Source organism: Helobdella robusta (genome assembly GCF_000326865.2).
Source record: "Helobdella robusta unplaced genomic scaffold HELROscaffold_54, whole genome shotgun sequence".
In the NCBI taxonomy this organism is placed as follows: domain Eukaryota; kingdom Metazoa; phylum Annelida; class Clitellata; order Rhynchobdellida; family Glossiphoniidae; genus Helobdella; species Helobdella robusta.
The window spans coordinates 1,033,280-1,105,368 of NW_008705287.1; the positions used below are offsets into that span (position 1 = coordinate 1,033,280).

At 33.8% G+C, this 72,089-nt stretch overlaps 5 protein-coding genes across 5 annotated transcripts; 4 read left to right on the forward strand and 1 right to left on the reverse strand.

Moving 5' to 3' along the window:
* Positions 1 to 8,553: 8,553 nt before the first annotated feature.
* On the forward strand, positions 8,554 to 11,681 carry HELRODRAFT_86803 (hypothetical protein; the record flags this gene model as incomplete). Its single annotated transcript, XM_009028218.1, has 5 exons — positions 8,554 to 8,656; positions 8,887 to 8,964; positions 10,412 to 10,568; positions 10,916 to 11,070; positions 11,494 to 11,681. Coding segments are annotated over 5 exons (681 nt in total), but the record flags the coding sequence as incomplete, so codon positions are not given.
* Positions 11,682 to 22,036: 10,355 nt separating this feature from the next.
* HELRODRAFT_86883 (hypothetical protein) lies at positions 22,037 to 25,170 on the reverse strand (the record flags this gene model as incomplete). The annotated part of the gene is made up of 3 exons (XM_009028236.1): positions 22,037 to 22,125; positions 24,482 to 24,569; positions 25,075 to 25,170. Coding segments are annotated over 3 exons (273 nt in total), but the record flags the coding sequence as incomplete, so codon positions are not given.
* A 12,086-nt stretch (positions 25,171 to 37,256) lies between these two features.
* On the forward strand, positions 37,257 to 37,409 carry HELRODRAFT_148460 (hypothetical protein; the record flags this gene model as incomplete). The annotated part of the gene is made up of 1 exon (XM_009028325.1): positions 37,257 to 37,409. A coding segment is annotated over one exon (153 nt), but the record flags the coding sequence as incomplete, so codon positions are not given.
* A 5,860-nt stretch (positions 37,410 to 43,269) lies between these two features.
* On the forward strand, positions 43,270 to 43,431 carry HELRODRAFT_86768 (hypothetical protein; the record flags this gene model as incomplete). The annotated part of the gene is made up of 1 exon (XM_009028217.1): positions 43,270 to 43,431. A coding segment is annotated over one exon (162 nt), but the record flags the coding sequence as incomplete, so codon positions are not given.
* A 4,837-nt stretch (positions 43,432 to 48,268) lies between these two features.
* On the forward strand, positions 48,269 to 49,931 carry HELRODRAFT_179500 (hypothetical protein; the record flags this gene model as incomplete). The annotated part of the gene is made up of 2 exons (XM_009028326.1): positions 48,269 to 48,271; positions 49,446 to 49,931. 2 exons carry the CDS (start codon positions 48,269 to 48,271, stop codon positions 49,929 to 49,931), a joined length of 489 nt encoding a protein of 162 aa, XP_009026574.1.
* Between the last annotated feature and the right edge of the window lie 22,158 nt (positions 49,932 to 72,089).

Genomic DNA, 72,089 nt, shown 5'->3' on the forward strand with positions numbered 1-72,089 from the left:
TCATATTTGAATGTAGAAGACAGTCAAGAGAAGTCGGAAAATGCGATGACAACAATCTATGTACGATGGATGACACAACTTCGTAGTGAATGCGATAAAATGAAATAGGAGTTTCTGAAGACGTTTTAGATTTGATGAGGCAGACGTTGAATGGTGAAGTGGTATATCACTATTGAGAACGACTCTTCATTATTTTCTGAAGACGGGTTTTTTGCTTAAGAAATAAAGAAATCTATAATTTTCAAAATCATCGTAATTTTCGTTTCCCTCATCAATTATCGCCATCGTCCGCATCATTACCACTATCGTTTTCATCGCTACCACCACCACCACCGAAATCGTCACCATCATTACCATGCTCGTTCAGTTGTTATCGTAATAGTATCGGCCTCACTAACTTCCCCAGCTGCTGATTCCTTATTTACTTGAACTGCGCCCTGCAAGCAAATATTCAATATTAGGTCTTTCTTTATGTTCAACATTCCATTCCCTCTCTTCAAGTTTTCACCTTATTTCTCTCTCTCTCTCTCTCTCTCTCTCTCTCTCTCTCTTTCTCTCTCTCTCTCTCTCTCCTTCTCTTTTAATTTTTTTAAATGGTGTTAAAATAATTTACAAATTGTTGTCAACATTTTTTTCTCTTTAATTAAAATGTGATGATGATTAGGATGATGATGATGATGATGAGGACAATGATTATGTGGATAGTGATGATAATTACGGTGAAGATGATGATTAAGAGCACGTGGGATGAAAATGATGATGATTATGGTGAGGACGACAATGATTAAATGCCAAAATAAATGGCCAAATTTAAATTTCTAACAAAATCAATTCCCGCTACAACGATTATTTTAAAATGTTGAGCACATCAACACAGCAAACATGGCGCAACATCATGGCAGCATCCACACAACAAATATGCTGCAACATGCCCCAACATCCACTTATTCTTCAACACCAAAGTGTCGAAGTCGATCCAGGGAATTTGTGAGAGGCCAGATTCGAAGTCGGATATTTTTCAGCCGACTCGGGAAAGTGTAAAAAATTTGAAAATTGCTATATATCTGTTTTCTAAAATTAGTTTTTTCTGCTCTTGTTTTTTTTACAAGGTGTCTAGGGACGTTCAATAAACTTTAGTAATGAAATTAGAAACAATAGATGCTCCTAAGTATACTTGTATTTTTTAAATGTGGGACATTTTTAATGCGCAATGTAGTGTTCAAACTTCCTTCTAACTTTAGTGAAAATCATTTATACTTAAACTCTTTCTAAATTGTTGCCCTAAATACGATGGGATGTTGTGTTTGCGTTTCGTACACTTGGTTATACCAGTGTTTCATTGTTTCATAGAACAATTTGAAATTTTCTCAATTTCATTAAATTTATTTAAGTCGGGATTTAGTTTGTTATCATTTGTTATCCTTCGACTGCTTGGTAAAAACAAAGGTAACAACAAATATTAATATTATTAACTTATGAAAATAAAGTAGTCCAAGTAGTATTACCGCTGTGTAAGATTTATTTTGAAAACCGAATTGAACTTCAAAAATAAAATATTAGCAATTAATTTTTTAGCAATACCTGTTACCTACTTATAATTTTGTCACAGTTGATTGGTTGACGAGTGACATCAGAATACTGGATTCAAAAACGAGGAAAATGCTGACAATAGGAAAAATTCATCATCCTAAGGCTGATGTCGATAGACTTTACATCAAGAGAAAAGAAGGCGGAAGAGGGCTGGTAGAACTTGAATCATCTTACGAAATGAAAATAGTTGGTTTATAGAAATAAATAAATAAATGAAAACGATGAAAAATTGTTAAAATTGATAAATGAATATGACAAGAGCAAATACTCTTTGAAAAAGAAAACCGGTAAAATCATCAGCAGATATTCTTTAGAAACAACTGTCAGGCAGAATTTGAAAGCAACACTCTAAATAAAACTCGAAGAGGAAAAAAGAATTCATTGATAAACAAACCTCTGCACGGTCAACAATTTTTTCGTGATCTGAAAGACCAGCGGAAGACAAAAGAGCACCGATGGCATCGCCAGGAAACTCCGGTCTACAGGGAGAGACGGAAAGCCTCATCATTGCTGCTCAGGACCAGGCACTCAACATTAGATGTCACCAAAAAAACATATTGAAGCAAGCAGTAGTTGGTAAATGCAGAATATACCACCAAGCGGATAAACATGTAAATCATATTATATCAGGGTGCACAATATTGACTTCAGGTGATTATACCAACAGACACAATAAAGTGGTTAGTTATGTACACTGGATGATTTGGGTGCAGAAGTATGCGAAAAATATTACATGCATATCTCGCATGAAGTACTAAACAAACGTAGGTCACATCAGCATCTTATGGGGTGCACCTATAATTACAGACCGAACAATTATGGCCAACCGCCCTGACATAATCTTTCAGGACAAAATAAAATAGGCTACCTAATAGATATTGCCATGCCAAATGATGCAAACGTTTCAACCAAAGAAACCGAAAAAAAAGTAAATACAGAGATTTGGAAATCGAGATAGGCAGAATGTGGAGCCCTAAAACAAAATAATCCCAATGATAGTTGGCGAACCGGGTACAGTCAGAAATGAAATTGACGAACATCTGCAAACACTCCCCGGACACCCATCAAGTTTTGAGATTCAAAAGATCGCATTGATGGAAAAGCACACATTCTCCGATAGGTCTTGGGCTGAATATCTGTGAACTCTTGTTGAGATCTGGATTCCCACAAAATGATGGAAGAGGAATAATATGAATATTAACAACAACAACAACAACAACAACAACAATAATAATAATCATACAATACATTTTTAATAGTAACTACTACTACTACTAATAATAGTAGTAATAATAACTATAACAGTAATAATAAATAACAACAATAATAACAATATTTATCATCAAACAGAACGGTAGGAACCAGGATATCTGAGCTGTTTGCGTATGTATTTTATAGTTAAAGAACCTTTTGTTTTGATTGTCGGCAAATCTATTTATAAATGACGAAGCAGTATCTGCCTGTCTTTGTGCATCAGTCTGTGTATGTGCGTGCTGGTGTGTGCTCTGGTATGTTTTGTTTCGCTTTGAATTTTAATCATATATGTACAATACAATTGGTCGTACATACAACATTGCACACATACAACATCGCACACATTTTGTACACACAACATTCTTTCACATATCACATTGTACTCATTCGTACAAATTTCTAACACTGTTAACTGGCTGAGCTAATGTAAGGCATACAAATAAAAATATCCAAATAAATCATTCATTACAAATACTTGGAAAAACACACTCACGCAAGCCGACACAGACGCACAATCATGCACGCACATCCACAGACATATATAATTGCACATACACTTGCACACACTTATTCTCCCAATATATATATATATATATATATATATATATATATATATATATATATATATATATATATATATATATATATATATACATTCTAACATAAATAAGTTTTTTCGACAATCATTTGTGATCATCAGTGTTGAATACGGATATGGTTCTATGTGTTTGTGAGTTTTGAAAGACTTTCTTACTGCGTCTTTATTAAGTGAATTTGTTCGAATTCTGAATTTGTTAGTCTCAATCAGATAGACTCCAGTAACCTCAAAACCAATATAAACAACAACAACAACACACGTTTAGACGACATTTTCCCCGAGATCGGGGGTTGCCGTTTGTCTACCTATGATGAAACCGAAATACCCCTCGACAACATTCTGCCGGATACTGAGGGCCATTGTCACTTCTGTCATCATAAGTAATTTATTTGGCTAATTTTTACGCAGGACGCCCTTCCTTACGCAACCACAGTTATAAGCGGTTAGCGGTTAGTTATAAGCGGCCTAGCCTTTGATGATCCAACATCACTCACAAGGCAGTGAGGGTCAGTTTAATGTCATAACCAGGACAGAAAAAAAAAAATAAAAAAAAACCAATATAAACAGAAACATAAAACAAAAACAAAATCTGAATTCAACACTGATGATGATGACAAATGTTTGTCAGGAAAAAGTTTTTTATGTTAGAATGTACATAATTATTGAAACGAAAATGCAAAAAACGAATAAAAATTTTGTTTATGAACCAAACAAACTTGATAATGAACTCAAATTCGTCGTTCGAAAAATTGAAAAACTCAATTGCAAATTGAACAACACAATCAATGTTTTGATTTTTTTAAACTGCACACACACACACACACACACACACACACACACACACACATATATATATATATATATATATATATAAAGTTCAAAACCAAAATTTGTATTTATTTTAAGCATGATAAAACAAAAAAACAAATAAGCATAATAATTAAAAAAAAATTACTTTTTGCTTTAAATAAATAATAATTTTAGTTTTGAACTCAAGAAACGTGAAAATGATAAAAGATCTACCGTTAGAAAAATCGAAAAATTAAAAATAATTAAATAATATAATAGTTAATACAAAAATTCTTCAGTTGACGTCATCAGTTTCAAATGTCCTGCTAATAATGATTATTATATATACATATATATATATATATATATATATATATATATATATATATATATATGCAATAATTTATGAAATCTACCGAATTTTCAGCGTTGGATAGTTTTTATTACATTTTTCAATATTTTTAACCAAATTCTTATCATCTTTATTTATTTTATTAAAATTTGAATACTGTACAGTTTCCAATTCATTCTCGAGTGTAGCTTTTGGCAATTTGTTTCAAGCATTTGGTGGTCTCTTCTTATATATATATATATATATATATATATATATATATATATATATATATATATATATATATATATATATGCATATGTATACAAATGATTATATAACAATAGAAACATTGTGTTAATTGTGTTGATGAATGTTGATGTTTGAACAGATTGCATTCAGTGTGCCGAGATGAACTCAACGTGCATCTTCATTTACGACGATGATAAACCAATTTGCAAGTAAGTCTTATCATCCCATCACCACATAACCACCATCACATCATGACCACCACCACCATCCCCATATTATCATTATCATAACCAGAACCACCATCATCACCACTGTTATTTTATAATCAGTATCCAGTTTTACTCATTATTATCCTCATCGCCAACATCATCATCACCATCGTCATCATCTTCATCATTGTCATCATCATTATCAATAACAACACAGCATGTTTATTCACCTTCGTCAATTAAAGATATACCAGCATCATGTGCCCTCCACATCCATCCATCCATCCATCCATCCATCCATCCATCCATCCATCCATCCATCCATCCATCCATTCATCCATCCATTCATCTATCCATCCATCCATCCATCCATCCATCCATACATCCATCTATCCATCCATTCATCCATCCATCCATACATCCATCCATCCATTCATTCATTCATCCATCCATTCATACATTCTTTTATCCATCCATCCACCTATCCATTCATTTATATCCTCCATTAATGTATTTATAAGTGGCCCCTCACACGATAAATTAAAGGCTGATCTGTATCTAATTGCATACATTGTGATACATTGTAATGCATTGTGATGCATTGTGATGCGTTTCCATTGAATTCATTTATGTTACATACAGTTTTTATGATTTCATATTTTATTATGACTGAAGTTTTTATTGTTATTATTATTATTATTATTATGTTGTTATTGTTGTTACTATGATTTAATTGCTGTCGATTTTGGTGATACAAGTTTGGTGTAAAACATGCCACCATTTCATCGTCATTTCAATAATCATCGATTTGGTATCATAGTCAAGAAATCGTCATCTTTATCATATCAGCCACATCTTCATCACTATCACATCCGTCATCATGGTCTATAGGGTCATTAGTGTTGACATTTTCTACATCATCATCACCACAACCATTTGCATCGTCACCATCATCATTCGACCACCATCATCACCACAATCATCACAATCATCATCCGACCATCATTGTCACAATCATCATCCGACCATCACCATCACCACCATCATCACAATCATCATCCGACCATCATCATCATAATCACCATCTGACCATTAATATCATCACCATCATACATCGTAATCATCGTCAGCGCCAAATAATTGCCTCCTTGCAGATCCTGCTAATTTCACGAAGCTCAACGGATACCAAATTTTTTTACCCACCGAAGTGGAAAATAATAATAATAATAATAATAATAATAATAGTTCCCGTTATAATAAAAATAATAATAATAGTTCCCGTTATAATAAAAATAATAATAATAAAATGAAATAATAATAGTAACATCAATAATAACAATCACAATGATGACAATAATAATAATAATGATAGACGCAATAATAAAAATCATAAACATAATAAGCTGTATTTTATTAAAAATTAACAAAAGCAGTCGTAACATATAATACCACCATCACCATAATCGCACTGATTAGGTTATCTCTTATTTAGATTGCTGTCAGCAGCTATTAAAAACTGTTAAATTAACTAAGCTAGAACTCATTCATTCATTCGTTCATTCACAAACTCATTCATTAATTCATTCATTCACTCGCACATTCATTCATACGCACGGACACACGCGTGCTCACACACACACGCACACGCACATTTTCTCACTCTCACTGTCTCAATATCTCACTCGAGAACAATTATAGCATTGTCGTGAATGTATTAACACGTACCGGTACTTAACATTACTGAATACTACCCGGTTTTAACTATTCAGGGAGTGTATTATTTTTTTAAAGGATGCATAGAACTTTATTATTTATTTTTCGTTCGTTTTGATGTAACAATAACAGGCCGCTTGGCTGATTGGCGGCGTGTTTTTTAATCTGTTAATTAAAGAGAATTTTATCTTTCACGATGTTATGTTCTCTGGAGCAATTCTGTTGTTGTGAATTGAGAATAAGAATAATAATAAAAAATGTATGCTTTATATCGTTTCCACTAATAATAATAATAATAATAATAATGTTGTTATTGTTGTTTTTGTGTAGGATTTTGTTTTATATTTTTAATATTAATTAAATTTCATGCCTTTGTTAGGATGTTATTATCGCCCGTAATCTCGTCGTCATTTCATCATCACATTATCGCCGCATTATCACTTCATCATCGGCTCCTCATCACCACACTACTTCTACTACCACCACCACTGCCACCACAGTGACTGCAAGAATGGAGTAAAGCTGGCCCCAATCTGCGCTCTGGATAACCCCTGCTACGATTACGATGAGAACTGCCCCTTCTGTTTCGTGTACAGGCAGAACAACTGTAAGATATCTACAATGTTATAGCGTTAATTTTTGATAATAAAATTAATAACTGAAAGTCGGTGAGGTATATTTAAATGTAAATGTGTTTATTAAATTATCATTGAAACATCAAAGAAAGATCAGAATTGTTATAAAAGCCAACGGGTGTTATTTCAAAACAATTTATAATAATTGTGGAATGCTTTTAGTTATAATTTAAACTTGTTTTTGAACTACTTAAATATTTACCATTTTCGTACCCTCTGGAAAATTTGAGATTGGTTTCATGGCAAACGGTTAATTCTAAAATCACTATTTTTGTTGTTTTGGAGAATAGCGATGTCAGGTCAAAGTGTGTTGAACAGGTGTGAACATCGTCTGATCTAGAGATTTGCGAATATGATACAGTCAGCAGGGGCCCAGATTTTAAACTTGTTGTGTCTCTCGATGTATCTTCCTAGAGCAGACTTGGATCCCCAGTCAGAGACCTCATCTTTGTTCGTCTGGCGAAGGCAATAACGTTGGAACAGAGGGCTTTGTGTTTTGTCCCAACTGAACAAATTTGCATATGTTGGAAACTGTTGGATCTTCTGGGAAAATTGTAATAAACTTCGCTAAGATCTTTTATTGATTTAGACCAGCTACCTTTAACAAAATTTTTCGTTTTAGAAATCAGCGAACTCTGGCTCCTGAATAAATGTGCATGATTCATACACGATTATATTATTTTTCTTTTTATTTGATTGAGCAATGCCTTTAAAGAACCCACCTTGAAAGAAGTCATCATTAACCTTGATAAAATCGATGGATAATTGTTCACACAAACATAAAATTTCTTTCTTGCCGCTGGTTTTTAAGTAATTACAGAGTTTCAGTCCAATTTTTGTGCGACATTTTTCAGTGAAATGATATTATGTCTCGCCATTTTGACTGATAATGAAGATAATAATAATAATGATAATAATAATAATAATGACAATAATAATAAGAAGAATAAAAATAATGCTACTACTACTAATAAAAAATAATAATGTTCTTTTTACATTATGACATATTATTTTATTTTGTTTTTATAATTTAAATGATATCACTTCAAATATCACTTGATTGACCACGACCTTTGAACTATTGACCCTTTGAAAGCGTCGGTGGCCTACAAGAACTGCACGTACACTTCGCCGTATTTGGCGCCAACGTCAGCTGACTTCTACAACGTGAAGTACAAGGAGGAGGTCTACCAGAACGTCTGCGAGTCTCACGTCTGCCACAACGGCGGCATCTGCATCAGCCAGTCCCACAAACCTACCTGCCGTTGTACTTCTGGCTGGAATGGTGGGTTGTGGTAATGATGATGGTTCTTGGAGGATGTTACTTACTGGTGAAGATGATGTGGTGGTGGAAGTTGCTAAATCTGGTGATGTTGTAGGTGATAATTGTGGTGGTGATGATGATGAAGAGGGTGATAATTATGATGATGACGTCGATGAAGACGACGATGATAGCGATAACTACGATGATGATGATGATTATGACAATGACGATGATTATAAAATTCTCACCAGGAACTCAATGTACAGAGAAAAAGGATAGATGCGATCCAAACCCATGTAAGAACAAGGGAACATGCATTGCATCGGATGGTATGTTGGATGGTGCTGTCCTTCTAATGACGATGATTTGTAATTATGTTTCGACAAGTAGTGATAATTGAAGATGGAGTAGATAATGTTGACTTTATTGTATAAATAAGTAAATATATAAATAATAATTATATATGTATGTATATATATATATATATATATATATATATATATAATGTAGATTAAATTATGGTTGAAAATAATTGACCTGCTCATGCAAATACGGTAGGCCACTACGAATGAATAATGTGCACCAGCTCTCTCCACGACCAAAGGTGCATTATTGTGAACACCTAACTCGTTCTAGGCCAGACGCGTTTGGCCCCTTTTGTGACTCATCATCAGTATCTCGAGTTAAAACGCCAACTTAATGCATTTATTCGGGAACATAAAAATTGAGTCCAGATATTATACCGGGAAAAAAAAAATCAAATGTCTATTGGTATCTGAAAATTCCCTATTATTTGAGAGTGATCGACTACCAATTTATATAAACATACACTACAAACACACATATATACATACCCTAACATACATTTGAAATAATACATATATGATGTATATAACATGTACCGTTTTTATTGGCAAGTTTTTACGTCGGGAAATGAAAGGGAAGATATTGTTGCGGTTGCGCTTATGTTTGAGGACACCGAACCAAGAAGAGCAGTAAGCGGGAGAAGAAAAGAATAGTATTCGTTTGGATAGACTGGACACGTGTTCCGTCCCTACCGGGGACTCATCGGCAGCCCAAATACCTATCAGAATAGTTATCGTAGTTTCTTAAAAAGCCCGCACAAATCACCTTGTTAGCTCGTGGTGTTTTTTTATTATTGAAGATTGTTAGTCTTTAGTTGATGGAATTTCAATCCGACAATATTGATATAATGATAAGCTATTGGAAAGTTATCGATGAATCGAAGAACAATAGGCTTGTGCATTTGTAGGAGCATTGTGAGTTTGTCTGAAAATAATTTGCTACCGGTGATCGGGGTGGGCATTGAATGAACGAGGCACGTAGTTCCGAACTTTCTGTTCATCGATTTTGGAATGTCCATTTCTAATATACATGCTTGTGGGGACACTGAATATCTGTGTTCACTAAGCGGTTAGTAGTTTATAGTAAGTAAGCTGCAGCTGTAAACAAAATGTTATGCTAATAACTATTTCTTTTTGTTTTTGAAACTCTGTTATTAAAGAAACAATTATAAATTTTGAGGCGTTGGAAGTACGCCCGGCCAGCTAGTTTCCAATATAATAAGTTATGAAGACAGGCATGAGCACATGCAAACATGAACACACATAGTTGCTCATTCAAATGTAAATAAACAAATAAATAAATACATACACTCAGACACACACTTTCACACCAACTCACTCACACACAAACGAAATTTATTTACACACACACACGCACACCTACCCACACACACACCCCCCCCCCCCCCAGATGACTACTTATGCCTGTGCATGCTTGGCTACACGGGCTCCTTATGCGAGACCGACCTCGATGATTGCGCATACGAACCATGCCTCAACAACGGCACGTGCATTGACAAGATTGCATCGTACGTCTGCAAGTGCCCGCCGACTCACAAAGGTCACTTGTTCATTTTGTTGGATGTGTTTGCCTGTCTGTCTGTCTGTTTGTTGTGTCTGTTGTGCGTGTTGGTTGGTTGGTTGGTTGTTGTTGTTTGGACGATGTGCATGGTGTCCTGTCTGATGGGGGTGTGTGATCGTTTGTCCTGCAAAGGGGTGACTAGCCACCAATGTGGTGGGGTTGTTATGCAGAACGCATGTTTTTTTTTTAATAACGACTGCAGTTGCATAATCAGTCAATTGTTAAAATGCATCACAAGCATCGTCAGCCTTGTTATCATCATCATCATCATCATCATCATAGACAACCTCCACCATCATCACGATCATTATCACAACCACTATCAGGGATGAGGTGCCAATACAGGGACGACTGCTTGACTGCGAGGAACCCCTGCCAGGGAGCATCCACCTGCATGACGTCAGCCATCGACGGCACGCTGGTGTGTCGGTGTCCGAAGGGATACGACGGCGTCAACTGCGATAAAGACGTCGACGAGTGTTCTTATGGTTGGTCCACTGCTGGTGACGTTTGTGTTGTTGCCGTTGTTGTTGTTGTTGTTGTTGTTGTTGTGTTGTTTTGTTGTTGTTGTTGGTGGTGGTTGTAACGGTGGTGGTTGTAATGGTGTTGAGGGTTGTTTTGTTGTTGTTTGTGTTGTTTTGTTGTTGTTGCTGTTGGTAAAGGAGTTGTTGCTGCTGTTTAAGTTGTTGTTGGTTGCGGCGGCGTTTTTGTGTTTTTGTTGTTGCTGGTGGGATTGGGTGGCAGTGTTGTTGTTGTTGGTGGTTGTTGTGTTATCAATACAGTCTTGTTTGATGTTGTATGCACAGCAGACCGTGTTTTCACTATAGATGATTTCGTTTGATTTTGTTTGCACACCCCTTATTTAATGCCTCCTTCCCATGTGCGCTGTAAATATGATGATCGTCTTGAAGGTAACATTTGCGAGAATGGAGGCACATGTCGCAACCTTCCTGGCTCCTTCCAATGCCAGTGTCCTCCGCAATATTATGGAAAAACTTGCCACAACTTGAAACCGTACTGCATCTCAAATCCCTGTCAGAATGGCGGCACGTGTGAAAATCTTCTTGGAGATTATGTCTGCCACTGTGCTGATGGTTAGCTCCTTTCTACTTCATTCTCATTGTTGTCGTTATCACCATTGTTAATATCATCGTTGTTGTTATACACGTTGTTGTTGACGTCATCATCATTGTTGACGTCATCGTCATCAATTTCTTCATTGTAACAACCTTCATTATGGTAATTAGCAGTACACTCAATTTTACCAATATTTCCACTTCATGGCACATATTTTGTCGTATCACACTCAGGTGGTTGCTTCTTTCCTCGTCCATTCATTATTTCTTACCCTCATAAACTTACCTAGTAATATGCATCAATTTAATTAAACAATATTTTTATCGGTTGCTTTCCACATTCGTCAACTTTAAAATTTTAAAATTATTCGTTCGTTATTTGCCCGCTGCAGGATTTTATGGAACAAACTGTGAGGAAGCTCTGCCAGCCGCCACCACAACCACTCCCACCACAACCACTCCTACCACAAACAACACCAACATTGCAAACGACGACAACTGTTTATTAACTCCATGTTTGAATGGTGGTGTGTGCAAAGAATCGTACAACAACAACAACAACAGCAACAACAACAACATCAACAGCAACAACAACAAGAAGATGGTCGACCTGGATGAAACTGCTGATTTCGAGATCGCGAAGGGGGTCAGCAGGAAGTACGAATGCGACTGCGGCAGGACATCCTTCGTTGGGAAGTTTTGCGAAACATATCAACCGTGCGAGGCACCGTGAGTTGTCTTTCGGAGATTGTAATCATCTTTTTACAAATTTTAATATAATTTTAAAGTTTTATCGAATATTAACTTTTTGAATTTTGTCTCTATCTCAAATTAATTTCATTGCAACAAATCAGTCCATGTACCAATGTGGTAGCAACGATCCCCAACAATAACAACAACGTTGATGTCACTTCAATTCGTTTGATCAAACCATCAACAAATACAACAGCATCTACTAAAGTTTCAGTTACAACTATTTCTAACAACAATGTCTTAAACAACAACAACAACAACAATGACGACGACAGTAGCAACAGCAACTCTCCTTACAACAACTGCCAAGTACCAAAAGATTCACACGGCAGTTCTTGTTCAGAACTCTTTCAAAACAATCGCTGTGATTCGCAATGCGACATTGAGGCCTGCCTCTACGACGGACACGATTGTAAGTCATCCGTCTTCGCATGCCCCGATGAAACGTGCAGGTGCGTAGATGTCACCCTCTTATCAGTTTGCTTATTTGATTGTTTAATCTGAACAGCCCAACAACTGGCTCAACAAATTTTTCACTCTACTGTTGTTATAAACTGCAATTAGTGTAAACACTAAATTGTTTGTTGTAAGATGCTTATGTTGAGCTATTTAATCTTTGCTAAGTTGTTATATTTTAAATAAATACAGTGGTTTTGTTTTTCAAATTAATTTCAAATTAAATAAAATGCACGCCTAATTTATTTTATTTTATTTTGCACTTTTTTTTCTTTTTCACGCACGTTGGACCATTCTCCGCTTCTTTCTGACAGATTTGGTTTTTTTACAGAATAAAAATATATCTTCCATAAAATATTTACGAACTGCTAATAACGAATCACTCAATCTCGTTCGCAACAACACGAGCAGTCAAAAGTTCGACAACGAGAAATGCGACGCGGAATGCAACAACGTGGCTTGCAACTTCGACGGCACGGACTGCTACCAACAAAACCAAATTCGATACAAGCAACTTGATGGGACCATGATCATTCAACTTTCCATTTCAAAAGAAACTTTTCTACAAAGGCGTAGCGAATTTCTTAGAAATCTAACCGCTGTTCTCAGGTGCAATTTTGAATTGCAACTCGGTACTGATGGGTCTCCAGAAATAAAAAACAATAATGTCGATTTCAACGGGTTTGTGTTTTCATTTTTTCGTGATGAAATAACACGATCGTCATTTGTACCAGCATCACAATTTTTATCGCATTCAGGATCGAGGTCCGTTTGAAGCTGGGTCATCCGACGGCTGGCAGTGATCAAGTGATGTGCTTCTCTGACATCAAGTACGCCGGGGCATTCCTGAAAAAGGTGCTGCAAGATAATGCGACCAAAATGTTTGATCTGCCAATATCTCGTGTTACGAGTTAGTGGGCACGACTGATTGAATGGTCATATTCTTTTTATCCGCACATTTTAATGGTGGTAATTAAGAAGTTAAATTCCTTTCCAATTCAATGTTCTCTTCAAAAAAACCCCGTAACATTCATTTGAAGTTTGCTCAAGATTGACAAATCTTTAAGAACAATATATAGTCCTGCTTTGAATTGTCAAAAAATTTTCTAAATAGAAGAGAAATTTAAACGAAAATATTGAGTTCCAACTGCAACGGTACCTTAAAAACTTCCGTAGACATTTTGAATGTAATAATTTCACAAGAATCATTTGCTTGGTTTGGTTATATACCATCAAATCAATTACTAGGAAACAGTTGTTTAAATCTTTGTAAAATAACGACAATTGATTTATAAATTTTTTGATTTAATGAATCTTATGAATTTTTTTATGAGCCATTCAAGTTATTTGAGGGATTCAACTTTTTTTTTCACAATTAGTATGCTAGTTATTGTCATCATTTTCGGTGTTGTTAATCAACCAAGCTGTACGAACTGTGCGTTCATAAATTTGTTTACCTGCATTAGTATGTAGAAATTTGTCAACACGTTTGTCAACGCCAACAGCTTTAACTGACCCGAACCAACCACCTTCTCCGCAGTCCTCGACGGTGCCCATCGTCGTGGGCGTCATTGTGTTGATAGCTCTTGTGGCCTTCGTGGTAACAGTTATTCTGAAGAAGAAGAAAACAACATTGAAAACCTGGTTCCCGCCTGGCTACTTCAAGAACAGGTTTGTTCGTTTGTTACTGTTCGTGTACAACAGATTATAAATCAGCTAATCAACCAGCCGTTCAATGAATTAACAAGTCAGTCAATCAATCAATCAACTAACAAACAAACCAACCAACCAATCAGACCTTCAGATCACATGTCATCGAGTTCAAACAAGTCCATCGTAGACAACAACGACTCCTTCAGTGACCTCAACGGATCTTACAACGGCTCCCTCACCAAGCAGGTGACCAGACAATCGTTACAAGTTTTTAAAATTGTTCGCCTGACATCTGGTAAACAATAAATTAACAAAACAACTTTTCAGTTTTTTTAATATTTGAACATCTTACGCAGTCGACGGACGGTGCAGCCAAACTTTCCCACGCCATCTTGAACAGCAACAACAACTCAGACATGCCGCAAAGAATCATAAATGCTTGCCACAACAGCAGCAGCAACAACAAGAGTAACGTTGTTTTAACTAGCAGTAATAGTACTATTGACAGCAGCGCTCATGTTATAAACAACAACTACAGAGAAATATCATTAGGCTTACCAAATAATTCATTCAGTAGTTTCGGTTATCCTAAAAATCATGTTGTCAGCAGTGTTATTGGCAACAGTTTCTTTCTTAACAACAACATCAACAACAACAACATGAACGGAGGCGTTGAATGTAACGACAGCGATCTCATCTACAAATTACTGATAAACGAGGCACTGAACAACTACGAAAAGACAGGTTAGATTAAAATTAGGCTACAATATTTTTAATGCACGATCATTATATTTACCACGTAATCGCAACCACATCCTCACAACCACATCCTCACATCGTTAACACGTGACAGGAGAGACTCCTCTTCATCTAGCGGCTCGCTACTCTCGAGCAGATGCCGCGCAGAAGTTTCTCGAGGACGATGCAGACCCCAACGCTCAGGACCACAACGGGATGACCCCCCTGCATGCTGCCATCGGTGCGGATGCTGTCGGAGTCTTCCAGGTTCGTTGATGATCGGCTATGTTCTCTTTCCCTACTGATCTTACTTGCTCATGCTAACTCACTGCAGATATGATGTTGCTTGGTTATGTTAATTTTCAGTAATGTTGTTTTTTGATTATGCTAACTTTATTACCTCTCTGATTTGATGTAACTCGGTTACTTTAATTATGGCCCAAACAGCAACGTAGTTCAATTTTAATTATTACCAGCAAGTTTTGATTTTGGTGGACATTTTCGAATAGTTCTGAAAGTTTAACAAACACACCATATTTTTATTAATTTAAAATTATTTTGCTACTTTTAATATATTTAAATCAGTCCAATCAAATGTTCAGCTTTGTAGACAGCAACGGTTCTATTTGTCAAAAGTGGCTAACGAAACGACAAGCGAAAATTTTTGAGCTTTTTTAAATTTGATGACAAAGTTGTCGTGGATAAAAAAAAACTGGAAAAATCTTAAAATAATTGAAATGCAAGTCAAAAAGTAAACCGGAAATTTAAATTCTTTCATTCATTATCCTTTGATGTTCCTGGCCGATAAAACTTTCAAAAAAGACTCGAACAATTTGATGACAGGACATCTGCAAACATGTCCCGATTTTTTAAGGTCGTTCACCAACGATGCGGCCAGCACATATTGAACATGTTGAACCAATTCAAACACCAAGTAACAAATGACCAACATTATCGACCATGCAGATATTGCTGAGATGCCGGACATGTTCGGTGAATATGCAGATGAAGGATGGCACGACGCCACTCATGTACGCAGTTCGGTTCGCAATTGACGGCATGGTCGAGGTGCTTATAAAAGCTGACGCCGATCTGAATAAATGCGACGATCAAGGTTTATTTTATAAAAAATTGACATTTGAATTAACTTATGTGGTAACTTGATAACGTAATAATTTGATTGATGGCGCATTTTATTTTTCATTTTATTACTATTTTGAACAATTTGTTTTAAAAGGCAAAACAGCCTTACACTGGGCTGCTGCTGTCAATAATTTGGACGCGGCCATCTTGTTGCTGCAACATGGAGGGCTAAACAGAGATGCTCAGGATGACAAGGGTCAAACGCCTCTTTTCATTGCTGCCAAGGTACAATGATGATCATGTGAAAGAAATGACTTGAAAAGATTATGTTTCAAATTTTCAAACAATGCTTTTGACAATTCAGTAACAAAACTTCTTAATTATTAATGAATATTTGAATAAAACTGAAACATCAAACAGGAGGGCAGTTACAACGTGGCCCAACTCCTTCTCCATAATTCAGCCAGCATGGATCTCGCGGACCAACTCGATCGACTCCCTCGTGATATCGCTATTGAAAAGCGTCACTTGGATATCGTGAGGTTGCTTGACGAATATTCCAAACATCCGATGTCCAACAACACACCGAGCATTGGAATCCGGATGCAGGTGACTGATCAGAGTTTTGTTATTGAGAGTGGAAAAAATGGGAAGAACAAGAAGGGTTTTGATATGAATAATAACACTAGTTGTAACAATGGCGGCACGTCAGGAAACAACAATAGGATTAAGAAGAGGAAAAGAAATTGTGACACAAATACTGATCAGCAATCTAACGTTTTGGTCTACAACAATAACAACAGACATCCCATGAACAGTTTCCAGCAGCAACTGACCTACAATCAGCAACTTAACAGTAATGGCAACAGTAATGTAAATAACAATGAGTTTCCACCATTTAACTGTCAGGCGTTTGAAGGCAGAAACATATACAATAGTCACTTTCTTCAGCAAGGAAGGGACCAGCAACAGGAACCAAATCTTTTTTATCAACAACGAATTCACAAAAAGCAGCAATTACAACCTCAACTAAAAACGCAAACTAACCCACCAAGCTACTCCTCACAGCAGATGAATCCATATCCTAACAAAAAACTAATATCATCAAGATTTGTCATAGGTTCAGCCGGTTCGAGTCCCACAGACTCAGATTTGGCAAATGGTCCAAGTCCTCCAGAGGCTCCACTCAGCTCTCCCATCTACAGCAAGACTGGATTGTTTTCAACAGTCTATGATAATATCTTACCCTTCAGTGAAAATTTAGATGTTTGCCACGCTCAGAGTGTAGACGATTGTTACACCCAACAAAATCAGCCAATGCATGTTGCCCAGCAAGAACTATCCACATTCAAAAAAGGTAACAAAGATGATGAAGCCGCAACTGTTGATGTGCACAAGCAGTTGGAACCAAATGAAAAAGAAACTAATTTTGATACTGACAAAAACCAAATTAATAACAATAATTCTCCTGATAACATTTACAACCACAACTATGAACAAGTTTCAAATTTGAACAACATTAAAGTATCGAACAAATTTCAACAGCAGCAGCAACAGCAACAAAATCCGCAGATGATGGCATTCCAAGAATATCCCACTCCACCCAGCCACCAACAGTTCAGTCCTAATGGAGCTCCTCTTTCACAGAGCAACATCATCAAGAACAACAACAACACCAACAACATGCTTCCTCCACAGAGGGACATATATGACACTCCATCACCGTGCTCTGGAGATTTGTGGGGTGAGAGCAACAACGGGACTATCTACATTGACTCGCAGATGAAGAGAATGCTTAATTTAAACAAAGGATCTTATTGTTGATGAACCTGTAGATTTCAATATCATTATTGTTAATTATTTGTAGAATATACATTTTCAATCGTTTATACTTGAAGAAGTTCAATTTCATTCAACAAAACAAAATAAATTTATCATAAATGCTCCCTCACACACACACACATGTATTATAAATATAACACATACACACACCATACACGTTATATACATATACATCAAACTGTTGTTGCCCTGAAATCGGCTCTAAAAATTCATTTTTTATTGTTACGCATCGTTTTGCCTTAATGTCAATTAATCTTGAATGTACATAATATTGTTGCTATAGCGTGTTAAGCATAGACATTTAAATCACTTACTTTCTCTCTTTCCCTTTCTCTCTCTCTCTCTCTCTCTCATTATATATATATATATATATATATATATACAAGCATAACCGCTATTTATTAATTGCACCTTGGAAGACTTGTAAAAAAATATCAGCATTATTTAATTACTCATAATGTGTGAACAATGACGTCAAACCTTTGAATAGATAATAGATGTACTCATATATATACATAAAAATCTTGTGTGTGTGTGGGGTGTGTGTCGATATAAATAGTACTTTACTCTTCAGTGAAAATTTAGGCATTTGTCATGTCCAAAATGTTGACACTTCAACCAAACCAAATCAGCCAGTGAATGTTTCCCAGCTATAACTGTCTACATTCAAAAATGCCGCAAACGTACCAACAAATATTATCACATTCTATAAGTTTATGGCAGTATTCTACACAAACGTGCACCGTTATATTTTGGTAGAACATTTTATTGGTTCTTTATTATACAGCTCTGACGTACGCGAAACTCCTTACGTAGTATATTGTTCTATATATCGTATGCACGCGCAGGCACCGCACTAAACGCACATGGCCTATGACGGTCTTAATTTTTGAACAGGCAATATTCGGTCCAGGCCATCACTTAATAACAGCGCCAGACATGGCACTTCACCGACGTTTTTTTACAGACATGCCTCGATCGAACAACTTTCTTTCGTCCAGCGTCTACTTATAGAGCAGCGTTGGATTTAAAAACTTAGAAAAACGTGCATTGCATTTGTTTAATTATTATTGTATTGTTTAATTATTATTTATTTTTATTATAATAATATTTATTTATTATTATTTTAATCTTTATCGTCAAACAGCCTCGGTAAGCGCCTCAGCCTAAAATATGTGATAGGGTCAAATCAATTTTTTTGCGTAATGATTGCCAGTACAACTTCCTAAAACGCCGAAAAACTCACTAAAACATTGAATCATATTTTCATTAACGCCTGACGAGCGTGAATCCTTGTGATGTTTCAACTTGGCTGGGCATTTTACGTCTCCAACAAAACCAAACAAGAAGATGAAACTGTCTGTAAATACGCACACATTCTGCGAGCAAGTACCAAAAGATCTTTATTGTTAATGGACATTATTTAAATTAATTTTTTTATCTTGTTTTCGTACTGTTCGCCAATTGTTTGCTATTGAAATATTGACACTGGTGATTTTAACTACGTTCATCGATTGAACGTTAACTAACTAGGTAAGCAGTAACGATTAACGAACAATAATACTCGTTACATTTTTTGTTTATTCGAGTAACGCTGAAAAATTTTTTCATAAAGATTAACTAATTTGTTTTTTTTAATTTCAATAAACCCTCAAAAATGTTCCTGTTGCCCGTCGAACGATGAACATTTACTTTAACACAATCACTAGATAATAAAATTAATTGAGTATTTTCAATTATATTACCATTGCCGTGTAAATCATACAATCGCGTATTTATTTCTCACACATACCCGCACATTTGCGCATTCAGACTTTTCTGAACATTCATTTAGGACATATCTTGGAAACGAGCAGTGTCTCCGGGCCTGTCATTTCAAACAAAAACACCAAGTAAAATATAAACACAAACATAATATAGAACAGACAAATATACATATTTGGATGCATGAAAATGTGCTTATATAATACCTTAAATACTTACTTTTTATCAATATATATGTTTTAATCCTTTATTAAAATTAACACTTATCAAACACAGAGACAACGCATCAAGTAGTTCTCCACATTTAGTGCCACCACCCTTTTAGATGCCGTTCCTCACAATGTTTCCACCCCAACTGATCAACTATTTTTGTTCATGGTCAAATAACTGTTATTTTGCTGCTAGGGTGCTGTACCGTTGTGTTACAGGTAGGTATACACAAATTGTTGAAACCCGAACGTGGACAAAACTTTATAAATGAATATAAAAAACAGTAAACAACATTACTCTTGTTTGATTAAAGTAATGTTCTATAAAATTTATCTTTACGACTTCCATTTTTTAAAATATTCACTGCATTCACTATATTCATACTGTTGCTTCTTTTTTATGCCACAATTGGATGAGTGGCAGTTTCAACTACACTTGTACAAAATTATGACAGTGCAGTGCATACGGAGAACTTATTTCAGTGTGATGGTTGAACGTGTTCCTGTTTCATCTGATAAAGACTTTTTGATGCTGTTTTTCACGAACCGAAGATAATACCTTGCATTTTGAAAGACTACTTCTGTTTTTAGACTAGGTAACTAACAGTCTGAAAAATTTGGTTTCGCATAGACATGTTGTTGGAAATTTAAGGTGAAGGTACAACACTATCACATAAAAAAAACAAAATATGGCTTTTAACTTTCTTATGGATGCAAACACTTGATCCAAAATTATGCAACTAACAATGAAGAAAAATCATTCTTTGCTGCATCGTTATAGCCCAATAAACATCTTCTGTAATGTTTCAGGAACATGTTCAATACTGACTAACATTAGTTTTTTGATTACAGCAAACTGTAAGTCAGTATGTTAAAACTTTGTAATTAAACCCCTGCCAGGTGAAATTACGAAATTTTGCCGGTACATAATATAATTAGAAATTTTTTTTGAAAATTATTCATTTTATTATTAAACCTTATTTTCGATGGTTTCGGATGTCCGTTGAAGTCGCGACTCGCGAATTGAGAACCGCTGCCTCAATGCGACAAGGCAGTTTTTCTTTTGCTATAAACAGGAACGAGCACTTTTGAATGAGCCGCAAAGTCACTGGTCGTAAGAACTAAAAAACGTCAACAGAGACAAGAGTAAATGAAGAACAAGTGAGAACAATACAGTGCCGTCATCGTCATTTAACTTAAAAACGGAAGATACGTGGCTACAAACCGTAAAAGGTAGAATGGATGTTTAAACTTTGAGGAATGACCAGTAGTACTTGCAAAACTTCTTGATTGTTTTGACCAGCACGTTTCTGAACTTGCAAACCAGAATATATCCAAACAATGTTTAGCCTTATTATTGTATCGACCCATGACAATTAATTACTATATGGGACATAATGCAATTTTTCTTACACCCCGTAGGGTGCACCCACTATCCCTGTTTCTTAGATATCGGTCAAAACGTTGTCTGTGACACACAAAACGAACGATTACAAAACGGAATAAAGCAACTTCAATTTTCGAAATCTTTGCATATGTACTCATTCGAGATTCAAAACTTAGTTTCAACATTAGATAGAAAATACGGTTGTTACTTAAAACTACAGACAAAATGCCGATCAAACTAATTACAAATTTCACATCAGTTAATCATCTCTAAAACAACAAAATTTCTAAGCCAACACGTGACAAGTCAATCTATTTCATTAACCCCAAATCCTGGAAGAGTACAACAGTTAGTCACTCATAATTATCCAAAAATGTAAAAACAATCTAAGATTTATTCTTCTAAATGAAAATTCCTCAAGCTTTATTTTTAATTCATTTGATGATATTATATTTATTATTATTAATATTATTATCAACTGGAACAAGTAGATTCAATGCAAGTCTTCCTTATCAGCAATGTACTGCACAATGTGGGCCGGAGTCAGTAATCTCTCAGCATCTGAGTCAGGAATCTCAAACCCTTTGTGGAAAAATTAATAACAAATAAAATAACTAGCATAAATAAAAGGGGTTGAATTCATAAAACAAATACATAAAATTAATTAACCAAACGAACTTTAAAATGAAAATGAATCACGAAATTAAATTGAACAAAAAAAATATATAAGACTCATTTAGCGTTTTATTTAGAAGATACGTACATTGAGCCATGTTGAATGCTCTTCAAAAGCAACACACATAAGCCATCATGAAACAAAACTCTCCCCAGTATTTTTACTAAGTTTTGTTTAGGGGCCATTCAAAAATTATGTCACGCTGGGGGGAGGGTTCATCCAGCGTGACAGTGATGCACGCAGTATAAACAAATATACAAAATGGTTGATAAACGAAAGTTGTATTTTGATTTGTATGAGGCACTTAAGCTGTCTCATCCAAATTAAAGTGCACAGTCTCTGCAGTCAGATACAAATGCGTTTTGGTGTAGCGTGAAAGCTAAAGATGATGTGACTGACTTAGTTCAGAAGAAACTGTGTGAATTAGGCAATGTGAAGCGAGAGAATGCAGCCAACCTGCTGTCATTATGGTCAAAGGTAAGTTGTAGGTATAAGGATGCATTTTTATTCTGCAAAAAGTGTTGTTTGTATCATACCTCACTGGTCAGCTTGAAGGCTCACATCCGAACATGTGGCATAGAGCAAACTATATAACGTACAAGACCAGTTAGGTTAGTTGCAAGGAGGAAGAGAGAGTTGATGGCAGTAACAGCCTACGACAACAACATGGAAGACGCTGAATGGATTGATGAAGAATTACTGAATGTAGTTGGTAAGTTTTTCTGGTATTTTTGTGCGGCCATACATATCACTCAGTGTTTATAGTATACTTTGTTAGTATCTTATATAGACTTTTCATAGATTTAACCATCTAATGGCATCTGATTGTAGTCACTCTGGAAATGCTTCATTATTCAAATTAAAATGTGGTCTCATGATGGACTCTATCAGCCTCTGATAGACACATCCACCTCCTAAAAGTTATTGTAATGTAAGTCACCTACATCATTGATGTAGGGCTCTTTTGACATTGGTAGAGACCCATCAATATTAAATGATGTGCATGGACCATCATTAAATGGTAAATATTCTCACCAATGTTTTGATAATGCAGACATATTTATTCTATAGCAACTTTCAAGTTTCTGACATCTACTGTTCAATTTTAATATTAAGCAACAGAAAATAAAACACAAAATTTCTTTGTGTACAGGAATGTAGACAATGCTGGCAATGACACACAAATTTCATTGATTACAATGGAGCAGCATCATCCAACCATCCCACTCGAACCAAACATCGTACTTGGTTTGTACAGTTTCATGACATAATTTGCTAAATGTCAACAACAACAATTCTTCACAGCCATCTGCCCAAACAAACTCAAACCATCTTAATTGGCAGTGTGTGACCACATTGAAAGATGTTGGGTGGTGCATAATGATTTCTATACATAACCTACATACACATTATTGGCTGGCAAGTTGGAACAAAATGATGGTTGAGGCTATTGTTTTTAACGTTAGACTCCTAAACACCTAAATACACGTATGCATGAATATATATATATATATATATATATATATATATATATATATATATATATAATAATTCAAAACATATCTTGTTAAAATGACTCACAGCATAGATAGCAATTGGTATTATTTTATTAAAAAACAGGTTTCAATTTTTGCCACTTATAATTTAACTTTTTACATTTTGTGGTATGTCATGTTTTAGTTAAGTGCATTTGCTGATTTGTTGGACTGACATGCGACTGAATTTAGTTCCTCCAGAACATTGTATACACTGTACTGCTTATAAGAACCCAACATCTTTTGGAATAGCCTATCCTATTGAACCAATATTCGCCTCCTAATTTTTCCTAACTACTTCCTTCTGTTTTTCTACTATTTTAAATGTTTATTTAATCTAGTCCACTTTGTGTCACAGTTTTTCATCATTTTCATCTTTGCAAGTATTCATGCAGTGTCCAATTTGCCACTTAAAGTCACAAAAATTCTTTCTCCATTTTACACACTGTTTGTTTTCCCTGCATTCACACATCCAGTTACTTAGGGGACCAATATTGACAATTATATAAAATATAAATTGTACAAACAAGTTCAAACCTTCTGACCGAATCCTCTCACTCAACATTTAGTCAACCCTGGAAACTTATCTTCAATTACCTACTTCAATAAGCTTTCTTTCAATAACTTGCATAGCTTCAGTAATTCCCTATAACATCTCCTATGAGAGCAATTTATTACATTACAAATAAGCACTGTACATGAAATAACATAAGTGAAAGCCACTTACCAAATTCATCTTCAATTGCCATGATGACCTCAACGTGATCCAGCGAATCAAGTCCCAAGTCATTTATGAAATGTGACTCTAACGTCAACTGAGGAGATAGATGATTGTTACAAGTTTATTGTACAGATACATATTATAACATGGTTTGTAATTAAAGTTATAACAACTGTATCCTAACTCTATCCTAACAACTGCATTATAACATAGTTTGTATTTAAAGTTATAACAACTGTATCCATTAATTTAAACCAACCTCAGGAGGTTTGACATAAAAAACTGTACAAATGGTTATAACCTGCTATTTGGATATTGCTTATAGCAAGCTAATATGACATCTGCTGAATTGTTGAACTTATTAAAAATAAATCAACAATTAACTGAACATCTAATATCAATGATCTAGCACTTTTTAATGAGTACAACACAAAGCCTCAAAATGTTGAGCTCTCTGTTCAAGTGCAAATGACTTTTCTTTAGCAAAAAAGTTGTCAAACTCAGAATGTCTAAAATTTTAAATTTCATTTAGAAATTCAACAAACATATAATCTGAAATTGGATTATTTAAGAATAACAATTAAATTTTATAAACAAACTTTATCTGGGTTGATTTTATCATAAAGACGCAGGACAAGAAGAACTCTCTGGTTGACCATGTCTAGAGTCAGAGGAACATGACTGAGAAATTTTTTGTCAACAATTTGACATGGCAACTGCAATTAGTAAAAAAAAAGTAAAAGTAAAAATTACAAGACAACCAATGTTAATGCACTACATACCACAAATTATGTTTACCTTTATATATAAATATAATAATGTAGATACAGGTAGGCATAGATAAGGCTAATACAATAATACTCTTATATATATATATAATATATATATATTATATATATATGTTCTATAAATTCTACTGAATGTTTGGCGTTAATATGTTTGTAGTTCGTTTTTTCCATTTTTTTCACTAAAATATATATATGCTTACACAATATTTTTGTATTTTGAAATATCTTCTTTTAATTTAACTTTGATTGATCAACCCCATCTTTATTTTCAATAATTTGAAAAAAGTAAAACCCATGTACACCTAACCAAAAGTCAGTTTGCATTTGTATGCTATCCAAGCATAGTCAATGCATGCATTCTAATAAACTTTCTCTTAAAGCTCAACATTGCTATTAAATGATAAAGCATCAGAAAATCATCATAAAAATGCACCATTAAATTTTTTATAAAATTTTATAACCATAAAACATTGACTTATCTAATGTACCACTATTCAATTTTTAGCTCTTGCAGCTGTCATTCATAGACATTGTTAGTGTTTGGAGCTCCCTGAAAAGAAAAACTTAATAAACATTCAACAAGAAACATCAACTCTGCTTATTAGTCATTCTACATTTTACCAGTAAAAAAAAAAGTTAGGAAGGGGAAATCCAGTCTAAAATTTTATGATTAAACTTATTTAATAATAATATGCCAGCAAAGGTGTGCAATGTTTCACTAATGAATGAATTATTATTAAAAATTATAGTCAACAGAAGAGCTAGTCTGATAAAATAAAAAAAGAAACATACACATAAAATAAAACCAGAAGCAAATATAATATTATAATTGAATAAATAACAACAAAATTTTAGCCTGTAATAAATGCTTACAATACAAAAAAAAATTTATGTAAATAATTTGTTTAAGATAAAATAAAAATTAATTAAAATTTAAAAAGATTAAAAAAAAGTGAAGGAAAGCATGAAGGTCACTAACAGAAATATCCTTGCGAGAATTTAAGAAATTTTTCTGGAAAATAGTTTTATTTGTTAGAAAAATAGTTGTTCTAGCGACCTGGGAAGCAAAAGTTTTCAAAGAATTATTCCTAACGACATTTTTACAAAGTAGCAGAGCCGATTTCCTAGCAAGGTAGGCCATCTTTCATTGACAATAAATTGAATAATAACCAAAGACAAAAAACTATTTACTCAAATAATAATCTCTTAGCTAACACGACAGGAATTGAACTAAGTCATACAAACTTATCTTTGACCGGAAATTATTTGTGTAATTATTTAATTATCTGCAGTAAAATCCAAACCTTCTTGAAGTGATGCAGTTGCAACACTTTTATCAAATACAGGCTACGAAGATACAGATTTGAGTGCAATTTTGAGGTTTATTGGAGGGTTGTGTCAGCATTTGCAGGAAAGGTTTCCAGCTAATGAATTTAAGGAATATGTGGCGTTTGATACCCAAGCAGTCAAAAATTAAAATGATTATAAATTTGGAAAAAGAGAATTAAATGTATTAGTTGAAAGATATAAACATTTGCTTCCAGAGAGCTCCTTTGCAGAAATTCTATCTGAATATAATGATTTTAAATTTCTTTTAAAAGAGAAACTTGAATTTGGAAACGTGAAATCTTTCAATGATGTGATTGATTTGGTGCTAATGGAAGAAGCTTCAAGTGCTGATGCTGAACGTGATTCATAGCATAATAATTGAACGTAAATTTAAAATTAATCTATATGAGCATATCCAAAATGTATAAAAAGAAGCTAATTTTAAATTCAACATAAAAATTTACAAATTAAGACAAACAATTCAAAATTATCCTCCAGGGGCGTCAATCCTTCTTGGCATGTCGGAATCAAATATCTTCCCTTGGGTCAATTTTTAGTTGACCTAGAATTTTCTATATGTTATAAAAGGGGTGAACCCGTTAACGTTATTGGTAACAAATGGTCGCACGCTCTTCAATGGCAAATTCCCAGTCCTTTCTGTTCTCTCTTATTTCGTAACGTTAATTCAAAAATTTTAGAATATTTCTGCATGACATCAAAAATCAGAAATTTTTCAATAAATTTAAAGATGTAAAATGTTATTAGCTGACAAATTTGTCTTTTTTACACTTCATATACCATTTGGAACGATCCAGTAACCTTCGTACGAAGCCAATATTTTTACAAAATATAACATGCATACAAACATACATGCCGGACATTTTAGAATGCAAAAGCTGAATTAGTAACAAACTATTTATTTAAAGCAAATGTGTCCAAAAATAACTTTCCTGAAATTTTTGTTTAATCAGTATCAAATAAATTCAAAAAATGAAAACCAACGAAACATGTAATAAGAAACAACACATTTTTTATACACATTTTTTACGCTCTATAGATAGAGCGCAATTTTGTCATAGTTTGGTAATAAAAAGATTGCTGTAATGCGTTGTTATAGAATTAGTTGTACTAGTAGTAGTACTAATAGGTAGAAGTAGTAGTAGTAAAAATTTGTTGTAGTAATAGTAGAGTTTGTTTGTGTAATATTAGAGTAGTAGGAAGATGGTTGTAGATAGTAGTAGCAGTGGTGGATATTAGCTGAATAAGAGTCACAACCACGACATGACATGGTGCTATTGATGTACAATATAAATAAAGTTATATCAATATATTAAGATATGTAAAAAGCGGATGCAAAATGATGAAAAGCAAGAATAAAAATTTGATGTATTAACACTAACAAACAGATAAATCAAACGAGTCCCAACAACACCAATCAATGTTGCTCTAATCAAATTTCTCTCTAACCCTCCAGACATCGAAGCTGAAATTAAAAAGAGAACTGAACAACTTGAAAAAAACTACATGTCATTATCAGCATAGATTGCCGGTTTAATTTGGGCAATGATGTGCTTCAAGATACGATGATAATGAGCTAAGATAGTTCCAGTTCTTAAAAAGGGAGAGTACACAGATTTCAATAACCACGGTCAATTTCTCTCATGCCAGTTTTTTTCAAAGGTCATGGAAACAATTGTTTCTAAAAGATTGCTAATTTTTTTCAATAATTTTATCAAATCAGTATGGATTAAAAAAATTTAATCTTTATCGCTAATAACATTGAAAAATTAAAATTGATGTTGAGTATTGAGTTTTTTTTTCGACTTTTCAAAAGCCTTTGATTCAATCGACCATGACATTTTGTCGCAAAAATTTTTCAGCTACGGTGTCAAAGGTCTGAAGCTGTTTATCATAAAGAAGATTTAAATGGGTTCCAGTCAGAGATCAAGCCAGTTTATAAAGGTGTTCCACAGGGTTCGATTCTAGGACATGCTATTGTATGTTAATGATATTGCGCATTCATCTAGGAGGAAGGAGGATTCTTAAGCCGATGACACTACAGTTATGTTGAAAGCCTGTGATGTTAATTAAATGGATTAATAGAGCGAATTGGCATTAGCAATAAGTTGATTGTAAACTGGGAACAAAAGACTTGTTGTATACTGATTGGGTCAAAAAATTGTTACCAATTAAATTAACTATAATTTATGCATGGAGGATAAAGACATCAAGCAAGTTGCCTCGATTAAGTTTCTTGGCGTCGTCCCAGCCAGCAACTTGTTATGGACGGAGCCTTTTATTTACATTGCTAGGAAAGTTTTCAAAAATTTAGAAGTTACCAGCAAATCAAAAATAGATTCCTTCATAAGATAATAGTATTACTTTACAGTACTTTCATACAACCATATTATTCTTATTGTGTAATAATTTGGAAAAATAGTCCAAAAGTGTAATATTCGAATTTTATTAGGACTTAAAAAATTTGACACCACTTGAAGCCAACTAACTCAAAACCCATAACGCAAATTTATCTGCATTTTCAGCTAATAACAACATTCTTATTTAATAATAAAACATTATTTTTCAGTTTCAGCATCATTAGCCTTAACCATCACTTGATTCATTCAACTCAGCAAGACTTCTAAAATCGTGATAAATATTTTTATATTTTTATTTTTCAAACTACATTATCTCTTATTTAACAATTCATTATTTAATATTTTAAAAGTCTTCATTAATCTACCGGACGAAATTGTATCAACTAACTTACAATCATTTAAAAAAGGAATTAAAAATTCTATTCCTAACTGGTAGGGTAGCATTTTCATCATTATATTGACGGAAAATTGGACATTTATATGTATTATATATATTGAAAATTTGATGGTGGTTTCTCATTTTTTGTCATTTGTTTTTGATTGTTTTGTGGTTATTTGTGGCAATTTTAGTCTCACGTTTATTTTCATTTTTTTAATTTTACTTTGTGTGGCCTTACAAGCAAGTTTCCTTGCTTCAGCCCTTGTAAATAATATAAATGAATTGAATTGGAAACTGACCGATGTTTGAACATTATAAATTTCTTTGTATAATCAATTTTTCAAAGTTTCAAATTTATAAAAAATAAATGAATTAAAAAAAAAATAATGCACTGTAAAAGTTTTAATGAAAATTCGATGAGTGGATTTCAAAATTGTTGGACGGTGAAGAAACATTAACCATTATTTCACAACTGAGGAAAGGATATTAATCACATTGTCAAGAACAGGATCCTAATTAATAATGAATTTATATAAATACTCTCTCTACTTTATCTATCTGTAAAATAAAAGTATTATATATATATATATATATATATATATATATATATTGGGTTAAGACTTCACAAATGCAATTACTGATAAAAGCCACCTCATGTTTCGCATTAGTTAGCTTCCTATTTAATTTTTCGATTTTTTTAACGATGATGTAAATCATTGTCAAGTTTCTTGAGTTCAAAACCAAAATTTTTATTTATTTTAAGCATGATAAAACAAAAAGTTTAATATATGTATATATATATATATAGATAAACACACACACACATACATATATAATTATGTACAAATATATATGTATATATATATATATATATATATATGTATATACGTATATATTAAAACGATAGCTAGGAGATCAATTTATGAAAGTTAATAGTAGTGTTACACATATATATATATAATATTTCGTTATAACTTGTTTGTATTTCTCTGTTGATTTGGGAAAATTTTGGCTTAGGTAATTTGCGGTGTGTTTGATTTTGGTGATTTGTTTTTGTTTACATCTTTTGTTAGTAATTTGATTTTATTTGCAAATGGTACTTACTTATTAAATCATACTCTAGATTTAATAAGTAACAAGTCTGCACAAGTTTTTTTTCTTATAGATCTCCCGTCAATAAAGTTTTTGGAAAAATAGATATATGTATAGCTGTGTGTGCTTTGTGTGTATAACATGCACAATATACAAAGCGTGCAATATACAAAACGTGCGTGCTTGTCTGTATGTGATAATATATACAAGTTTTAACACTCAAACTTTTATGTATTGACGCAAACCTCTTCTCTTCCTCTCTCTTCCTCTCTCCCCTTCTTATCTTTCATTTTTGCGGATAAATGAAAAATTTAAACAATCATAGAAAATCACAAATAGTAAGAATGAAGTGTGAATGAATCTTTTTGAGACGATAACGATAATTACTCCAAATAATTCACCAATCATCCCCACGATGAACACTACGCACAATTTTTACAATGCGCTCGGTTAATAAGTACCTCCAATTTATTTCATGTACACAAATATGCACACACACATATACAATACATTTATTTATATAGCATTTTTACATTCATACATTATTATAACTTGTTTGTATATTTATGAATGAGTATGCATACCACATGCAAGTAATTCAGACCTTACCATAACGATACAATGCCGTGATAAAATTTATTTCGTAAGCTTAAAATAATAAAGTTGCGTGCATATTGCAATGTATAAATATGTATGTTTGTATGCATGTATGTGTGTGTATGTATGTAGGCATGTATGTATGTGAATGTATGTGTGCATGTATGCATGCATGCATGCATGTATGTATGTATGTATGTATGTATGTATGTATGTATGTATGTATGTATGTATGTATGATTATATTATATATACGCATTAGTACAGGAACTAAGCAGGGTACCTACATGATACATATATACATGTAGAACTGGCGCGTTGTCATATAAAAAAGAAATCGTTTGAATTCTACGAGCAAAAATTTGGTTTTTCAAAGATGTGTTGAGTAGAGATAAACGCGTTAATATGAGAGCCTAGCTATATAAATTTAAACGTACGCTTTATATCGTGTGAATGTTAATTAATAAATGAACACTTGAATACCTATTGTTTACGAACATTCGTTGCAATAATCATTTTGAAGGCAAGTTGTAGACCGGTTGGCACAGCAGATCTGCGCTCTACATTATAATTATTAAATTAATATTTATTACGTTAGTCAGTTTATTCACTGGTTGCTGTCAATGTTTGTTAAAAATTTGCAACTGGTGCGTGTGTATATGTTTAATGTTTGATTAAGAATGAACAATAACAATAGTGGTAATAAATTTGTGGTGAACTTCTACTTATCTAGAATGTGATAGTGGTAGTGGGGTAGTCTTTGTAAAAATAATTAATTCATGTTATAGGCAGACAAATTGTAATATTAAATATCACAGTTGGACAGGTTAACAAGACGAATGAACAAACGAACGGTCAAATAAACAAAATCTATTGAACGAACAAACACAAAATACAATATCTTGATGTTGTCAAATTTGTATGTACAAGTCAGACACGTAGAGTCAAAGAATAGACAAAAGTTCGTTTGTCTTCTTCGTCAACGTTCCACCATCTCTTAATATTGAAGGATAAAAATAAATAAAAGTTCGGTCGAAGTTTAGTGAAAGGTTGGTTTGTTTGTTAGTTTGTTCTCTTGTTCATTTTTAAACTGTTTTTTGGTTTTTTGTTATCTGGTTTGTTTGTTTGTTCGTTTGCAGTTTTCGAAATTTGAATTTCATTTTTCATTTTCATAGTTGAATGTTAACTGTTTAGTTAGTTACTTGCCTCCATACATATTGCTGGCGGCGCACTATACGCAATATTCTGCCAACCACAACCAATCAATCTCTTTCACATTCGGCAAGATGGTTCATAAGAACATCGGTGCGGTTGTCAGTGTGTGATTGACACATGCAAGCAAGCAAGAGATGCAATGAATACATCATGCACGCCACGAATATAAGAAGAGCCGGGACAACCTCTCAAGCAGAATTTTAAGGATTACGCACATCTCCTGCCACTACTCTGCAGAAGAGAAATTAAAACAATGTGCACTACACGAAGCAAAATTTTACTTTCTAGACTAAATTGTCATTGACATTGACAGATACATGACTATAACCAAAAGAATCAGAAAAAAAGAAAAAGCAAATTTATCAATATTGCGAGTTTCCAATGACCACTTCAGATGTATCACATGTGGACTTTTCTGCTGTTCCATTGTAGGTCTTCATAACCAGTAGAGATGATGATAAACTATAGTCGTCCTTCAACTGAATGGGCCTTTATATGAATAAATTTATGTGCACTGTAGGTATAGATAAGATATAGACAAGAGGCGATGCAGTGGCGTTCCTAGGGCCTTTGAGGCCCGGGGCGGAAATATTTGTGATGCCTTTCATAAATAAATAATATGTATTACATATACATAGATATTATATGGTGGATGTAATGATTATCTGCTTGGTCGTTGAAGTCAGTGTCATCGAGTTCGAAAGCATATCGTGCTGTTCATCCCAAAGACCATCATATAGTCGCTTATTTGATGCAATGGCAAAAAGAAATGGTAACATATGTCTATACCTCTGCCAAGAAATTCATCGACAAAAACTAACCACAGTCCATATTTTGTGGAAATTGATGGTCGCCGATGTCCAGAAAAGGATAAGGCACTTATTCTTTTTTTCATTTTTTAATTGGCTGATGATGCAGAAAATAAATGAAAAATGTTTTTATATTTTATGTTTTACAAAAATGCAATATACATAGATACAAAACATTTACACATGTCAGTACACATATGCCACAAAATTTTGATTCAGCTAATCGAAAAATATATTAAAACTGTTTTTTACGAGATTTTGCATCAGAAAATATTTGTATTGTTTCATCAAAGTTAATATTTCTCGCCACTGTGTTTTCAATTGATAGGATTGCTAAGCCGTTAAGTCTTGCTTGACTCATTGTCGAACGAAGATAACTTTTAATCAGCTTCAATTTTGAAAAGCATCTTTCGCAAGAAGAAATTGAAACGCACACTGTCAAAAAAATCTTTAAAGCTAAATATAAGTTTGGAACTGACTCGTGTAAATCAATTTCTATTATATAGGTTAACATTTTCAGTGCAGACAATTTTTTAACATCATCTTTCTCAATTTTCCCTGCTTGACGTTTTCCCTGCTTGAAGATGACGTTTTAATCGTTTAATTTCGGGTATCATTTCATTTTCTTCTAGTTCATCAAACGTTTCTGTCAGATTTGGTATCAGCTTTGAAAGTTCTTCTATCTCCATTCCAATAAGATGTGATGATTGAATGGCTGCAAATTTTACATATACATTTTGCATTGATTCTATCTTTTTTCTAAGATCTTGATAAAAATTATCAAGTGACTGAAACATTGATCGTCTCAATTCCTGTTTCAACGTTAAAGCTTCATCTTTACTTTCTTCTCCAGGCATAAGCTTTCTTTGACTTTTTCGACCCAATTTTTCTGTAGCTATTCCCATTTCTTCACAAATTTTTGTAGAAAATATCAATGCATTTTCAACCAATTCATCGCGACTCTCATGCAGAAAAAGTTTTAAGGTATCTAATTTTTCAATGGTTTTATCTAAACCAATTCCTTCTGTTTGCAAGTATTTTTGAGTATGATTGACTTCCTCAAGAGTACTGCTCCAGAAATGAAGATAAGCAAGAAATTTGAAATCTTGAATATTTTTCATTAAAATTTAAGCTGTACCTCTCGTATCTACATTTTCTGATGGATCACATAATTTTTCTAAAGCCTGTACCAACTTGCTGAAATGATTCATTACAGGTTTCACCGCATGATATTGCTCACTTCACCTGGTTCCTGCTAGCCTTTTTGCAGTGATCCCGACTATTTCTGACAATATATCCCATCTATGAGTTGATGAAGGAAAGAAGTTGTAAATGCTTTCAATTGTTCCAAAAAACGTTACACAAGTTGGATTGCTTCCAAATGCGTGAACCCCGCATGATTAGAACAAGGTACAAATAAAATTTTCTGATTTATTTGATGGATCCTGGCTTGTACCCCAGAATGAACACCTGACATTACCGAAGCATTGTCATAACCTTGGCTTCGACATAGGTTTATGTCCAAACCCTCTTCATCAATAATATTTACAATTCTTTGTGTGATATCAATAGCCTTCTTTCTGGCAAGAGGAAAAAATCCTAAAAATGATTCTCTTACCTCTACATTTTTGTTTTTTATATGAACATATCTAATAATCTCACTTAATTGGTCTTGGTGAGATATATCAGGTGTTGAATCTAACATTATCCCGTAATACTTTGCTTGCTTTACATCATCAATAATTTTCTGTTTCACAGTATCTCCCAATATAGAAATAAATTCATTCTGAATTTTAGGGGAAAGATATGAAATCGTGTTTCCTGCCTTGCTATGTTGGACCCTCACTTAATGTTCTTTTAAGACAGGGTCGTAGTGTGAAATTAATTCAACTAACTCTAAGAAATTGCCTTTGTTGTTAGAAAAGTCATCTTCTCTGTGGCCTCGAAAAGGTAAATTTTGTTTTGCTAGAAACATGGTGACATCCAATAAGCGGTGTAAAATGTCATTCCATTTTTTAGTTTCCAGTTCTCGATTTTCTTGATGAACGGCATCAATGGTTTTATTAAGATTCAAACTTAGTTCTAATGTTTTCCATTTTTCATGATTGTTTAAGTGAATTTCAGAATTTTCGTGATGTGAAATCTTAGGGTTTAGTTTCCACCAATTATTAAACCCTGTAACAAATTTTGAAAAATAATTACTTTCTTTATCACAAGCAGCAAAAAGTCGACAACAAAAGCAAAATAAACATTTTTTGGAAGGAGAATAAACCATCCACTTTCTGAAAACTTTTTCACCATTTGGAAGATGCTTGTAGAACCAATGCTTTGTCAACTGTCGAGTTTGACCCTTTGTTTGCTTCCCTACTCTTTGAACCACTCTAAATGGACCATTTTTGTTCTGGAAATATTCACTCTTTAGTTTTACTATACCGATTCTGATGTTATCTGATAACGGAATTGTCCAATTTCCCACATCACAATTTAAAAAAATATCATTTTCACTAGAAAAATTGATTTCATCCTCGCATTGTTGGTTTGACGTTTAAGTTTCGGTGGTTGTTTTTCCTTGGTCAGATTCTACGGTTGTATCTAAATCAGTCTGCTGACTTGATGAACTAGCAATAATGGATTCTGGTTTGGCAACTTGGTTAACAAATTTAAGCATTGATCCAGGCAGAGCTTCGGTTTCTTCTCTTCTACTTTTCAAAATTTTTCGTTTTTGTGCTCCACTTGGATGATGTCTCTTCATGATCACGTATCTATCTAAAAGTTGATAGTGTTTTAATTCTAATAATTTATTTTAACTTCAGGGCTTAAAATATAATTTGAAAAATTAAAAGTGAAAAAAATGGTGTAACATCAGTCACGTAAACCGAGGAGAACATATATCCTTCTTTACCTATCAACACTTTTTTGTACCTTAGATTTAAACTAGTGAGTCAGTACCGGTGGGTGAAAGTATATTTTCTGTTTTTCTTACCTGAAAGATAGTAGTTATATTTAAACTTATTAAAGAAGAGATTGATAAATATATAAATAAAATTTAAAACTCACTCTAATAAACCAAACGGAACAGACAACAAAAAAAGTTTGAAAAAGCCGACTCGTCCAAAAACTATATCAACCAATCACATTCAAGTATAATGATGTCAATGTCCGACTAAAAATAGACGTGGATTACCAATTCGGTCAAGATTTTAAAAAATCGTTTATTCTAACTAAGTATATGCATTACTACAGATTATTTATAAATAAATATATTAAAAAATCAAAACACAAAATCACGTCTATACACTTACTAAATAAATAAATTATTTAAAAATTTTTGTAATTGTCTTTTTGGAGGCCCCCTCCAAATCGGAGGCCCGGGGCGATCCGCCCCACTCGCCCCCCCCTCGGTACGCCAGTGAGGCGATGTAGTGGGAGTGATGACATGGCAGCGTATGACAAAGAGTGCCACATACTTGCTACAATTATTTACCCGCGTGTCTTCAATGGCTGTCATGCTCGCGACAGATTCTAACTAGTGTTTTATTAATTGCTCACTAAACGATAGACTGTACAAATTAATGCGATTTTGAATAAACCATATACACACACAACCATATATATAATATTTATACAAACGTACATTCACATATGCTAACACATTTACACAAATAGAAATCATACATCTACATATGCAACAAATTTGTGCACACAAATAAACATTCTCACATGCAAACACGTTTAGGTACATAAACAAACAACTTTATGTAGTAACATTAGAACACTTTAGCTACCGGTACAAAATCAAAAATCCACATATATAAACAAATGAATACTTAATCCATGGTCGACAATACGCACATACGCGCAAACCTACATATGTCTAAATTTAAGCAGAGCGTATTAACAATTTTATGACATCCAACCTCGCTGATGGCATTATTTTCACCACCATTGACACGACTTCACCACTATTACGTCATTAATATCTTTATTATTTTTGTTGTATAAATAACAATATAATAACAACAATAATAATAATAACGGTAATAATAATAATAATAAATAATAATAATAATTATTATTATTTTCGAACACAGAAAAAGAGTAAAAGAGAGAGAGAGAGAGAGAGAGAGCGCGCGAGAGCTCCTGAAAATGTCGTATGACCACGGAGGAGGAGGGTCAGGAGGCAGCGGTCACGCGGGAGGCAGGGATCATCAGCAGGGCATGCAGCCAAAGCATGAAAGGAAGGGAGCGCTAAGAGAGAAAAGGTCGTTCGAGGTCAAAGGTCATGTCTTTGTTGGCAGGTTCTTCAAGCAACCAACATTCTGCTGTCATTGTAAAGATTTCATTTGGTGAGTTGATGTCACAGTGTTGATGATGATGCTGGTTGTGATGATGGTGCCGGTAGTTATGTAGATATATGGTCATATACATGAGATGGTGATTAGATAAATAATGATGAAAATTGAAGTGGATGATGACAAATAATTATTACATATTTGTGACAACAATCGAGTAATTTTGAGAATATATGCGCAGCGCTAGCATGTTCGCAGTTTTTCACATGAACGTGTTTACAACGCATGAACATTCGTGTGCTAGTTAGATGCTCAGAAAATCAAAATTTGCAGGGTTCTTAAAAATAAAATATGGGCAATGATTTTTCATGTGCACATTAATGCTTAGACTTTTCGTTTATATCTGCGTGTCTGTCTGTCTGTCTGTATGCTTGTGTGCGTGCGTGTGCAGTTTTATTCTGCTTGAAATTTAACGTTACATGATTGATTGCACTAACTGACTAGATCAACAAACACTTTACTTTAGTCTGTTGTTGTTAATTAGGACAGCTGTCCTTAACTGTTATTTTACCTTTATTATCAACTAGTATTTAACTTACTTTAAGAAATACACACATTATGTTTCACATTTTTATTCATGTGTACTTGTTGTCGATACTACCTCCCGAGTGTACAGCATCAGTATTCAAGAGTCACGTGATTTTCTATAAAACAATTAAAGGACGCGTGTCTGAAAATGTACGAAGCCCCAGCAAATTTTGAGACAGCCTGCATAAGGTGTAAATAAATAAACAGTTCTACCAATATTAGTAGCGGACGAGCCGGCCTTCAATAAATTTGAAGTTTAAAAGTGAATTTAATATTTTGAAACGTAGTCTTTTACTTTAACCCTGGCATCTGTTCATGTCAGAGTACGTATTTGTTTATTATTGTGATGAAATGTTTATATAATCATTTCCTAAATTGTAAAGTTGAAATTTAAAATATTGTAAACATTAAAATTAAACTTTTGGACCATTTATGTCGTTATAAATTGCCTCCGCACTTACATTCACATGACTCTCGAATATTAATGTGTCACGCTAGGGGAGTTATGTCTGTGTTGGCAGTTCACGTAGTAGCACCCCTCACGCACACATTTTCACACAAACTATTTTCAAAGTGATGTACAATCTGTATGCTCTGGACAAATAAATTTCATTTTAAATGCTACGTACATATACGTTATTATTATTATTTATATTATTATTATTGTTTTTATTATTATTATTTTTATCATCAGAATAAAATCATTGTAGATAAATATCGCTCTGCACACAGAACTGATATTTTATTGGCAGCAAGTTTAGTTATTTGCTTATTCCATTTCGACTACCTCCACAATTGACAAACTAACTTGTCAACTTTTTTGGTTGCTCTAGAAGTGTTTTCAAAAGAAATGTGCAATTGTTTTAATTATACGGTGCTATGAGCAAAACATCCTTGTAAGCAAACAAGCAAACAACGATCAAAAACTCTTAGAAATAAACATCGTGTTTTGAACATACGAAATAGATAGACCAGGCTTGCGTAAAGTCATAATATTGGAACATTATTTACTCTTATATGTTTAAAATAATGTTTAGAACGATTCAGTTATGCCAGAGACATGTAATGTAGTTAAAAAGAGTTTATGAACAGTTTTTTAAGCAATTAGTGTTGTGGAATAGTGTGATGAATAATGTACTTTTATGTTTTCAAGTAACTGACAGTGCATTAAACCATTAAAACGGAGTACGTTTTATAACATTTCATAGTGATGATGAAACTCGATTTTATAGTTTTTTTTATGAAAGTTTGTCTAAATATTTTCTATTCGATTTACGTAAAACAATTTCTGCGTTTTGTTGCTGCAAATTTAGGCGCAGTCACCATGGATATATATAATATGGATGTAAATCCATGGCAGTCACCTCTGTTGATGCAGCTGTGCTTCTATTCAACTGGCACTATATATGCGTCAAAGTAGATGTTTTAAAATAAATCAACCTTTAAAAATATGTTGACGATTTCTAATTCATACACAACAACGCGCATGCCCACACATATACATTTTATATGATTACATACACATAAACACATATATATATATATTTACACACACACCACACACACACACACACACACACACACATATATATATATATATATATATATATAGTTTGTTCAATATTTCGTTTTCGGCTACATATAGGCGTTCTTCAAATTTCATATAGTAAACATCAACAAAATGCTATAGCTATTAATGTGGAATTTTTTTTTTAAATTTTGTAGTCTGTAGTTACTTGTAGCGTAAATATATGATATTACAATTTCTCGATAAAATTTCATTCAAAAATTATGCATCATGTTATTTATTATTAATATTTATTATATTAGGTTTTCGTTGTTTGTAGGACAATTATTAATTTTGATTTTATTAGTTGAAAGGCAACGAATGACGTGACAGCAGAGAAAATTGAACCAACCCACCCACAAATTTTCATCACTTTCCTTTTTCATCTTTGTAGGTCAATCATAGTCAATCATTATGCCAATTATTTAAACATAGACCCCACAACATTAGAGAACTCAATCATAGTTTGTGCATGTTCGTATCATTCTACTTACGTAGTTAGTTTGAAACTGATAGTTTTATTAAACTCCCGTGTCTAACCCACTATCAATATTGATAATCTATATATGCATTTTTAAGTTTGATAAATATATATATATATATAATTTATCACATTTATAATTATATAAGCATATATATTTATATATATGTTTATATACACACAACACACATAAATATACAATGAATATGCACTAATAAACCAGAATCAATAATGGATCATAGTCATCTGATATATTTGTTCAAATGTACGATTGGTGAGTGTGGGTACCATAATTTCGAATATATTGGTATGACGACGACCAAGTTATTGAGAAGACTGACGACGCACGTACAAACTGGCGCTATAAAGAATCTCATGAAAGAAAAACACAAAACTAAAATTACTAGACAAATCTTTGACCGCAATGTTGAAATCTTTCATTACAATAACATCCATTTTAATTTACGACTAGCTGAATCAATACTCATAGAACAAAGACATCCGATAATAAATATTCAACAACGGACAATTGGAATTCTTCCTACCAATAAATTTAGAAACAGAATTTCTCTGTTTCCGATAATGAAAACACGTAAAAGTGTTATATTAAACGAAGTTGAAGATTGTAAAACTTGTCGAATTGATTGTCGAATTGATCGAATTGACTGAATTAAAAAGATTGTCGAATACCGTCTGTGGGTGGCCTCCATGGTGGAAGCTCAAGCGACATACCAGGAACTTAAATAGTCAAAACTTTATTGAATAAGAGTGAATGCACTGGAGTGGGAGTCATTGGTTTGTGGGGCTGGCGAACGGTAGGTGGGTTTTCTCTCTTCATGCTGAACGTCAACTTTTGGTGCTTCTGGTCTATGGTGTGGTTATTGAATCTGTTACCCGTCAACTTAAAAAGACTAGAATAAACTATTACAACCTTACCTCTTAAAGTATACTTAAGTCAAAGATTACCATTTATTTTTCTGGATTAATGTCTTGATATAGTTTAATCGGATTTTTCCTTTTCGGCTGTGATTGATTTTGAGGATGTAATAATAATAACTAAATAATTAAAAAAAAACAAAATAAAACAAAAATTAGGAAAAAAATATTAAAATTACTGGCACACCATGGCACCATCTTGGGAGCTGTAGTGCCGTTAAAATCTTCATCGAAAAAAAAGATTGTAAAACTAATTAAATGAGCGTTAAGTATTCACTTTGAACGAACAACGAGTCAACAAAGTAAAGTAGCGACACAATATATATATATATATATATATATATATATATATATATATATATATATATATATATATATATGTTTGCGCATCTGAGCATATACGCAACATATCAACATTATACTAACCCAACATTGATCACCGAATATGACAGGAATACCGAAAAAAGCTTTTTTGTTCTATCATGCATAAAATAAACAACAATTTTGGTTTTGAACTCAACAAACCTGAAAATAAAATGATTTACCATCAACCGTTAGAAAAATCGAAGAGTTAAATAGGAAGTTAACTAACGCCGAATATGCCGTGATTTTCATCAATAATTGCTTATATATATACATATATATGTGCAGTAATTTATGAAATCTACCGAATTTCTAGCGTTTGATAGTTTTTTATTACATTTCTCAATATTGCTAACCAAATTCTTGTCGTCATTATTTATTTTATTAAAGTTAGAATAATATACAGTTTACCAATTCATTCTCGAGTGTATAGTGTATAGGACCTATATACTCGGAAATGAATTTGTAAACTGTAAATTATTCTATCTTTAATAAATTAAATAATGATGACAAGAATTTTGTTAGAAATATTGAAAAAAGTATTAAAAAACTATTCAACGCTAAATTACTGCATTAATTATAGTTTGTTTTACCAGCATATGTACATAGATATGCTTGGAAAACTGTAAATTATTCTATCTTCAATAAATTAAATAATGATGACCAGAAATTTTTTGGGGAGCTTAAATTTGTTATAGAATGTTGACTTTTGCAAATCATGGAGTTTGTCAACAACTTTTGCTTTTAAAACCAGTGATTTTGTACAAACTTAATTTTATTGCCGTCTGGGGGCTAAAACACTTTTCAGTCCAAAGTTTTTGAAATTCATGTAAAGATTTTGTTCGAATTTAACCTAAATTTTCCAAAATTGCGGTCACTCCAAAACCAAACTGCTAAACTAATTAGTTTGAACAACCAAAAATGGTTGGTTGTTCGAAATTTGAACATGTGATGCCAATACCACATGATCCCCATTGGCTTCCGATAAACAAGAGAAGAGTGTAACTTATAAATTGGCTGTTGAGATGTTCAAAGTTGTCAATGGACTGTCTGGCACCAAAGTACCTGACTGAAAGATTTTCTGATAAGGCAGAACTATCTGGAAGCTCGGGAAGATTGTGCACATCAACTGAGTGTACGTCGGACTCATTAGTGAATGGTCGAAGAGATTCTGCAGTGGCTGGACCTATTGTTTGGAATAACCTGTTTCCATCGTTTCGTCTACTTGGAATCGCGCTTTCTAATTTTTGCGGACAATTGAAAGCTCACCTGTTCAAACAACATTTTTGTTCACATTCTTTGATAATCGTAAGAAAGCTTCTAAAATGCATTGGATAATTTTGTTGTTTTCGTTGAATACGTTATATTAGAACTTGCGATTATTTCTTTTTATAGTGAAACAGTACTTGTGTAATTTTATTTAGTTTTGAATTTGTAAACATTAAATTTGTTATTCTCCCTTTAAACCGTTAGAACCGAAACTATACTACTTTCCAAATAATATATATTGTTATAACCGTGCTACCGAACGCACTAGAACATTCTAGAATATGCTAGAATCGGACCCTCTAGAAGAATCTAGAAACGACGCTTGCGAAGAGTATATAAGCGCACGTCGCAAGAAGATTAGCGATTAGTGAAATTCGTGATTTTGTAAATTCGTGACTGTGATTTTGTGAATAGCGATTCGGTGAATTATTGAAAGCGATATTTGATTTGTTTGTTGACGTTGTTATAGCGATAGATTTTGAACCATTTAAAAGTTAATTGTTGCGTTAATTTGAATCTGCTAGAAATAAACGATTAGTTGATTTCTTCTGTAAATAAAGTTTAATAACTAATAACTGTTTGGAGTATTTTATTCAATCGAAGATTTGAACCCGTCGCATCGAAAATCGGTTACGACAGCGAGTATTATAACATTGGTGTCAGAAGTGGGATCTTCGACCAGCGAATTACTACTCATAGAAAAAGAACACGATGTCAAAACTGTGTGGTTTGAACGTAGTTCAGCTACGAGAAGAACTACAGAAACGAAGCCTCGTCACAAGTAGCAACAAAGAAGTACTAGTAGCACGTCTGAGAGAAGCTCTCATTGACGAAGGTAAGAACCCAGACGAATTCAAGTTTGATGGTGCTGGCGAAGACAATGAAATTAGCACAGGCACGTTTACAACCGTTAAAATGATGGAACTTCTGCTTAGTATGTCAACTGAAATAAAACAACAGATCAAGGAACAGTCCGAACAGATCAAAGAACAGTCCGAACAACAGTCCGAACGACAGACAGAGGAGTTAAAACAGATCAAGGACCAGCTAAAACACGTAAAATTGGAAGTGGCAGAACAGATTGAAGAACAGTCAATAAGAATAGAAATGATCGAGCAGAAACTTGATCGTCAGACCGTTGAGGTAGATCACAAGATAGACAAATTGAAGCGAGAATTGGAACAATCCAAAAAAATGGCCATGCCGTTAGATCACGCATCCGGAAGAACTTTGAAGGTACCAGCATTTGACGGAGTGATGTCCTGGAACGACTTGTTATTCGAAGGTTCATTCTTAGTCGCGGATATCATCGACGAATGCATAATAGGTGTCGACTTTCTGACAAAATATGGGTTCAAAATTGACTTAGAAAAACGCATTCTTAGATGGAGAAATACAGAAGTGATAATGGGGGATAGCGACGAAAAATGCATTCGAGTGACAGCCGATTGTGACTTAGAACTACCTCAATCATCTGAAAACATCGTATGGGGCAAGTTGAATTGCGATCCTGGGGGCCACCAGTTCTATTTGATGGAGCCAACCTCAACGACAAATGTACAGAACGCGGTCATTGGAAAATGCCTGGTAGAAGCGAACGAAAATGGTCTTATTCCTGTAAGAATAATGAATACCGCTAAACACATTATTAAAATTAAAAAAAGCGAGGAAATAGGTAATTGCCAATCAATAAATTTGGTGAAATCATTAGATATGGCTCAAGTTGGTTTTATACGCTTGATTTGAAAAGCGGATACTGGCAAGTAGAAATCGACAAGAACGATCGCGAAAAGACAGCGTTTTCTATCGGATCGGGGTTGTGGCAATTCACCGTCATGCCATTTGGATTTTGCAATGCTCCAGCTACATTCGAGCGACTGATGGAATGTGTATTGCAAGGTCTTAACTGGAAAACCTGTCTTGTCTATTTAGACGACATAATTGTTCTAGGAAGAACATTTGATCAACACGTCGAAAACTTACGGGAGATCTTCACAAGACTTCGGGTGGCAAATTTAAAGCTGAACGTTAAAAGTGCAGGTTATTTTCTAAAGAAGTTAACTATTTGGGACATGTGGTATCTTCAGATGTAGTTCGAACTGATCCCAGCAAGATAGAAATTGTGAAAGACTGGCCAACTCCAAAGGATAAAAATGAATTGCGCAGTTTTCTGGGATTGGCAACGTACTATCGACGTTTTGTAAAGGATTTTGCAAAAGTTGCCAGACCTCTCCACCAACTTACCGAGAAGGACCGAGTTTTCAACTGGAATACCCTATGCGACTCAGCATTTGAAAAGTTAAAAGTTGAACTATGTGATGCTCCTTTGCTAGCATATGCAGTTCGTGGCAAGACGTTTGTGTTAGATACTGATGCAAGTAACAACGGAATCGGAGTCGTTTTGTCACAGCATATAGATGGAGAAGAAAAGATGCTAGCGTATTATAGCAGAGGATTCACAAAGCCCGAACGAAACTATTGTGTGACCAGGAAGGAGTTACTAGCAATAGTCAATGCATCAAAACACTTCCACAAGTACCTTTATGGACAGAAATTTTTTTTTCGAACTGATCATGCAGCGTTAAGATGGGTCCTCAACTTCAAGGATCTTGAAGGACAGATGGCCCGATGGTTGGAGCGTTTACAAATGTACGACTTCGAGATCGTGCACCGCAAAGGAACAACTCATAGTAATGCTGATGCTCTCTCACGTCGACCATGTTTACCAGGATGCAAATATCGCTGTCGTCACGAGGAGAAAGTACAATCGGAAGACATAAGAGCAACAACAATATCAGCGGATGACGGTTGGACACCGACGGATCTTGCTGATGCACAGTTTGCGGATGAGGACCTACAACATCTGATCACATGGAAGAAGAAGGGCAAGCGACCGGACTGGCAAAGCATCTCAGAATATAGTGCCGTGTTAAAGGGTTATTAGGCTCAGTGGGACTCTTTGTATTTGGAAGGGGATTTGCTGAAACGAAAATGGGAATCAGCTGATGGATCAAAACACTGCATGCAAGTTGTAATACCAAGTTGTAATACCAAGAAGTAGAACGACCGAAATCCTTGATGAAATGCACAGATCAAGGTCGAAATTTTGAGTCACAACTGTTTGGTGAAATGTGCAAGCTGCTGGGTATAAACAAAACTCGAACGACACCTCTTCACCCACAGTCTGACGGTATGGTGGAACGATTTAACCAAACCCTGACTGAACATCTGGCTAAAGTAGTCGACGAAAATCAACGGGATTGGGATCGTCATATACCATTGTTTCTTATGGCATACCGGAGTGCTATCCACACAACTACTGGAGAAACGCCATCAAGAGTTCTGTTTGGGACTACCTTAAGAACTCCAGCTGATGTGAAATATGGCGTACCACCTGAACCACACCAACCATTAACAGAATACGTGGATAATCTTCGACAGCGATTAAACCATATCCACCGTTACGTACGCCTTAAAATTATGAAAAACACGGAGGCGGCTAAAACCAGATACAACTTGAAAGAAAGCAGTGGCGGTTTTGCTGTCGACGAGTTAGTTTGGCTGTACAACCCACAGCGAAAGAAAGGACGTTCTCCAAAGTTCCAGCTAGGGTGGGAAGGACATTATCAAGTCATCACCCGCTTGAATGACGTCGTCTACCGTATTCAGGAATATCGGAAGCCGAGAGCAAGAATGAAGATCGTTCATTTGGATAGACTGGCTCCGTACCATGCGGACACCGGAACGAAAGCTGTTCGGGACGAACAGAACTAAGAAGGGGGTAATGTTATAACCGTGCTACCGAACGCACTAGAACATTCTAGAATATGCTAGAATCGGACCATCTAGAAGAATCTAGAAACGACGCTTGCGAAGAGTATATAAGCGCACGTCGCAAGAAGATTAGTGATTAGTGAAATTCGTGATTTTGTAAATTCGTGACTATGATTTTGTGAATAGCGATTCGGTGAATTATTGAAAGCGATATTTGATTTGTTTGTTGACGTTGTTATAGCGATAGATTTTGAACAATTTAAAAGTTAATTGTTGCGTTAATTTGAATCTGCTAGAAATAAACGATTAGTTGATTTCTTCTGTAAATAAAGTTTAATAACTAATAACTGTTTGGAGTATTTTATTCAATCGAAGATTTGAACCCATCGCATCGTAAATCGGTTACGACAGCGAGTATTATAACAATATATATATAGTACATCAAGTACTGATATGTGCGTGCGTATGTAAGTACATCTATGGCTGGGTACATACAATATATAAATGCACGTGGTTTGCCCATTACACAGCACATGCATACAAATGCACTTACATGTATGCAAATATATAATGCAACCCTCCAAAGTCAACCAGCTATATACATACATTTGTGTGTAATAACTGTTTACGATGCATTAACATGAAAACCCTAATGACACTACAAACCGCATGTGTCTCGCTGAATATATTAGTGTATGTATGCATGCCTGCATGCATGTGTGTTTATGTATGTGTGTGTGTCTACAGTATAATATTTATGTGTATTCACGTATATATGCATGTTTGGGGTATGTGTGTATTTTTGTGACGATGCTGCACTGCAAACAGGGTATGGTCATTCAAGCTTCCAAACGATTCATCGAAATATATCATCGAAAGTTTTTGGCAATTATATAATTTTATGGCAATTATATCATCGAAAGTTTTTGGCAATTATATAATTAAAACCTTTTTTTAAATCAATGCGTAGTACAAACACACACACACACACACACACACACACACACACACACACATATATATATATATATGTGTATATATATATATATATATATTATATATATATATAGAATGTTTCAAACATGCACACTTACTTTTTATATTGAGTTAAATAATAATAATATTTTATTTATTCATCAATTCAAATCAAACAATTGTAAGAAATGAAAATGATACGGAGATCTGAAAAGAAAAGATCTTATGATAGACCACCGTTAAACAGAAAAATTTCATTTAAAATAAAGAAATGGACATTAATACAAACAGAATTTTAAAATTAAACTTGCGTACAGGCTACAAAAAATATTGACAAGATAATGGATTGAAACAGTATAAAAACATTGACACGTAGTCCAGCGAATAAACCAATAAAAATTCGTTATTGACAAAGTATAAATACAGTTGACAAAGAATACAGTTCAATGATATTATGATGATCGTGTCCACATACAAACACGAGCTTATACATGTTTACATATAAACACATTTATACACATGCACACATATGCGCACACACACACACACATTTATACATTCCTAATCCTATAACAACATATATATAACCCACATATATGTATAATAACATAGCATGCCTAAATAGTGATATCATGTGTACAGGATAAAAGAAAAGTTTTGCAATGATGTTTGAAACAACCCGTTTGGAGAGAGAAGTGATAGATTGTGGCAGAAATTTAAACCAAATTTTAGGCGCCATAATAAAAATGCTATCATCAAGAATTTTTAATCTGCTAAAGGGAATAATGTAAGGAATAAAATGCCGGGTGAAGTTTAAACAATTCGAAGGTTTTTGTATTAATAAATTAGAAAAGTTAGAAGGTAATCGGTTATTCATAAATTTATACATAAAAAGGGATGCATTAAGAATAAATAATTGAAATATGGTTAGCACGTTTAAAGAGAAAAAGTAATCATCAACATGGTCAGTTTGTTTAAGATAATATATAAGTTTGATAAATCTTTTTTGCAACTTAAATAATTTTAAAATATGAGTTTTTGGAGAGTGACCCCAAATAATATTACAATACGAAAGATGAGGGAAAATAAAAGCGTAGTACAATTGTAAAAACGTAGAAATATTAAGCTTATGTCTCATTTAACTTAATAATCAACTGAAATTCATCATAAAAAAGATTGAAAAATTAAATAGAAAATTAAACAATGCTAAAAATGTTATGATTTTCCTAAACAACTGTATATCTGATATTCGGAATTCAATATATATATATATATTTATATATATATATAATAGATATATATACAATATATATATATATATAATATATATCATATTATATATATATATATAATATATTAGGGTGCATCAAACGCCCTCATAGAAAAAATTTGTCACGGCTGGTATCTTAGCATATGCCTTTTGTAGAAAGTAGTTACTGTGTGAAATATGTTCGAAATATTTTTATTCCTAATGGGTCCACAAGGACCTTAAAGTTATGAAAAAATTACACAAATATATCATACACAATATCAGTTTAAAATACTGCTTTTATTCATATAATATATTTGAAATATACAGTTCTTAATTTTTATATAGTTCTTAATTCTTATACAGTTCTTAATTTTATATTTATATGTATAATATAATATGCATATGCGTGTCTTGTTTTTGTTCTTTGTTGCAGAAATCAACATCCTGTTTTGATAAATTTCAGTGAATGTAATACTTCTATTACAGCAAGTTTTATCTCATTTAAAGTGAATCTGGTGGATTTTAAAATGGCAGAAGCTGCAGTATTCCAAAAAAGACTAGAAAAAAATTGTGTGTTTGGTATTGGTTCAAGTATTACAGAGACTGATGCTGAGATGAAAAGCTGCAGATAACCGACAAATGAACAAGTTATTCGATGCTACATATTTTATAGGCAAGCAGGTCTTATAAGATCAAGTCGAGATAATGCAAAAATTGTACTAAAGAAGGTCAATGAGATCAAGTCGAGAAAATGCAAAAATTGTACTAAAGAAGGTCATTCCTTTTTATCAAAAAGCAAATATTCCCATGGTTACAGGAAAGAAGGCTTGTTAAAAAATTATTGTACTTTGTGAGAAAAATTCCAAACTTCGTGCACTTCCTCTAGATCCTAGATCATCAGCATCTGCTATACACAAATTACAACAAGCTGAAGCAGATCTTAAAAAAAACATTTCCACTGTGGATAAAAAATGCTAATAAGATTATGATGAACAAAGATGATATCAAGTTTTTAGAGTCTATGATGGCAAACCGTATTGCTTCATTTGCATCACTTGACAAAAAGTTAGTATTGCAATTGCAGCGTAAGGATACAAGAGCGCAGAAGCAGGAAGAAAGGCGTCGTAAATTTCAGGAGTCAGCTGCAGCATCATCCACTGCAGCACCGCTCAGCAGTGACGAAAGTTGTGCCGATATTGACAGTCCCGTCAAGCAGCCCGATAAAGTTCCAGCAATGCAGACAAGGACCCATCATCGACTACGTCGCACTGGAACGGATGCCTTTACACCTTTTGACATTATTAAATCTCCAAAAATTGTCTTTTTCTACCAAATTGAAAATTTCTCCAGCACAGCAGTCAGCACTCACTAAGGCCATTATTGAAGGCATTGTGAGACGTCTTGATAGTGAAGTGGTCGTAACACCAATATACGAATGTTGTTGACGTGCACAGTCGTCAATAGGGCATTTAAATTCATATATTACATGGTTACGTTTCAAAGTAGAATCGTCTATAGGAGTGCAGTTGTTCTTAAAGAGCAATTGTGATGTTTTACAATTTTTGTAGTATATCTTGAGTTTTATTTTATTAGTATCATTGATTGGTGTAACATTTTTTTATGATTTGTTTGAAGACGACTTTGTCTATTTTATGTGCCCTTAACATATGATTTTTGTAATATAGGATTATGTCGTTGTCATTGTTGTTTTTAAATATATTGCTACATTGTTGTAGTCTTTGTTGAATAAGAGCACTATTTCTATATTACAGAAATCAATGATACTAATAAAATAAAACTCAGGATATTCTAAAATAATTGCAAGACATCCTAATTGATCTCACAATGCATACACAAAGAGGAGCCATCAAATCTTACATGCAATCAACACATGCAATTCCAATAACCTGCCATACTTTTGACAACAGCACAAAAATAATTTATCAAAACACCAACACAATACATATAAAAATTACAAAAGATGTCCTAATGGATATCAAATAACTTCAAATAAACATTCAAAAAAGAATGATAACATCATTACCAACTCGACGCCTTAATATAAATTGAATAACAATTTTGTTGTTGCCATTCCTTTGTTGTTCATCGTTATTTATTTAAAATGAAAATCACGATACCAGCTAATAAACTTTGCTAAAGAACTTTGCTTTGTTTAAAAAAACTATATAAACCAAACATGCACTGAAGATGGTTCATGAGATATCGAAATAAGGCCTTATCTGCATGATGAATTCGGATAACAACAGTTTCATTAAATTTTTATGATGAACTTGAATAATTCTATTTTCAACAAACTGAACAATTTTCAGAAATTTCTATTAAAAAAAAAGACAAACTTTAATTGATTAATGTCAACAATTCGGTAAAATTCATACAATACTGTATATATATATATATATATATATATATAAATTCATACTATATTGTATATATATATGTATACTGTAAATACTTTTGCGAGTCTTCTTTAAATATTTATTTCAAAATATGCTAAAACTTGAACGCGAGAGCTTGCAGTAGCAGTTTTAATTTCATTTTACTTTTTCTGTTTAGGGATTTTCTCATTTTAAACGTATAACTATCTGAGTTCACTCACTACACAATCACTCATCACATTTCCTTATTGACTAGATCATATCACTTAACATCAACATTACGCAGTATAAAGTCATCACTTATCACATCTCATCATCACTCATTACATCGCATCATGTCATATCGTATCATATTATCGTCACGTTATCATATGTCATCACATCAACATCACACATATCATCATGTCACATCACATCGTTACATTGCATCTCATTGCATCACATGACACCATATCAACAAATTCAATTTTTTCTGTTTGTTCACGTTAAAGTTCTTCACCCGGCTGACAGTTTCATTCTTAGCCACTTCCTCCATGCAATATTCTTTCTTGGTTCTTTCGATTTGGAAACATTTTATTTATGTATTATTAGAATTGAATGAATGAAAAAGCTGCAATTTTTTGAGAAATATTAGTAAGATCTCTTATTTATAATTGTCATATTTTACTTTGTTTAAAAAATAAAAATTCAGATTACTTTCAATAAATGATTTTCTCTCTGATTGAAGTTGGAAAACGTACACAGATTTTTTGACTGGCGTTTGATGCATTGATACAAAGCTTACAATGTCAACTCATCAAATATTTCTTCACCATTTGGTTTTTGAAAATTTTGATGGAATGTGTTATTAACTAGAAAAACTTCTGGTGGCCCATTCAGTCATACATAACTCTAAATAACCCTTTATACTTTTTAATTAATTTATTTATTTTCCGTTGGTTTGCGTTAAATTTTCATTCACTCAGTCGGGGACCTTTATTGAAGGAACGCCTGATTTCATCAGCATCAAATGCATGATTTTTAATGTTACAATAAAAATCTATTCATCAGATTTTGTTGAAAAATAAAATTATTTGAAAATATTTTTGTATCTGTAAAAGTTTAATCTATTTCGTCGTCTCCATTTTAAGCGTTGCAGAGATTCTTCATATTTGATTTTCTCCAGTCCTTAAATTTTTTCCCAACCCAACCACCTAACGAACCTTCGACCTGCTATTTCGGCGCATGCCACGTGCCACTTCCGTCTTTGCTAATGCTCATTTGCCTTATTCCGCTCGCACACATCGGTCATGTGGTCAGTCTTTCATTCCTATTCTATTTCCCGTCAATTCTGACAAACCTTCCTCATTGTCGCCCAACACATCTTGCAGTGATATAGCACTCAAATATTTCCAATCTAAATTTTTTTTTGCATACAATCCTTTTTGTAGGTTTATTCACAGACAAACAGACAAAGACATGCGCGCGTCTGTGTGTGTGTGTCTGTGTGTATGTTGTATCTTGTGTTGCTAAATTTCTCGTGAGTTAACTTCAGCAACGTGTGTGTGTGGGTACAAGTGTGTATCTTTGTTTATTTGTTTGTTAAAATAGACCCAGAACTGGTATTGATATGAGTATTTAAGAATGCGAATAAACAGATGGAGCAAGTGAAAAATTGCGTTCGATGGGAAGTGTGGTGCGTCTCTAAAATTTGTTTGCTCGATGTTTGTATGTGCTAGTGGACGTTGGTGTATGTGTGCATATTTGCCTATCTGTGTGTGCTGCTAAACTGTGAGACGCATAGGATAATAAATTTTATGAAGAATCGTTTTATGAGGTGGCAAGCTTAATGCTTTTGTCTTTATTGACTTAGCAGTCATACTCGTCGTCACCTCGTCTACATTCTTTGTTGTCCTCTCAACAAAAGTGGTTTTGTTTTTATTACACTATTTGGATGTAAACATGAGATGTGTATTTGTGGGATTCACATTCTTTTTATGGGGATTTTGTGGGAATTGGTGCGGACTATTAGGATGAGAATTTTAGGAAAGGAGGAACTATTACATGAGAATCGTCAGCAAAGGACAGGAATGAGAAAGTGGTGCATCTGGAATTTGCTAAAAACTAATTTTTTAACAAACTTACTATATCAATAATTTTGGGAGCAGTGTATAAACAAAAACACAAATTATCTACATGCTCATATTAACGTCTTGAAATTTTACGGCGTTAATGCATGGGTAGCGGCAATGCATTGCAGACGTTATTAAGATATCGTGATGTGTGTGTGTGTGTGTATGTGTGTGTGTGTGTGTGTGTGTGTGTGTGTGTGTGTGCGCGCGCGCGCGACTAATTACTTTGTTTATTTACCGTTTTCTAAAAATTATTTATCAACAAATGTTAGACCATCAACATAACAACAAACACCTGAACATCAGTTTATGACAACTCGAATTTGCTGAAAGGATTGTTACAATGGAATGAAATGGAATTATTACATTATTATGACGTCAGGACATACAAAGTGGAAGCAAGTTCGTCTCGGATGAACGAGGACCGTCCTTCATTTTTATGCAATATTGGAACAAATCAACAATATCATTATTATTTATTTAAAGTTTATTTCGGTAATTTTCAAAATATTTATTTACCGTATTAGGAGCTCAAAACGTGTGCATAAATTTTTTTTCTTTATTTTAAGTTCAGGAAAACAAAAATCAGAAAATAAAACTGTGGATTAATTGAAAAAGTAGGTGATGAACAGTTTGAAAATGTTAATTTGGAGGAGAAATGGAGATGAAGCAAAACTACTGGGAACAAATTTTGCATTTCCTCAACTTCCGGCCTCCAAGTTGGTTAGGTAACTGTAAGCAGTCACTTTTTCAATTTCTCACTCTTTCACTCACTCACTCTTTTACTCGCTCACTCACTTTTTCACTCACTCACTTATTCTTTCACTCCTCATCATCGTCGGTTGTTTAAACAACGTCGTGGTCAAGTTAAGTTGGATGGATGTTGTTTTCAACGACGCTGATTAATTGAACACCTATATATCATTATTTTATTTTTCATTAGTTTATTTAAATTTATTAACACACACACATACACACACACACACACACCTTTATATGTATATATATATATATATATATATATATATATATATATATAGGAAAAGTTATACTATATATGTGATTCATTAAGAGTGTTTACAGATTACAGCTTGCATTATTTTAAAACTTTCACTTCAGTAAATTTTTTCTTGATACGGAGAGGAATAAAAATAGCTTGGTTGGTAGAATAATTGACAGATGAATGAATATTTGAAAGTTAAGGCGGATGTATAGATGGATGCACTGATGCATGCATGGATGAACGCATAAATGAATGAATGAGTTTATTAATGTATGAATGAATAAATGAACGAATGAAGGCATGGATGGATAGAAAGTTAAAAAGAAAAAGAATGAAACACATTTGATACATGTATGTGTAAGAAATCAATATTTTTTCTTTCTTGGAGCCCTGTATGACGCCGACAAGAACATCGTCGTCGTTTGTGGCTGCTCTTCTTGATATTATCGCCTTCTAGTTGCCATGAAATATTTCTGTTGCTTATTGCATTCTTTTATTTCTTTTTTTTGTTCTTCATTTTATTGTTGTTGTTATCTAATTCGTTTTTGACGAATATTTCTGTGCTTGCTTTTGAAATCGTCACAAAAGCTGCTTGAACAAAAATAGTAACAATGGCAACAGCAGTAACAACAACAACATCAATAACAACGACAACACATCAGCAATGATAACTAAGACATAAAGAACAGATATTAAACACAAATTTCCAAAAACTTCAACAGCCACGACAACACAACTACTATTACAGCAACGGAATCAAACACAACAACAACCACAACAGCAGCAACAACCACAACAGCAACAACCACAACGACAGGAACGACAATAACATCTCCCTTATATGCATAATGCTAATTGTTCTTGCACCTAATTTTTTCTTAAAGGCTCTTCTATGAATTTTCAAGTATAGTTGTTGATGCTAATATTGCTGTGCTATGCGAGCACTGATGGTGGCGTTGCAGTTTGTTTGGTTTATTAATATTAATATTATTTTTATTATAGATTTTATTTATAGATTAATTATCAATTTAATGAATACGGTAGTGATTAATTAAGAAATTGAAGCAACCAAACATTTTTATTCATTAAGTTTTCTGTTTAATCATCTTCCATCCACTCATTTGAACGTTCACTTCCCTATTTCAGCATCCCCTCCCGACTTCACGCCTACACACACCCACACATTCTCACATGCCTACATTTTGTCACTCGCCCGCTCTTGCGCACACTCACGCACGCACTCACATAATCACTCATTCACTAAACACTCACTCATTTAGTAAACACTCACTCATTCACTCATCCAGTCACTAGCTCAAAAACTCACTCACTGCCATAATCATTTACTTATTCACATAATCACTCACTCCCTCACTCACACATTCACTCACGTAACCACTCACTTACATAATCACTCACTCACTCACTCACACACTCGCTCACACTCACTCACATAATCATTCCCTCACTCACATAATCATTCCCACTCACTCACTCACTTACTCACTCACTCACACACTCACTCACTCACTCTCACACACACACACTCACATAATCACTCACACACACTCACTCACATAATCACTCACTCAATCACTCTCTCTCTCTCACACACACACACTCATTCACTTATATAATCACTCACTCACTCACATAATCATTCTTTCATTTATTCACATACTCACTCAATCATTTACTCATTCACTCACTCACTCATTCCTACTTTCACTGATACACTTTTTATGAATATGTGATAATAATGATAATAATGATATTTGCTGATGACGTGTAGTGATAATATTGATGATGACGACGACGATGATGATAATATTGGATTGGATAACGATCATCCAACTAAAAGGCGTTAGTTTCATTGGCTCTATTAAGCACAGTTGAGCTTGACATGCTGAAAACAAAAATTCTCTTTTTTTATGTTTATTATGTTTTTTTTATTATGATTGATGTTATTCGGAGTTTTCGTGTTTTGTTATTCTTTTGTTCAATGTTATTATGTTCAATTTTTTGTTATGTTTATTGTTCTTCATTTTATTGATGCATGCGTCCAGGCGAAGGCACTTGATAAGCCAATTTTTTTCGTGCTTTTGTTGTTGTAGCTGTGTTGTTGTTGGTGTGCTGTTGCTTGTTTGTTGGTGTGTTGTTGGTGTGTTGTTGCTGGTTGGTTGATGTGTTGTTGGTGTGTTGTTGCTGGTTGTTGTTGGTGTGTTGTTGCTGGTTGGTTGGTGTGTTGTTGCTTGTTTGTTGTGTTGTTGTTAGACTGATGCTGGTTTGGTGTTGTTGGGCTGTTGCTGGTTGCTGTGCTGTTGCTGTGTTGTTGCTGGTTGGTGTGTTCTTGTTGTGTTGTTGCTGGTTGGTAGGTGTATTGTTGCTGTGTTGTTGCTGGTTGGTTGGTGTGTTGTTGTTAGACTGATTCTGGTTTGGTGTTGTTGGGCTGTTGCTGGTGGCTGTGCTGTTGCTGTGTTGTTCCTGGGTGTTTGTTGTGTTGTTGTTAGGCTGATGCTGGTTGGTTGGTGTGTTGTTGTTTGACTGTTGCTGGTTGGTGTGTTGTTGCTGGTTGGTGTGTAGTTGGTATGTTGTCGCAGTGTTGTTGCTGGGTTGTTGACTTGTTGTTGCTATGTTGTTGCAGAGTTTAGGCTGTGTTGCTTGTTACAGTGTTGTTTGTTACTGTTTTTGTTGGTGTGTTGTTGCTGTGTTGCTGTGTAGTTGTTACTATTGTGTTTTTATCGTTATTGTGTTGTTATTGCTGCTAATGTGTTAATTGTTGTTGTTCCATTGTATGCTGCAAGTTGTCGTGGTTCAATTTCAGTTATTGGGGGTACATGTTGTGGTTGTTTTGCTGTTGTTTGTGTTAAATTTTCCTCGCGTGAGAAACATTTCTCTGCCACATTTTCATCATCCGTTCAAATCTTCTTCTCACTCACATCTTTTACTTGAGTAAATAAATAAGTACTTATAATTGACTTTTTATTTCATGGTGTTTAACGTCAGCTGATGGAGAAATCGAAGATGATAGCTAATGATTTGGTGCCATCAAAAATTAAGCTGACGATTGTGAAATAAATGTAAGGAAAAAGTATTTATAAAAAATTAATTAATGAATGAATAAATAAACAAATAAATAAACGAATAAGCAAATAAATGAATTAATATATCGTTGGAAGTTTTAGTCCTCCAATTTTTATTGTTCACTTCACAAAACAAACCTAAAAATAATATAATAACAAAAATAAATAATAATGATAAGTAATAATAGCAATAATAATAATTAAAATACTGATCGTAATAATAAATAATACTAATAACGTAAATGAATATTGTGATTTTTTGCGTGTAGAAGCAATTTAACAAGTAAACAATTAGGCTCTCCTTAACTGGTATCTAATCTCAATACTAGTGCATGTACGTACTTTGAGCAGACACACGCACACACATGATATAATGTAATGTGATATATGTATGTACATTGCATATGTTTAATGTGTAAATATACATAGATAAATAAATATATGTATGTATATTGTATATACCAATAATTTATATAGAGTATAGAAAAGTAATTAGCTTGAGTAAATACAGACATTCATTTTTATTTTTTAGATTTAATTTTGTTAGAAATCTTTCTAGATTCCCTTAACACTTCCAACAAGTTCTTTAGGTAGTAACAAGATGAGCGATAACATTAGTAATAATCTAACACGACAGTAGCAGCAACATAACAAGAACAAGTGCAATAAAAACAACAACAACATAAACAACGAAACAACAACAACGCAACAAAAAGCTATAAACTTAAGGGCAATAATTTATGCAAAAGATGAAGAATTTGAATTGCAGCTGATTCGGACGCCGTCAACACTTGCTTACTCCACACACGCCTCACTTTCGTCATCCCTCCATCCACCATCAACATAATTATCGACGCTTATCTGACAAAATTATTTTCTAATTGAAAAAATGCACCGTCAAAAGGTGATGTTAGTGATCTTTTTTTAATGTTTTTACTACTACAATAAAAGTCCTCAAGAGAGCGAGATCCTTAAAGGCAGACAGTTAAGAGTAACGGACAGTATTGCTCGGCACGGAACTAGTCTGTGTGTTAAGTTAACCCTAAAGAGCGGACTTTTTGAAGTAACGACAAAATGACTTAAGTAACTTTGGTACAAAATGACTTAAGTCTTAAAAAGCGGAAAATTTATAACCTAATAATTTTTTTACAAAAATGCGCTAACAAAGCATTATTAATCTTTGGTCTCCTTTTCAAAAAGTTTCTTTTCGTCTTATTTGTCGTGATCTCGTTACTTTCGTCGTTGATAAATCATCGATAATGGTATTGCAGGTAAAAAAATTTGAGGTGTTGAAAAGGACAAGTGCCAGTTGGTCCAGAGGTTAGATGGTGGAATGGCATTAGAAAGATTGCTGAGAAATTTAAATGCGGAAAAACACAAATTGCGAACATTCGCAAAAACAAAGAAACGATCAAACGGCAATGGAAATCAAATTAAAAAGAAAAAAAAGAGGAAAGAGAGAAAAAAGAAATTATGTCTACAAGGAAGGCATTAAAATATGCCAGGAAACTAACAAATTATTCAATCCGTGAGGTCAATGAAGAAATGTTTAAATTTTTTGAATTCATTGAATTGAAAATATTTTAGAAAATGAGATATTAAAAACTATTTGTAATGCGAAATAATCATTGCAGATTTTTGGCTTAATAAAAATATATAGAAAAGCTGTAATTTTGTTTTACTTGTAAAAACAATATTCAAATATCATAATTGAAATTTAATGCTGGGTTTTCGGGAGAGGACAGTTCAGAGAAGCGGACAGTTTGAGCATTCCTCGTCAGTGTCCTCTCTTGAAGACTTTTACTGTATCGAATTGACGTTGATGCTGGTACAATGCATTTAAGGAAATTTGACGGTACAGTACATTTTCGATACAATATTTTGTGGGTACAAAACATTTTGTTGGTACTATACCTTTGTGTGTACAATACTTTTGTGGGTGCAATATGTGTATAAATTTGCAGGCTATAGATCAATTGCAGTTTAATAAATATTTCATATAGGCAACTTCGCTTTCTTTAAAATTAAAGGCCGTTTTCTCTCTCCTTTCTCTCTCCTTTTTTTTCCTCTCTCTTTTTCTCTCTCTATCTCTATCCTCTCTCTCTCTCTCTCTTCGCTTTCTTTAAAATTAAAGGCCGTTTTCTCTCTCTCCTTTCTCTCTCCTTTTTTTTTCTTTCTCTCTTTTTCTCTCTCTATCTTTATCTCTCTCCTCTCTCTCTTTCTCTCTCTCTACACATACATACACACACGCACTTCATACTTCATACAAAACTCAATTATATTGAATCTCTCTACACACGCGCATATACGAGCTCCCATCCTTTACACGCACACCTGCATCTTTCAAGCAAAACACTCGCTCCTGCACCTCTCATCCAAGATATCTATCTATATAACATCACAAACATCACAAACACTTACATACACACCTTTCAAACAAAACGCTAACATAAACATTTTTTAAACATAACACTCGCCTTTCCAGAGAACACTCCTATAGACTTACAATTGCTCATATACATACATACATACATACATACATACATACATACATACATACATACATACATACATACATACATACATACATACATACATACATAAATACATACATACATACATACATACATACATACATACATACATACATACATACATACATACATACATACATACATACATACATACATACATACATACATACATACATACATACATACATACATACATACATACATACATACATACATACATACATACATACATACATACATACATACATACATACATACATACATACATACATACATACATACCTACCTACGTACGTACATACATACATACATACATACATACATACGTACATGCAGACATATACACTCTTCAACAAACACTCCCGCACAACTACTCTTCAACATGAAACACGTAAAACACACACTTCACATTGTAGATTCCTGCTGCATGAATGCCACATTTTAATTCCTTATTATAAATAAACCCAAATTTTATAGAGCTGAGTTGTCATTTTAAAAAGAATTAAAAAGAATTAATAGTGGAGTAACATTACGGCACCTCTCTACTGTCAGATTGTTGTCATTCTGTAGAAGTTGCTGTCAAATTCAATATAAGGATTTCAACTACCATGCATTCAGTAAAAAAAAAATTAGGAAAGCATGAGTCAAATGTGTTGCCGCAAGTTTCAGGAGATTAATATCAGTAGCTGCTTCACAAGTGACTAGGTGGTAGTAGTCTTAATAGCGGTTGTAACAGAAGTGCAATATTATTAAATTAAAAAAGGGTAAATTATGAGGTGTTCCAGAAGTTTCCCTATTTGTGTTGTATTAACGCGAAGTTTCTTATATTTGTAACGTGCTAGTTGTTAATGTGAGGTTTCCATATTTATGTTGTGTTGAAGAGTGGGCCTCTTGAGTGAACAGCCGAAAAAATCTGAACACACTCGTGCTCATGTATGCATCATTTCTCACTGTTATTAGGTTATGGTAGTAATATGGACCGAAGCTTTTTACTGGATGATGTTGTTGTTTTGTTGGTTTGAAATTGTCGTTGATGTTGTTGCTGTTGCGTGCTTACATGATGTTGTTGTTGTTTTGAAATTGTTAATTACAATATTTGATCTACCCTCCACGGCCTTTTATTAACATAATTCTTGCTAAAAATGTTAACTGTTTTATTATTATTATTATTGTTGTTGTTGTTGCTGTCGTTGTCGTTGTTGTTGCTATTGTTATTGTTATTACAGTTATTATTTGTTGTCGTTGTTGTCGTTTTGATTGTTGTATTTACTGCACGTCATCTGTAAAGTGTGGGATTGTCAACATTTGAATAACCACCGACGCCAACACGGCACCACCACAGTTGGCACATGGTCGCACTAAACCGCATGTAGTTCAGTGTTCCACCAATTGGTGGTTTGCAGAAGAGCTAGTGTCGGTCCGCGGTGAGGGTGAGCTGCCAACAATGTTGGCAATTAAAAATAACAAATCCTAACTCGGACCTGATCATCAACGCATTAATGGGATTACCGGGCTGACCTACAGCCACTCCTGTTCAATAACCATGGTGAGATAAGTATGTGTGGGGACGTGGTCAGCTGTTTGAACACCTGGTTACAACAAATTAAGGACGGCTGACAAAATAAAAAATATTGCGATGTTAGTTAAAATAGCACGTATTTTGTTTCAGAATGGTTTGAACGAAATAAATTATTATCTATCAAAATTTATTGAAACTAATAAAAAATATTTATGATTAAATTTAGGTTAGTTCAGTTATTTTAAAATTTCATAATTCCATATTGGTTTGATCGTATTTAAAACGTTGCCTGGTAATGAATGTATGCTTCCATTTTGCTGGAATGGAGTTATTCTGCTGGAATTGAAAATAATTTCACCGTTAGATTGAAAATCAATCTTCTGGAGTTTGCCGCTGACCAAGGGCTAAAATAATGTCTAAAAAACACATCTTCATTTGCTATTTTCTGAATCGGTATTAGGCCCAAAGCTTACAGGCAAGGCAATTGCAGCTCTTCTCCAGTCTTCTTCCACCTATTTATTTATGTAAAATTGTTTTTCATGCATGAGTGTGATGAAAACCAAATAAAGAAAATATTTGGTTATCGGTCTGCCACTACCTGTTGCACTGTCTTCATTTCAACCGCGCTTTGTGGAAGTGATGAAAAAGTCCTTGCGCAATTCGTCTGGCTCGCGTCATGTCCGCGGGGTGGCTCGCGTCATGTCTATTAAATTCAATACCGGTACATGTTTGCAGAGTTCCCATCTGGTTTACTGCTAATTTTGCTCGTAATATAAATATATTAACATTATTAGTTATAACAACAACAACAACAACAATGTTATGATGTGTGTATGTTTGTGTGTGTGTGTGTGGTGTGTGTAATAAAACGATATGTAATTAAATCGCCAATTAAGCTATGAGTAAAAAAGTTATATGCTACTTCGAATCTCGATTGCAAAGTTTGTTACAACCATAACTTCATTTTGCTGCTCTTTGAGGTGTATACAAACGAACGAACGAAAAACAAACAAACAAATGCATGCATGCATAGACATTCAAGTTAAGCGTGCGCGAAGGTTGTCTGTCAATTAAAAAAATAATTTTATGACTTTCTGTGCAGTAGTATTTTCGGTCCTTTCAGGATAATTGCGATGGGCTGGTCGGCACGTGATGTAACACCTGACGAGATTGCCTGCCTGACTGCCACTCGCTAATTGAACACCATGTTACTGCTCTTATCGTTGAAACTGGGAGAACTTTTTCGTTGATGGCTTTCCATAGAAACGATTTTTTAGTTGTTATTACTCCAACAGTGGTTCATGTGTGACAAACATGACGCTAGCGACGACGATGCAGCAGCAGCAGACGGCGATGGTGGATGGTGTCGTGGGATTATGAGATTTTATGACGATTCATCTCCTTGAATTTCATTGGTGGTGGATCAATAAAGTTTGCCATAATAATAATGCTTGTATATATATATATATATATATATATATATAATATATATATATATATATATAGGTATATTGTGCGCACTGTAATATTTTCTGGTCGTTTCAACTGAATTACAAACGATGGAATAAAAAACAACACGGATGTGCATGTTAAAACGCGCGAACCGAACAAACCGACGCAACGATTACATTCGATTACCACAAAACCGACAGTAACCGGAAGACCAAGCGATAGATGGACACGCGCCTTCATGCATCATCTCGAGGAGGGCGCGCAATAAAGATGTAGGCACGTGATCAAATCAGGTTCCTGCTTTATACATTGATGTTTTCATTGGCCAGGTTACGCAGAACTCATTCGTTTTGTAGGAAATTGATGATTATGATGATAATAATGATTTTTAAGATGTTGTGGCTTCTGATCGAAGTGAGGATGATGTGGATGATGAGTAACGACGGCGGTGATGGTGATGATTACGATGACTATGAAGACGATTGCGGTGGCGAAAATGTGGCTTGTGATGACGATGGTGATGACGACGACGACGAATATGGCGACGATAATAGAAAAAGATTTGCATGCTTGTCGATTTCATGAAATGTTCTCACATGTCATTTCGTTATGTCTAAAACTCGTCCAAAACATCCACATACTTACTTTATCCACATTCTTTTTTACTATGATTTTTTTCTATATCTTTCTATATTTTTTTTAACTTGTAAATATTATTATGTCTTATTCTAGAGACTTTCTCTTAAGTCTCTCTAACACTCCTTTGTCTCCGACGAGAGTAGCTCGGCGGCGAATTTTTTACTTTAATCTTAGGTCTAATAATAACAATAAAAACAATAAATCTAACTCTAACAAAAAAATAAATTTAGTTAGTAACAATAATTATATTAATAATAATAATGCTAATAGCAAGTATAATAAGAATAACTCTATTAAATCCCACTCTAATGTAATTAATACTAACGATAAGAATAATAATTCTAATTCTATTAGTTTAAATAACATAACTAGATTTAAAAGTATTAATATCTAACCTACCTCTACATTTTTACTATTTAATATTAACATAAGATCAATTAATAAAAAATTGCTCTATATCCATCAAGTAATCTCTTCCTCCTTACCCGATTTTTTTACTCTTACTGAAACTTGGCACTAGGACTCTAACTCTCCCTCTCTTATTCTTGCTACTCCTGATGGTTACAGTTTTCTTGAACTCTCTAGACCTTCAAAAGATCTTCTATCATCTTCTCATTCTTTTTATGGGGGTATCTGTCTATTTTATAAATCTCTATTTACTGCTTCCATTAATACTTTTTTTAATTTTTCTTCTTTTGAATGTCTTGTTGTATCTCTTAAGTCTTCTTCTCTATCTTTTTATATTGCTGTAATCTATTGCCCTCCTTCTTATTCTCTCACTTTATTTTTAGATGATACTCTTTTTCTATTCCTTTCTACATCTCTGGTGATTTCAACTTGCACTTCAACAATTTATCATGTTCTTACACTCGTAGATTTAATGATATTTTGTCTCTTTTTAACTTAACTCAATATTGTTCTTTTCCTACCCATACTTCTGGTAACACTATTGATTTTATTATAGCTTCATCTTTTTTTAAGCCTATTAATATCTCTGCTAGCTCTGTTTTTTATTCTGATCACCTTCTTATTGAATCTGTTTTTTCGTTAGATTTTCTTCCTTCAAATTTATCTATGTCTATTTCTAAAAGATGCTGGTCTTCTCTTAATAAAGATATTTTTCTTCAATCTCTTACTGAAACTATTTTTGATACAATCTTATTTTCTGATGTTGATGATTTTGTCTATGCTTTTAATATCTACATTACTTCTATTCTTGATAAGCTTATTCCTCTTAAATCTTTTACTTATAGGCTCTATTCTCGTAAGGCTCCTTGGTTTGATTATGCTTGTGTAGTAGCCAAGAAAAGTGTTAGAAGACTGGAGTAAGCTTATGGGTTAAATCCATCTAACTCTCTTCATTCTATCTATGAATCTGAATTGATTAATTATAAATATCTACTATTCTCTAAACACTCTACTTTTCTTAGAAATTCTATAACATCTGCTTCAACATCTAAAAATAGGTGGTCTGTTCTATGTAAATTTCTACATAAAAAATCCTCTCACTCATCTTTTTCTGCTCAACAGTTTCATGACTTTTTTGTAAATAAAATTACTTCTTTAAGAACATCTAATTCTAATTTTTCTTCTCATAACTTTACTAAACCTACTGCTGAATCTTTTTCTGTATTTACTCCAATAAATATTTTAGAACTAACTAAAATTATTAATTCTATGTCGTCTACAACCTGTTCTCTAGATCTACTTCCTTCTAATTTACTTAAAAAAATGCTCTTCAATATTTTATCCAATCATTCTCAAATTAGTTAATTTATCTCTTTCCACTTCTAAATTTCCTTTTTATAAGAATTCTAATGTTATTCCTATTCTTAAAAACTCATCTTTAGATCCTATCTCTTTATCTAATTATAGACCTGTAACTAATATTACTTTCATCTCTAAAATAATAGAAAAAGTAGTTTTTAATCAACTGTCATCCTATTTAGACTTTAACTCCTTGCTACCTGTATCTCAATCTGGTTTCAAACCTGCCCACAGTACTGAAACTTCTTTACTCAAAATACACAATGATATCCTTCTCTCTAGTGACAATAGTAATCTTACTTTTCTTCTTGCTCTTGACTTTTCATCGGCTTTTGATACTGTTGACCATACTATTTTTTTGAGACTGCTGCACCTTTCTTTTAATATTAATGATTCTTATCTATCTTGGATTTCTTCTTAACTCTCTAATCGTTTTTCTTCTGTTGTTCTCAATAATTCTACTTCTAACTCCTCTACTCTTACTTTCGGGGTACCTCAGGGTTCTATCCTTGGCCCTCTTCTATTTATACTCTATACTTCTGAACTACCTCGTATTATTAATAACTTTTCTTTTTCTAGTCAACTATATGCTGATGATTCTTACATTTATACTTCTTTTCCTCCATCTAATCTCAATAGTGTTCTTCATAATTTATCTCTATGTCTTTCTTCAATTATCGCTTGGTCTGACTCTATGTGTCTTAAACTTAATCCTTCTAAGTTTGAATTAATTTGTTTTAATAAATCTAAACACTCTATTACTATTCCTCCTATTATCTTACCTGATTCTAAAACTCTTAATGTCTCTCATAAGTTTCGTGGTCTAGGTTTTATCTTTGATTCTACTATGTCTCTCTCTTCTCAGATTAATAGTGTTGCTAGAAGCTCTTACTTTCATCTACGTAGAATAAAAAAACTTTTGCCTTTTCTTGATGATCCTACTCTTCTCCTTCTTATTACTTCGTTAGTCTTATCTAGGATTGATTATTATTGTAGCTCGCTCTACTATGGTCTTCCTGACTCTATACTCTATCCTTTAAGTAAAACTTTTAACTCTGCTGCTCGTCTAGTTGCTCGTGCCCCTTTCTTTTCTCATATATCTCCATATCTTGTTTTCTTGCACTGGCTACCTATAAAATATAGAATAATTTTTAAAATTTGCACGTTCGTGTATAAGTCTCAATTTAAATTATTTCCTAAGTATTTATCAGATATATTAATTGAACCTAAACGCCCGTTTACGATCGTTTTCTTCTTTTCGCTTTTTCTTAACTCGTGTTAAACACTCTTTTGCCAAATCTGCTTTTGCTTTTTCTGGTCCTTTTCTCTAGGACTCTCTACCTACTTCTCTGACTACTTCTCTATCACTTGCGAAGTTCAGAGCGGATTTCAAGACCCATCTGTTTTCAAAATTCATTGAGGAGCGCTGTTGAACATCGCGGAAATAGCGCTTTATAAGCTAATTGATTGATTGATTGATTGATTGATTGATTGATTGGTTGGTTGGTTGGTTGGTTGGTTGATTGATTGATTGATTGATTGATTGATTGATTGATTGATTGATTGATTGATTGATTGATTGATTGATTGATTGATTGATTGATTGATTGATTGATTGATTGATTGATTGATTGATTGATTGATTGATTGATTGATTGATTGATTGATTGATTGATTGATTGATTGATTGATTGATTGATTGATTGATTGATTGATTGATTGATTGATTGATTGATTGATTGACACGTAAACAGCACAGTGGGCATGTAAAACATTAACTGGATAACCTAACGAACAAGTTAACATAACACAGACACACATGGCACACGTACATACACATAAAAACACATGTACATACACGCACATTTACCCACAAACACACACACAAATGTACATACACATACATACATACAAACAAGTACATACACACAGGGACACACACGTACACACAGTCATATACGCACGCACATGCATTTGAACAGCAGTTGTCTATGTTATGAATATTTAATTAGCTTAATAGATCTATTTATGCCTCGTGAGCGTGTCTTTACTCTCCCGCCGCATACGTGGATGCATATTTGCGCGCATGTGACGTGTTCATGCTAGTCCTGATGTTCCTGACGGTGTATGCTGCAACAAAATAATTGATTCTGTGTTATTGTCTTTATTTACTGAGACACATCAAATTTATTTCCGTTATTACCGTTACTCATATCGATCTATCTACATCGTTGGATTCGATCTTTTCATTTATTGCCGTTGTGCCTTCCTCTGTGCCTAGGTAGCTTCAAGTGGTTGACATTTCTTTGATTGGCCGGTATGTGATTGTTTGTTTTATTGGTTGATTAATTACATGATTGATTAATTGAGTGATTGATTGAGTGATCGATTGATTGACCAATTGGGCGTGGTCATTGTGATTGATTGCAGAGGTCACCAAGATGACCTCATGCATCTCTTGTCTACAATGTTTTCCCCTCTAAGACAAGTGCTTGTTTTAAATTAATACGTTATGTGCATTGGCTTATATTAATCACCGTATTCAAATGTGCTTCAAACCCATTCACATCTCTACACAAAGACACTGTTACGTAAGGGGTAAATTAAGATAAATCTAATCAAACAAAAATAAGTTAGTATGTAATGATAATGATAACTTCAAAAAAAGTTCATGGCTAGATGCAAATGGTTTAAGATTTTAAACTTTGGCTTCGAATGTCAAGAGCTGCAGACGAGCAAGCCTTGCGGAATGCAAGTTAGTACAACACACAACACGAGCCACGTTCTCAGGAGCACTCCTCTGAATGGGCTGGCAGAACTTTTCAAACACGTTTATATTTCGATGTTAATGTTCAATTTAATACTTACTTACGCTTTCTTCGAACACTCGGCGTTTATTTTAAGACTTAGGTTCAGCCTTGCGTTAAAACTTAGGCTTAAGACCAACTCTAAGTTTTTTATTCCAATGTTAATGTTAAATTTGATTCTTACGTTCAATAACTTACGATTACGATTTAGATTCAGTTTATCATTTGTATTGAAAACTGATAAACACGTTCCTGACCATAGGTAAGTTGTTTCTCGTGTGTGCGGAAGACAAACAACGAGCAAAGAATCGTCTCACGCACACCATCAACAAAATGCAGAGTTAACCGCACACATTTACATAACAATACACACGCACACTCATATATTTACTCATACATTTATTATGGTGATGGCATTTTAATTTTACCATCAAAATTTTTGTTTAGTAATAAGAATGTATGAGCTATACTTACATATATACTAGCAGTTGCTTATAAGTGGCTAAAACCAAGTTTGTTCTATTGAAATAATGAAAAAGAACCACTTGGAATATTTCCGAAGCCTTAAAAAATTAACATCTTTGTGAAGTTTTGTTTAAAACGAATACTTGGTTTTAGTTAACGCAATGAGCTGGATTTGCGCCATTTAGTCATCAAGATAGTGATTTAACGTTGAATCGTTAGTCTGTTACATAAAGAAAGGTTAAAGGTTAATCTCTCTCTTTTGCGTTTGCTTCAGAGGTTTCAACGACAAACACACAGCGTACATGAATACGCGTGCAAACCACGCATCATACACATTGAATATGATAGACTATTATATAGATGTCCGTCCATGGTCTGTTATTGCAAATTTCACATGTAAGTGGTGGATTTGTTTTGTCTAAGATTCATGAATGGGTAATTGCAGAGTGACCAATTTTCATTCTATTTGTAATAGTTTGAGGATTACGATTTAGGCTGGAATTTTCATTATTTTTAAATATACTATAGATACAAAATTTGAGATTTTATTCCATTCACTTTGCTATTTTTGACCATTGTGTGGTAATGAGATGTTTGCTATGGAAAATGAGTGGGCTTATGATAGGTTAAACAAGTTTTAATTTGTTTATATTTTTAGAGTAACCTTCATTGTAAAATAATTAAAAAAATTTTCAAAGTATGATTTTTATCTGAATTTTCAATTCAACGCACTGCTACTAACCTTAATCACTAGTTCAAATATTAACCAAAGGATAATCCTAATAATATTAAAAATATAGATTAAAAAACCAGAAATAAGTTTGCTTAGAATGATAAAACTTGAGACGACGACGAAAGCTGTTGGAGCGGCCTCAGGAGATAGAAGTGCATGTGGCGGAGAGCTGAATTGTAGAGTAAGTTGTTTCGAAAGAATACTCGTTCGCTCATTATGAAACGTCGCAAACTGCAAAGTACTAAAGGTTGAGTAGTTATTGTATAGTTGTTACTATTATTGTTGTTATTATTTTAATTTTTATTGTATTGTTATTCACTCTATTGTTATTATAAATACGACCGGTTCCTATTAAGCTTCCTTTGCATCGATAATAGTACGTACAGACACCTTAATACAAACAGCTTCAACGGAGTGCAAGAAAGCTTTTTCCAAATAAAGATGAGGTGAAAGAACACATTCAGCTATTGACCTGCCCACTGAAACATGCCACACAAAAGTCATCAAAAAACAATAACCATCAATCTTCTGACTTCCCTGATGAGGTTGGTCATGATCTCCTTTCACCCCCCTCAATTATTGCCACATTCCGACTCAACTTAGCAATTTATATAATTACTGGAGTATGGACGGAAATTTTGCATGCTTGGGCAGAATTTATAAATTTTATTGTAAAAATACTACATGAAAACAGAAAGAACAACTGCTGAAAGTATTATTAAAAATATTGGAAAGTGCACATCACAACAGCAATTCCAACTTTGGTACTGCTGCATCTTTTGACTTGGATTAAAAACAGTTTGGTAACAAAGAAGTTGGCTATCGATGTCTATGTGCAGTTGATCTTCCTTCCATAAAAATTAGGATCACTCGAGAATAAATTATAATTAAATTTGACAGAAATGTTGAGACTGAAGCTTTGCAGCTTGGTGCTATCGAGAAAATGCAATTTTTGAAAAGAGATTGTTGCAATGACATTGTTTAATAATATGTGAAAAATGTAAGCATACTTAGTAAGCAGTGACAAAGTTCGTCCCAAGACTTGATCATACCGCCCAGAACCGACACCCTTATCGTCATTATTATTCTTTATAAAGGTGCCATCAAAGTAATTGAACTGTTTGTCAAAAAAGACAATAGTTAATAATTAAATCAAAATAAGCCATCATTTAAAATTTTTTGGATACTTTAAATCATTTAATGCAATAATTTAAAAGTACATTTAAACATGAAGAAATGTACCTCATGCCACGGATTTTGAAACCTGGATTCCTTCCATTCTTTCCCAACATTAAGAAAAGAAGATAAACGACCAAACGAAAGAACGAACGAACGAACGAGTGCATGAACTAATGGTGAAATAAATGAGCCAGGGGAGAAATGAATCACCACTGAGACGTAATAAAAAAACGAATAATAAAATGATGTAATAATTTATTATTATTAGAAGTTGTGTGTCATTTTGGTTGCCGCTGTTGTCGTTGCCATCATTGCTGCAGTTGTTGTTGATGTCGCGTTTGAAGAACTAGCTTAGAAAGTAAAATAATTGTATAGTTAGAAATAGTATTGTACTAGTTGATGCAGTAAGTAAACCACAACCACACACAAATTTAAACGTACGTATGTAATACTTAGGTGTGTGTGTGTGTGTGTGTGTGTGCGCGCGTGTGAATGTTCATAAATAATTTAAAAAGTTGTATAAAAGTAATATATATGTATATATATAGGCATGGGTATAATGGAATGATGCAAACAATATAAGAGCACTTCTGTCCCGGTGATAATGATGATGAAGAGCATGAGTGGGTATGATTGTGGTGGTGGTGATGATGACGATGATGATGGTTGCGATAACGATTAAGATTCTTGTGGTAATGATGATGATGTTCAACATCGACCTTGCTGTAGGAGCATTAATAATGTATTTGTGAGATGATCTGAATCTTAATTATTCTTTATTGCGCGTTCCTTGGCACGTGTGTCATTTTGGTTGCAGTTGTTGTAGTTGTTGATGTTGCAGTTGTTGCAGTTGTTGCAGTTGTTGTTGATGTTGCAGTTGAAGTAGTTGCTTAGAAAGTAAAAAAAGAGTATTATTGTTTGGGGAGAAAAATAGTACAATAGTACTAGATGCAGTAACAGAAGTAGAAATGGAAGTAAGTGGTATCGGCGGTCAAAAGAAGCAGTAACAATAAACGGTGAATACAGCTAATGGAATGGATGTAGACCTGGCAAGCACTGGAAATAATAGGAAAAATAGTGAAATGTGGTTGCGAAATGATATTTTGTTGCTAGCTAATGAATGGTCCATTGAGATGCGATAGATAGCAAACGTTTCAATTAATTCACTTTTACGTTTGTCGTTGTCGTTGCTGTTGTCCTCGTTGTCGTCGCTGTCCTTTTTGTGTTGTTGTTGTTGTTAGTGGTTGTATTGCTAGCGCTGTGTTGATGTTGTTGTTGTGGTAATTAATTGCTTTGTTATTTATTTCGTTGTTTCGTATTGCTTTATTGCTGATAACGTTGATGTTAAGCTATGTTTGTTATTTTGGTTACTCTGTTTTTTCTGATGGCCGGTGTGATGAGGTTGATGATGGTAATGATGACGAGATGATGATGGTGATGATGATGGTGATGATGATGGTAATGATGATGGTGATGAGTTGGTGATGAGATGATGATGGTGATGATTGCAGTGATAATGATGATAAAAGATGGCAATGCAGACGGTAACTGACTGCATCCATGACGATGATGATGATGATGATTACGAAAATGACATGTTGAACGTTAAGACGTCGATGACAATAGCTGTAATAAAAACAGACCTATGTTGTAATGTGGCGGTAGTGGTGGTGGTGATGATGATGATGGTGATGATGATGATGGTGGTGGTTTTGATGAGGATGATGAAAATTTGATATAATAATAAAATGTATTAGTATCATAACCGGAAGTCTTTCATCAGAATGTTATGAAGTGAAGACAAAAACTGCATTGTTGATATCGTGTAACCATTTATTCACC